Below are 50694 nucleotides of genomic sequence, written 5' to 3' on the forward strand. Positions count from 1 at the left end.
CTCTTAGAATTAAAGGGTTTACGCTAATTTGGTACAACTGGGTACAAGATTTTGTATAAGGAGGGAATATTGGTATAAAGGTTAATGATCAGCCATGACCATATTTCCAAACAAGGAAAGGGCTTAGACAATGCGATCCATTATTCCCCATACTATTTAATATAATAGAGGACATGTTAGTGATCATTATTGCGAGAGCTAAAGAGGATAATCACATAAAAGGGATAGTGCCTCACCACCTCATAGAAGATGGTTTATCAATCTTACAGTATGAATATGATACAATTATTTTTATAGACTATGATATTGAACGGACAAAAAATATGAAGTGCGATTTTTTGCTTTGGGAAAGCAAAAGAATGTGAATCTCAATATTCACAACTCTTTGGCTTTAAAGTAGGATCCTATCCCTTTCAATATCTTGGAATACCTATGCAATTTAGAAATTAAATAATAAATACCGGAGGATTATCAAAGAAAGAATTGAGAAAAGACTTTATATATAGTTGCAGGAGTAAGTTTCTTTCAGTCCATGACAATTGCTCTAATCAATAGACTTCCATATGTTTTGATAAGTAGTTCTAGTTGGCCATGGTTTTGAAGTTGCCTAATTAAAACCCCTCTCTTTGGCTTCATGATCCCTACATAGCCTACATCCACATGTCATCTTTTTCAACCTTACAACAGATGTGAATAACCACCCATTTAAACAAACAATATTCAATTTTTTTTTCACACGAGACTAATCCTTTATTACAAGTATCATTTGTTATGGGCCTTGGAGTTTATTTTAGTTAACTAAAATAAGGTTGACGAACTCAATTAAAATGAAGAAATATAGCTACTTCATCATTGTTAGTTGTGGCTATGACTTTGTGACCGACAATAGTAGATCACAAATACTGGTCGTATTCATTGTGATGGACAACTGACTGGAAAAAACCACGTGGGCTTACAATCAGGATTTATCAGATGGTGGAGTTTCATTAGAATTACATTTGAATTTTATAAGTTGTCCCATAATTGTTTTTGATAGTGTGGTAATGTTTTTACGAAGTGGGAGAAGAAATGAGTTCCATAAGGATGAAACTCTCATGACACGGTTGTCAACTATTTATGAGTCACAAAATTAAATGCCTATAAAAGTATCGAATAAAACTTCTCATCGAGAATAGGTGTTCTATCCATGTTTCATTTCATTATACTCTCTCTATAGAGAAAAGAATACAACAACGAGTTGCATGCCAGCAAAAGTGGTTCACGTTTGACCAAATTTCTAATAAATATTACTCACATCTATGGATCCAAAATAATTTATTATAATATAGATTTCATAATTAATCTAATGCTATTTATTTGATATCATAAACATTGATACCTTTTTTATCTGTAATTGATCAAACTTAGGATACTAAATCATGATACTGTACTAGAATTGTATTCTTACATGGTCGGAGGGAGTATATGATACGATGCAATAGAAACCACGTTATAAAACTTTCCATTGATACTAATGTTAAGGTCTTATTTAGTTACCCCAAAAGTCAATTTTTTCAAGATTATCCGTCACGTCTAATCTTGCGGTACATGCATGAAACATTAAATATAGGTAAAAAATTAACTAATTGCACAGTTTGTCTGTACATCACGAGACAAATCTTTTGAGCCTAGTTAGTCTATGGTTAGATAATAATTGTCAAATAAAAAATAAAAGTGCTATAGTACCCAAAATATTGTCACCTCGTCAACTAAACAAGGCCTAAAACTAGGAACTAGGTAACCACTGCATTGGTCTCTATTACAGAAAGGATCAGATAACCTTTTGTTCTGGTCATGAGATACTTTTGGGAACGTAACAACCTTGCAATGTCTTTGGGTGCATGCTAGCTTGGACATAGACGTGGTCCAAAACAGTGGAGATACCATACATAGCTATATGATGAATCATTTTATTTCTAATGATACCCAATGGGTGACGATTTGCAATGCGTGACTTGATTATTGAACAAATCTTCAAGTTGCATGTCATCTATGTGATCATGCAAGTTACTCAACATGTTGCAACATATGAACATATTTTCTAGTAAACTAAATATTCAGAAATTAGCACATGAGAGGCAAATCATGCAAGTCTTAAGACAGAGTTGTAATTAAGGCCCAAGCTTAATTTTGATCTACGTCCAAAATCATCTTCAAAACACAACTGATCTAAATATTGTAACTAGATGAGGGGATGAGTTTCATACAGCAGTTTAGGAATCTTGGTTTATTTGATTTTCATAAACACCTCAATGAAGTGTTTTTTTTGGAGGGAACTCAATGAAGTGTTGTTCCCAAGTGTTCTTGTGCTTTATTGTTTGACCAATCTTTTGCGCCAATAATTATAAGCATGAGGATTAGATTTATTCTACTTTTTTTTTTGGAAATGATCGCATGATACAATACGGTATACTAGGATTTATCGAAATGGTTCATCAAGCCAAACACCCATCAGCGTATGTCATTGTATTTAGAGCTAATCAAACCAAACACCCATTAGTGTATGTCATCGTCTTTAGAGCTAACCAGTAATGGTGGCAACTCTTATGGGAACCTTAGCGAATCATACCATGTTTATTGAGATATCAAACTTCTCTTTTTTCATATGGAGGTTGGAATGCCAAGCATTTTTTTTTTCTCTTTTTGAGTGGACATCAGCATTTATTTGAGATCCCGTTCCACACTTGCACGGACCAGAAACCCCACAGGCCACAACATCGATCGGTGTTCCACACGGGTGTTCCTCGATCTCCATGTGACCAACACCACTACCACGACGACGCATACCGAAACTCACGGGCCTCAAACTTCCACACAGTGACCCCGCTCCACGCGTACGTCGATCCACTGGTGCTCGTCGCTGTTTCGTACACGAGCGTCCGCACATCATCCTGGCTCAGGGCGCCCTGTCTCCCACTCCCACTCGCCGAACGGGCACTTATAAGTCGCAACGGGCTGGGTTTACTCCTGCTCGTTACCGTGAGAACAGGCACCTCCGTAGCTCACTTACACACGACACCCGCTCGTCTTCGTCTCCTCCACTCCTCCGTACCCCTCTCACTCCACCGGCCATCTCCTCGGTGCGTTCCCGATGATCACGTTCGCGGACCTGACGGAGCCGGCCACGGCCGGCGCCGAGCGGTGCGTGGACCGGCAGCTTTGGCTGGCGTGCGCGGGCGGCATGTGCACCGTGCCACCCGTGGGCGCCAGCGTCTACTACTTCCCGCAGGGCCACGCGGAGCACGCGCTGGGCCTCGCCGGTACGGCCGACCTCTCCGCGGCGCGCGTCCCGGCGCTGGTCCCCTGCCGCGTCGCCGCAGTGCGCTACATGGCTGACCCGGACACCGACGAGGTCTTCGCCAGGATCCGCCTCGTCCCGCTACGCGGCGGGGAGGCGGACGCGGGTGGCCTCGAGGACGATGCGGCGGACGAGCAGGAGAAGCCGGCCTCGTTCGCCAAGACGCTGACACAGTCCGACGCCAACAACGGCGGCGGGTTCTCCGTGCCGAGGTACTGCGCCGAGACCATCTTCCCGCGGCTCGACTACGCCGCCGACCCGCCCGTGCAGACCGTCGTCGCCAAGGACGTGCACGGGGCCGCCTGGAAGTTCCGCCACATCTACCGGGGCACGCCGCGCCGGCACCTGCTCACCACGGGGTGGAGCACGTTCGTGAACCAGAAGAAGCTCGTCGCCGGGGACTCCATCGTGTTCCTCCGCGGCGACAGCGGGGACCTGCACGTCGGCATCCGTCGCGCGAAGCGTGGGTTCTGCGGCGCCGGTGGAGGCGGAGGCGAGGAGGCGCCTTCGCCCGGGTGGGATCATTACGCGGGCCTCATGCGAGGTAATGTGAGCCCGTGCGCGGCCGCCAAGGCACGGGGCAAGGTGCGACCAGAGGACGTGGCCGAGGCGGCGAGGCTGGCGGCTGCCGGGCAGTCGTTTGAGGCGGTGTACTACCCTCGCGCGAGCACGCCCGAGTTCTGCGTTCGCGCCGCCGCGGTCCGCGCGGCGATGAGGGTGCAGTGGTCCCCAGGGATGCGGTTCAAGATGGCGTTCGAGACCGAGGACTCCTCCCGGATCAGCTGGTTCATGGGCACCGTCGCCGGCGTCCAGGTCACCGACCCCATCCGCTGGCCGCAGTCGCCGTGGCGCCTTCTTCAGGTATGCAGAGCAGCTGCTACTTCTCAGCTTACCTTTCTTTGCGTTTGCTTGCTGCTCACTTGTTGAATTGCCCATTGGGCTGCAGGTGACCTGGGACGAGCCGGACCTCCTGCAGAACGTGAAGCGGGTGAGCCCATGGCTGGTGGAGCTGGTGTCCAGCATGCCGGCCATCCACCTCGCCTCCTTCTCGCCGCCGCGCAAGAAGCCCCGGATCCCGGCGTACCCGGAGTTCCCCTTCGAAGGGCAGCTCCTGAACCCGGCGTTCCCGCCCAACCCACTGCCACACGGCCAGCACCCCCACCCCCACCACCATTTCCTTCACGCCCACCCACCGTTCTTCCCGTTCCCGGACGGCAGTGCTCCTGCAGCCATACAGGGAGCCAGGCATGCGCAATTCGTTCCATCTTTATCAGATCTCCACCTTACCCACCTGCAGTCGAGCCTGCTGTACCCGGGGCTCCGCCGTCCCGACCATGTCGGTCCGACGATCCCTATCCCGGCAAGAATCAGCACCGACCTGACCATCGGAGGCGCACCGGCGCGCGACGACGACGTCCCGTGCGCTCTGTCCATCGGCGCCACCAACAAGCAGAAGCCCGACGCCGTCAAGCCGGCGGGGCTAGTGCTCTTCGGACGGACCATACTAACCGAGCAGCAGATGAGCCTCAGCAGCTCCGGCGGCGCGACCTCCCCAGCCGCGACTACCGGCAACAGCTCTCAGCTGTACTGGAACGCCGAGAAGGGGCCCAATGTCTCGGAGGGCTCGGGCTCCGGCGTCATCCAGAACAGCCCGACCAAGAACCACGCGTCGTCGGAGCGGCTGCCGTGGTGCGTCGGGGACGGCGGCAGCCAGCAGCAGGTCTCCGAGCTCGGGCTTGAGCCCGGGCAATGCAAGGTGTTCGTCGAGTCCGACACGGTCGGCCGCAACCTCGACCTCTCGGCGCTGAGCTCGTTCGACGAGCTCTACCGCCGCCTGTCCGAGATGTTCGGCATCGAGGGCGCGGAGCTGCGGAGCCGCGTGCTGTACCGCTGCGCCACCGGTGAAGTGAAGCACGCCGGCGACGAGCCCTTCAGGTAACAACAATCGTGTCCACAACGATTTTTCGCTGCTGACACAAGGATCATACGAGCTTAAGCACATTGCTCTGCCATTTCAGCGATTTCGTCAGGTCGGCACGGAGGCTCACAATACTAACCGATGCTGGGAGCGACAACCTCGGAAGCTAAACGAGGAGCAGCTGCAGCAGTGAGATATTCCAGCCGCGAGTATTATGATGTTCTTTGGTACTATTACTGTTAGCATGTACTACTACTGTACAGGTGAGGCCGTGAGGCGTGAGCTATGATGGTTTTGTTCAAAGTCCGTTCCAACTCTGAACTCTGAAGAGAGATTTCGCCATGGACATGGCAGCTCGTAGGCAATGCTGCAATGATTAGGCAGCAGCTCGTTCTTGCTCCTTCTCTGTATCCAACAAATCACTGTAAAACGTGGGGGTAACCCTAGTACTAGTACTCATCTTGTTCCTTCTCTGGAGTATCCTCGTTCATTCCGATGGATGCACTTTTTGTTGGTTGGCGTGTCGTACGTTTGCAAAACCCCCTGTGACCGCTCATCATCGGCGCTTGAATGCCCTGGCCAATGCATCTGAACGGCGTAGTAGTACAGGCCAAAGGGGCAGCTAGCCGTAGCGGGAGCAGCGACGGACACTACGCGCAGATGCAGGTTTCAATGTGATGGTGCTGCTGCCGCAGCCGCTGCAGGCCCGCAGGCAGCAGCAGCGGCAGCTGCTGCCGGGATACCCACTGCTCCGTCGCCTCAGAGCTCCAGGCGACTTGTTGCCTACTAGCCTGCGTGCTGATGGCGAGTGAGGTCACCAAAAAGATCGCGGAGCATCGTGTCGCGTATCCCCGCTGTGCTGGCATTGCTTTGCTGGGGGCGTAAATGCTCCCGGCCTCCAGCCAGCCTCTCCACTCTCCTGTCCAGCCAGGGTGCCTGCGCTCTCGCCCAGCCGGAGAAGTAACTGCCATGTCTGGTTTGCCTAGCTCAAAAGGGGTTAGGGCCTGCCTGCCCTGCAAGCCGAGGCCGACGCCGACGCCTCACCCCGTGGTTGTAAGCAAAGACCGGACAACAGTGGCCTGGATAGATTAGCTAGCGTTGCGACTCCTCTGGCGCTACCTCACATGCCCATCGCGGCCCATCGCCGTTGGCGTTGGTCCACCACCCCTGACGCCGAGCTCCCATCGTTGCCTTGCGCGGTTGCGCCCATCTTGGTTTTGTATCCTACTGCCATGGGGCCTTTTGCGCTTGCGCATTGGCCACTCGCACCACGGGTCCACGGCTGTTACTTTCAGTCAGCTCATTATTGTGTCACCCCGCGCTCGCGGTCGAAAGAAAAAAAAAAGAAAAGAAAACCGCTAAAATGTTGTCGTCGACAATGCAGGCTGTCTTCACTCCGGTCATTTTTACCGGATATATATGACGGCGACGCCGGCGACTCCGGTCTGGTCCCTAATGGTTTGTTGTTCGGTTGCGGCTTCTGCTTGTATACGGGGTGGGTGGGCACTGGGCAGCTCTTTGTCGCTGGAGGGAGGCCGCAGGCCGGGGTCGCGCTCACGGGGCGTTTGTCCCGGAGCGGGAGCGCTGCTGTTGCACTGAAAGAATGTTGCGCCTGCGCCGCGCATGGCATGACAGGGCGGTTTGGATGGGTCATGCTGTCACCGCACACAGCACCGTCTCCACGGAGGCGTCGCTGTCCGTCCCTGGCTCCCTATGCTGCGGTTCACACCCGTGGACCGTCGGGTCCGGTGTTGGGTGTTTTTACTGCGTTTACCTTATGGCCTTTTTTTTTAAGTTCCATGCCGAAATGTTTTTGCGACACTGTAGAACTTTTGTTTTTTTAGTAATTATGGACTAATTAGACTTAAAAGATTCGTTTCGTAAATTTCGATCAAACTATACAATTAGTTTTTATTTTTGTTTATATTTAATACTCCGTGCATACGTCTAAAGATTCGATGTGACGGGAAATTTTAAAAAGTTTTTGTATTTTGGGTGGAAGTAAACAGGGCCATATGTTACAGGGGGAGTACATACAAAGTTGATCGATGTATACAAAGGTTTACCTTAGGTGTGGTGCAGTGAACAGGGTCAAATCAAAGGACGGGATTACCTCTGCTGGTAGGGTTTTTGTGACTCTGACTCTCTGATATGCCGCTGCAAGTTGCCATGCTCGGGCCTTGTTTACTTCCCAGAAAATTTTGCAAAATTTTTCACATTCTTCGTCACATCAAATCTTTAGACGTATGCATGGAGTATTAAGAAAAAACGAAAATAAAAACTAATTGCACAGTTTGGTCGGAATTGACGAGACGAATCTTTTAAACCTAGTTATTCCATAATTAGACAATATTTATCAAGTACAAACAAAAGTGCTACAGTGTCGATTTCCCAAAAATTTTCGGAAGTAAACAAGGCCTCGGTGCCGGTGGAGCGGGAGCTGCGAATTTCTCAGCACCGTCTTAATTGTCCTGCTTGTTGGGGTCGTCTCAGCCTGCCTGTCGAAGCGTACGGGCAAGATTAGTTGGCGGACACTCTCAACACACACTATCTTTCTCTATTTATTAATTTTTGTTGATATGATAATAATAATATACTTATCGAGGAGAGTCTAAACAAGAAACCAAGTGTACTCTTCTACTCATATGGAAGAAACCAGCACCTAAGAAATTCAGGAAATACTGCATGGTTTTTATCGAGCTTTTTCAAATCCAGTGTGCCCTCCCTTTCCCTCCCCATCGCTGCCATGGAGCCTTGGCCGCGGCCTCAATGCCCGACTCACGCGCGTGGCCATCTCTCCCCCCAAACCGATGGCAGCCCCCTCCCTCTCGCCAACGCCCTTGGCGGCGGCTCCTCCCTCTCACTGATGCCCCAAGCGACAGCACGGCCCAACTCGCACAGAGGTGCCCCTTGGCAGCGGCACAACGGAGCCCGCATGGAGGGATCTTGGTGGCGGCGAGGGCAGCCACGTGCAGATGGCAGCTTGACATATAGACGCAACCGTGCATAGCCATACCTGACGGACTCGCTCAGCTCCGTGCCCACATAATCCCCGCATTGTCACACGCTGCCGCCCCACAGGAGCTCTCCACGTTCGCCCGGCTAGCGCATCGAGGTCGCGTCTTGTCCATGCGCACGGCTTCAATATACATGTGTCGCAAGATTCAATATGATGAAAATTTTTAATTTTTTTTTTTAAATTTTGAATGGAACTAAACAGGACTTGAAATTTGGCACTTAGAATATACTAGTAGACATCCGATGCGTGACCCACCAAATCTACCTTCGATTTTGGGGGCAACTCTTGCTAAACCACAAGATTGGTCGCCAGGAAAATCATTAACACACACACACACTGAAAAAAAAGGTCCGAAATTTGCCGGTCGATTGTACAACTGCACTGGCACGCAAAGCAAAACATTTCTCCACCGGTGGGCGGGAGAGTGCCTTTTGTTGGATTTCAGAGCGTGTGTGGGACTGTGGGTTTGTGGCAATCGGAGTCGGAGCATGGGCAACGCACTGATAACCCTGCCAGTGCCACCTTTTCGCCAGCCTTTTCGCCTGATAGTTTTGAGATGTCAATGATTACGGTTGCCTGTCGGCGGCCACGGCATGGTCACAAAAACTCCGGAGCGCTTTTTATTCCTTTTCACCTTGTCGGAAAAGGAATGGCGGTGAGCATCTGGCGGTGACTCATGTCCCATGTTCATCCTGGTCTGTTTCATGTTTCAAAAGGAAAAATCATACCGACATGCAACCGATGACACCACTCAGGCCTTGTTTAGTTCACAAAATTTTTTGGCTTTGGCTACTGTAGCACTTTCGTTTGTATTTGATAATTAGTGTCCAATTACGGACTAACTGGCTCAAAAGATTCGTCTCGCAAATTACAGCTAAACTGTACAATTAGTTTTTGTTTTCGTCGATATTTAATGCTTCATGCATGCGTCCAAAGATTCGATGTGATGGAGAATCTTGAAAAATTTTGGAAACTAAACCAGGCCTCATGTACGTTTGCTACCAAAGTCGCAGCTCAGCAACTGCTGCTGCTGCTGGTAGAAGTAGACATTGACAAGTACCACGATTTGAGCAGCACACTTTAAGTCCTCCCAAAAAGTTTTGTTAAAATTGTGTAAAAATTGTGTGGTATATATGGACGGCAGCGCAGCACGGCGACCCGCCAGACGGCCAGAGCGCGAGCGCACACACAGCGTCTGGCCTTGTTTAGTTCTAAAATATTTTGCAAAATCGACACTGTAGCTCTTTTGTTTGTATTTGACAAATATTGTCCAATTATGGACTAACTAGGCTCAAAAGATTCATCTCGTCAATTTCGACCAAACTGTGCAATTAGTTTTTATTTTTGTCTATATTTAATACTTAATGCATGTGTCTAAAGATTCGATGTGACAGGAAATCTAAAAAATTTTGTAAAATTTTTTGGAACTAAACAAGCCGGCTTGAGAGCTGCTGCGCCACCGCACAGTGCTGCGATTGCGTATCAGCTATGCAGGGGGGCGCACCACTCGGCTGTGCTGTCATGCATGCCAATGCGAGGTACTGTAGGCAGCCATTTGACATTTTTGTACCTGCATGCGCGGCTCTTGCATTGCATGTTTGACCACCCTAAAATCCCGCGATTCTCTCTTCTTCACCGTATCACCACCCCCGGACGACACCGTCGTCGTCTCTCATCAATCACACTCGACGGCATCAACCTCGGGTTTCCGCGACGGGCCTTTATGTGACCACGGTCCACGCACGCATGCAGTGCATTGCAAATCCGGCGGCCACGTATTACTACGTGACAATGCGGACGTGCGGTGGGGAGCCAGGCAGGTGTCGTCCCGCGGTGTGTCCCCGCCGGGACCGGGACTGATGCATGGCGCGGCCGCGCGCGCGGACACGCAGCGCTCGGCGCGGTGTCCGGCACGGGGGACGCGGCCTAGCTGGCAGCAGCGATCTGGACAGCGGCCCTGAAGCACGGTGGGCCACAAGTCAGCGCGGTTAATGAAGTCAGAGCACTCTCTCTCTCTTCCCGTCTCCCGGCGCCCCCGTTGCGGTGGGCACGGCGTGGCACACTGCAACATGCCGCCCTGCACCCCGGCCCGCCGGGCCGCTGCCTGCCTGTGTGTTCTGTCTGTGTTAGCGTCACGGCCCCACCGCACGTTCCATTATTACAGGTGCCATTTGTTTATGTATATGCGCGCTGCGCGTGATGATGATGAGTTGATGACAGTGGGGAGATCGATCAACAGGAACGGTGAGAACGGAGAGGGTTGCCCCCGTCCGTCCGTGCGGGTGATCCCCGCGGTAACGACAGCGGGCGGCGGGGGAGAGGTGAATGTCCGAGTCCGGCCGATGCGTCTGCGCGGGAACCACACAGGGGCCCGCCGACAACCACTTCATTGTGCTGGCCTTTTCGCCTTTTGGGCCTTGTTCAGTTTCGAAAAGCGAAAACTTTTCGAAACTGTAGCACTTTCGTTTGTTTGTGGCAAATATTATCCAATTATGGACTAACTAGGATCAAAAGATTCGTCTCGTGATTTACAGCTAAACTGTGTAATTAGTTTTTATTTTCGTCTATATTTAATGTTTCATGCATGTGCCACAAAATTCGATGCGATAAGGAATCTTGAAAACTTTTTGGTTTTCAGGGTGAACTAAACAAGGCCTTGATTGAAATGTCAGCTGGTCTAAAAAAATCATGAAAATACTGTTTGATGATTTATCGTAAGATAAAAATATTATTAGTTAACAAAAAAATAAGACTTACAACAAGCGAACGAGTTCTTAGGTCTTATTTAGTTTATCCAAAATTCAAAAAAAAAGTAAGATTCCTCATCATATCGAACCTTGCGATACATGCATAAAATGTTAAATATAAATAAAAAGACAAATTTTTTAAGCATAGTTAGATCTTGTTTAGTTCACTTCAAAAACCAAAAATTTTTCAAGAGTCCCCGTCAAATCGAATCTTACGGCAAATGCATGGAGCATTAAATATAGTCGAAAACAAAAACTAATTACACAATTTGTCTGTAAATCACGAGATGAATCTTTTAAGTCTAGTTAGTTTATGATTCGATAAAAAATATTAAATAAAAACAAAGTGCTATAATATTCAAAACTAAAAATTTTTGAGAAACTAAATAAGACCTTAGTTTTAAATACAAATGAAAATGCTACAACGTCAGTCAAAATAAAAAGAAAGATCTAAACAAGATCCTACAGTAGGTGCGCAAGGAAAAATGGAACGATGAAGGAAGAGTTGGCGACGCCGCCTGATGCTCAAGAAAGGTTTAAAGAAAGATTTGATGTAACGGAGAATCTAGAAAATTTTATTACTTAGTGTATGTTCTGCAAGATTTTATGTAACAAAAATCTAAAAAAATATTGCAAAATCTTCTGGGACCAAACAAAGCCCTAGTCTTGTTAGTTCGTTCAAAAGCTGAAAAGTGCAAATTCATCGGTGTGTTCGCCAAAAAACGACCTGCAACAGTCGAAACTACGAGTACACATTTGTGGGCATGTTACGAGCTGCATACGTACTACGAACTCAAAACTTCCCTCCCGTCGTCGTCCCCAAGACACCCGTACACTCCACCTCACGTGTGTACGCGTCCGGACCAAGAAACCCGATCGAGGCCAATTTTCCGCTACGCACAAATCGCACGCCAGCCAATAAAATTGATACGGAAAAACAAAAGAACCCCCCTCCCCCCTTGCTTTCAGTGCCCGTGGCAAAGCACACACACGACACGACATAGGCCTTGTTTAGTTCCGAAAAATTTCGGATTTCGGCACGGTCACATTTTCGTTTTTATTTGATAAAATTATTTAATTATAAAGTAACTACAGATAAACTGTATAAATAGTTTTTATTTTCGTTTATATCTAATGTTTTATGCATTTGCTTCAAGATTTGATGTGACGGAGAATCTTGAAAAAGTTTTTAGTTTTCGGGTGAACTAAACAAGACCCTAGCACTACTAGTGGTAAAGTAATCAATGGATCAATCGCTACGAAAAGCGAGCACCTGTGTGATCCCAACGCTGGCCTGTCTGCCCCGCCGGGAGTAGAAGCATTTGTTTTTTGAGGCGAGCTCGGGTTTGGCCTCGTCTAGTTTTTGTCACGTCTGCTAGTTTGACCGGGCGGCCGGCTCGCGCGCGCCAGCGAAACCCGTCGGCACTTTCTCCCGTGCCGGCTTTCAAGGGTTTTGTGTTCCCGGGACGGGCGTTTTTTCTCGCTTTGTTTTCGCGGGGTTCTCACGGTCAAAGCTCGCCTCGGTTGGATTGGATTGGATGGCGACTGCTTTGTTGGGTGGGAGTGAAATGGACAAGTCTATTCTTTTGTTGAGCTGCGTGTCTCTGTGTGCGCACACGAGCGCCCTTGGGTGTCGGTACTCTGCTGTCGTCGTGGCCTCATCATGGAAAGTCGCGGATCGCGGAGATCAAGGGGCGGTCAATCCAGGAGAATCCCAGGTAACCTGGCGATATGTTTGGTGTACCTGGACTGGATGGCTCGCTGACTCGTGCGGTCGGGCTCGGGCAGCAATCGTTTTCAGTTTCTTTATGTAGGCCTAACGTTTTAGGCCGTTTTATACCCCCATATGAATTGAGCCCGGTCCTTTTTTTTGTTGAGGCCCTTTTACACCCCATATAAATCGAGCCCAGTCCGTTTTAGGCCCGATCCTTTCGAGTTTGCAGGCCTAATTTTTAGGCCCTTTATATACCCCTTTGTGGAGTAGTCATGATGATGCATGAGTGGGAATTTGGCCCGCTGTAAAAGGTCCTTTCATGTGGACCAACTTCTCACGCCCTGGGCAAAGCAGCATTTTTAAAGGCCGGGCCTAAAACTTACCCAATACCTTTTTTTACATAAGATAGAGTTCACAACCGTATTAACATGTCAATCGAACTTCGGTCTTATAAAGACCAACAAATTATTCCGAATCTAACCAACGTTTGGTTCGGTTCCAAAGAATTTTGCTCTGAAATCACAAAACACGCGTATGTACACAAAAAAAAGCTTCCGAGAACATTAATCCGGTGATCCTACAGGCAGCCATCGGACCGGGCCGGATTGAGGAGATTCCTGGCTGCCATACTGATACTAGTTGTAGTAGAGCTCGAGGCCCATGCCGTCATGGATCTCGTAGTCGGCGAGGGTGATGTGGTCCTTGTAGATGGTGTACCACTTCTGGATGCGGATCTTGTCGGCGCGCGTCCCCGTCTGCGCCGCCACCAGCCGCTTCAGGTCGCCGATCGTGTCGTCCTCGTTGCACTTGACGCGCACCTTCTTCCCCAGCCGGTCGTTCAGCACCACCTCTATCATCTTCTATTCTTCTTCTTCTCCTTCTTCTCTCCCGTCCGCCGGCCCCTCCTTGTCGTCAACGGCGGCGCAACGACGCGAGACGTGCCTCGGCGGCCGCGGCCGCGGCTCGCGATGAGGAATTATACGATACGACGCGTGCTTGTGGCTCGCGATGCCGTCCGCGCCGTGGGAGGAGCCTTTTATCAGGGCTGGTAGGTCGGTTCGGGCCTCCCCGCCGCCGCCGCCGTTGGTGTGATACCGCGTTCCGGATCGGAAACCCCCAAGCCCCATTTTCCCCAAAATTGATGGAGTATTCACACGGTATGACGGTAACACAGATTTTTTTCTTAGTTCGCCCTTGTTTACTTTCAACTCAAAATTTAAAATTTTTTAAGATTCTTTGTCACATTAAATCTTTAGACGTATGCATAGAATATTAAATATAGACAAAACTAAAAACTAATTGTATAGTTTGATCGAAATGTATAAGACGAATCTTTTAAGCTTAATTAGTCTATGGTTGAATAATAATTACCACAAATAAACAAAAATGCTACAATGTCGTGAAATCTTTCAGTTAAGCAACTAAACAGGCCTTAGTTTGCACTCGACAAAACGTGTGCCGCAAGAACTCTCCTTGACTCAGAACAGACAGTTCCACGTGCTTAAAAGCGAACACCTGTGTGTCATCGACTCACAATCTCCCGCGGTGTAGCTCGCGTACTCGCGCGACAACCTGACGGCGTGGCCGCCCCACAGGCCACACAGACACAGTAGAAGCCGTCCTGTCGCTGAGCGGACGGTTAATTAGGCAGCCCAGCCCATATCCCAGCGAAAAAAAATGATGGCCTAGTTACGTCTTAGGGGATCTCCAGTGTCCAATCGATTTTGGCCTGCAAAAAGTGTTAGAGTGGATTAACGTCAGTCTCACTGATTCGCGAACGCCCATTCAAAATAAATTCCGGCCATCAATTCTCCGATCAGCCATCATATGAAAGTTTACTTCGCTTCTCTCTCTCTCTCTTTAAATAGGCATAGTGGATGCGCAGGCATTGACTTCATTTTTCACATAAGTGATACGTTCTAAATATTTTAATATTGAAAATAACAAATACAGAATAAAAGTTGATAATAAAATAAAAAATATAAGTTAAAAGAAAAATTAAGATGACTATCTAATATATACATAAAAACACAAGTTAAAAACATAACTTTTAATAGTAAGTTTATCAAATAAGTTAGGTAGTATACATATGAAAAGAAAAGTTAGACATATACCTCTAAGCAGTAACTTAGTCAAATAAGTTAGTTAACGTATACATGAAAGCACAAGTTAGATACATAACCATGTGAACTAAGTTAATTGACTAAGTTAGGTAGCATAGACATGAAAAAAAAAACAAATAAATAACCTTGCTGACTTATAATAATTTATATGTATAAACTTATAACATATAATTTAAAACATATAACTTATGCAAAAACTTAAAAACACAAGAGTTGTGAAACATAACTCATTTACAAGAAGTTATTAAAAACAAAGAAATGAACTAACTTATAACTTATACCAAAAGTTGGCAACACAGGAGTTCTTAACACAAAAGAACAAATTAATTTATGACTTATACCAGAACACACAAATACAAAGTAATGAAACACAATTTCTATAAAAAGTTATGAAACAACATATGAAGTTACTCTATACAGTTTATGTACATGAGTTATTTAATAAGTTATGTTATAACTTATACTTATAAGTTATGTATTATAAATTATATGAAATAAGATAATACACATAAATTATTACTACAATATTTTTTTTGTAACATATGCAAATGGTGAGTTCCATTTGGTGGGCCCATGTCACCCTGGCACTACCGCACTACACGAGTCACTCGTTCGTAGTGGGCCTGCAATGTATGCGCAGCCCAGCCCAAGAAGCCTGAGAAGAATCCCCTTGTCTAATGAGAGTAGGCGAGCAAATCTTATTCTTATCTAATATCTTCCTTTTTGCTAATGGGCTTGTTATCTAGTGGTACGACTGTCTAGTAGGATATTACCGAACAAGATCTATTTTTAGGGTACACGCATACATAACAATATTTTTTACAGTTGAAATAATTCAAAATATAAAATGGAATAATCCAAAATGCACGGATCGATGATGGCCAACACTTGCAGAGATGCAGGTGCTGCATGGCATAGATATAGAAACTCATTTTCTAAAGATAAAATCGCTCGAATTGACAAAATCTAAGCTTTTTTTTTTGGGTAAGGGGCAAAAGGATTATCTACAAATTCACCACAATAGTTGCAAACCGACAGGTAACAATATTACATAAACTATGACAATCTACATGTCGTCCATACTGAAACCGACAATCTACAAATACGTTAAGGCCTTGTTTAGTTTCCAAAAAATTTTGTAAAATTTTTCATATTCTTCATCACATCGAATCTTTAGACACATGTATGAAATATTAAATATAGACGAAAATAAAAACTAATTGCACAGTTTGGTCAAAATTGACGATACGAATCTTTTGAGCCTAGTTAGTCCATGATTGGGCAATATTTATCAAATACAAACGAAAATGCTATAGTATCGATTTCCTAAATTTTTTTGGAACTAAACAAGGCCTAAATAACAACCCAAACCTGACAATCTGCAAATACGTTAAGTAACAGACCAAATCAACAATATACAACTAGCGAATTAAATCAGTAACCAATAGTTAGGTAAAGCAATTAAGTCATGCAACAAACTAACAACCCATAAGTTCATCATGCAACTACTACTCATCCAATCTCCATAAGCAATTGCTTACGGGCCAGTCACGGGGTGTCGGGGACGGTAAACTCTTTCTAACCATCTTAAGGAAAAGCATGTTTATGCACAGTTGTGAAAAAATAGCAAACCCTAATATATGTGGAAAATCTTAATCTTGATCTAATGAGATTCTTATAAAAATCTCCTAACATCCCAACAAGGGTTGTGAAGTGAAAACCTGTAGATCAACTTAAGTTGTTCATCTAGCACATCATTACATTTTTTTCCTAGCACAAAGAAGAGGACGAAGCCAGTTCGTTTGGCTGAAGGTATGACTGAAAGTATTGTTCGCTGATTTGTTATGAGAGAAAAACACTGTTGAATGGTTGACAGAATCAAGCAAACAAGGTGACATGAAAGGATAGCGGGGAAGAAGACCGCGTCGGTGTTGCCACTTCGAGTCGTTCGAAAGAACCTTTAAAAAACCGAGGGGGCGTTTAGTTCTCCATAAAATATGAAATACAAAATGCCAACTACTTTGGAATGATGGAACGTAAGATGCCAAAATTTTCAAGGTTATGGCCTTGTTTAGTTCTAATTTTTTTTTGCAAAATAGACACTGTAGCACTTTCGTTTGTATTTGACAAATATTGTCCAATCATGCACTAATTAGGCTCAAAAGATTCATCTCGCAAATTACAGGTAAACTGTGCAATTAGTTATTTCTTTTATCTATATTTAATGCTCCATGCATGTGCCACAAAATTCGATTTGCCAAAGAATCTAAAAAATTTTACATTTTTTTTAGAAATTAAACAAGGCCTATGTTTAGTTCCATAAAAAATGTAGAATTTATTGTCTTTAAGAGGATCTCTTGAGGCTCTTTTTGTTTTTTTAGTCTCTTGAGGTCAAAATTCAAAATAGAAAATAATTATATTTTTGCTATAATTTTTAGTTCTATTATGTAAAATAATAAATTGAAACCTAAAATTTTTTAAATAGAAAGAAAACTAAACACCACATGAGTGCCGTCTCACCTAACACGCACTGGTCCACTCTTCCCCGGTTTTGCTGGCAAAACGCTTCCGTTTCGACGAGCGACGGGCAACGGTCGCGTGGAGCCGCGCGGGGTGACGCCGGGGGTCTGCTTGCCGTTCTTGTGGGCTTCTGGCTGCATCCTGGCGTCCTGCCAAATACAAGGCGCGTCCCATGCAAGCTTCGCCTGCGGTATAGCCAGCCATGCATGGAGCTCAAATCGCGTAGTACGTCCTCCACTAGTTTAACCGCTAGCGGCATTCAGAGGATTATGCAGCTGCCTCACACTATACAGTTTTGATTATCTTTTTGCATAGAAAAGGTACATAATTAATCTCAGAAAAGAATATTCGTTTGCCGCCTCTTCGTGAACAACAACATGCAGGTCGTATGCCTTTTTTTTTATGGGCTTCATCTATAGTCTTATGCATGCATTTAAAGATTCACACAGAGAAAAATATACCTTCTACTCAATCTGCTCTAAATTATCCTTCCTCTATCTCAAGTTGTAATATGTTTTCAGTTTTTTAATATATAATTTTTTTGCTATACATTTAGATATATATTATGTCTAGATACATTTGTGAAAAAAAGAAACTGTTTTATAATTTAGAATGGAGAAAGTTAGTTTTTTTTGTCTTCTCTAAATACATAGATTTTACGATGTATCTGGACACAATTTATATCTATGTACATAACAAAAGCTATATATATATATATATATATATATATACCTTTGAGGGAGTACACTATAAAATTAAGACCAATCTAATGAAAATTCTATGTTTTCTATTAAGAAAAAACGGATAATAAATTTTGAGTAGAAGACAACTCAAACCTGGGTGTGGTTGGTGACAGCCACACTTTTTTTTGAACGAAATGACAGCCACACTTCCCACCCCAACAGTAAAGCTAGCTCTATAAAAACAACCCCTCCGTCACCTCAAAACTTACAGTAGCCAGATCCAGAAGGGAGTGACAGGCTCAAACACAAACTAGAAGATAGGTTATAGGTTCTTAGTGAGTAAACCCGTACGATGTCGCAGGAGGATAGTTTCCAGAAGAGCGCAGCCAAGTGCCGCAAAGAATTTGACATTATTTACGAGCAGGTAATCATTGTCACTTAATCAAAATCTGCTTCACTACAGTAGATTAGTAGAATATATCATACGACTTCAAGAGAACGGCAAAGAGTTTAGCGCGTACTAAATCTCCATATCTGTTTATCTGTGCCGTGCACACGCAGCTTCCAGTGCTGCTAGAGAAGATGGACATTCTATTTCCTACGGGGAAGAAGACCGAAAGCTCCGAGCCGGAGGTAGTCAAACCATCATCTTCTTCTCTTCTTCTTCTTTTTTTTTTACTAAAATCATACGTAGGCAATGCTGCAACGACTGAGTGTAATCTACTAATCTGTCTCTGGATCTTCTTTGCTTCCTGTCAGAACAAATCTGAAACAAAGAAGGTGGTCGCCCCGCTGCCAGCCGTGACGCCGGAGGAAATAGGGGAGGGCTACAAGGATCTGGAGGAGAGCATCAAGGGATTCATCAAGGAGCTGGACGAGGCTGCGAAGGAGACTGAAGCCACGAGCCAGCCGGAAACGCCACCTTCATCAGTGGAAGACGAGTCATAATCAAGAGCTGCAGCAGCACAAGGAGGCGGCCTGGATCTGCAGGAGGATCATAATTTCTTTCGTTCATGTTTCTCAGTTTTTGGTTAATCATCTGGATGTTGGATAACAGTTTAGCTGTTCTCTCGTATGTTGTGATTCCAAATCGGGCAACTACTAGCGTGTGTTCGTAGCTCTCTCTGTGCCGAGTCTGATCATCGCTTTCCTTTGGAATCCGATCGAGTACTGCCTATGTGTGTCTGTCGTTTATGCTCGCTGGCAAGATGAATTGATGATGTGCGAAGTGGAGAACAAGGATCAACGGCGCGAATTGAAGACCATGCGGGGGGTATATCTCTCTCGCGTCCTACGCCACGGTTAGGGCCTAAAAGAAATAGGTACATAGGTGCAGCCAAATTTTGAAAATATTTACGGCGGTGCCAATCTTGGTCCATATATAGTTGATGTTCCACGTCATATTCGTTCCAGGAACAACTCAATTGCTACCACGGTTTGATGTTACCATATATACCTATTCGTCATGTTAGTCTGAGCCCAAAACCAAGGAAATTAAATCCCCTTTAAGTCAGATTTCCCCTCAATTGCCTTTAATCCCCTCCAATTCCTCTGATTTTGGAATCAAACGAACAGGACCTAAGAGTGTTTTAGTTAAATTAAAGACTTAAAATCTACAAAAAAAATCCCAACAAAAGTATGACAATCATTCATGAACCACAATGGTATAATAGGAGAAGTAAAGAAAAGATAAACCAACATTGTAAATTTTTAAGAGCTTCCTGCATAAGGTGAAACAATTAAAGAATTAAAGAGATTTACACGATGATTTCAATTTTTGTTTCTCCTCACACAAGTTTTTGTTCAAGCTTATTTTTGAATGCTCAAGTAGGATCACACGTTCTATCAATTTGTACTTTTGTTAGAATATTTTATTCAATTCTTGCGGTTCGCTAAATGCTCGTGTCATTTCTAGTTTCGGCTCAACAAGAAAGCATCACCTCAAATAAGCACCACCATTTTTTTTTTCTAATTATGAAAATAAAAATAGCAGGCAAACCACTGAATTAGAAATAGAAAATATCTGTATTCATAAGTTATTGTACAAAATCATGTTTTTGAGAGTCAATCATCTTTCTATCTGAACATCGAAAAAAACATTTAGTTGGTAAAAGGCTATGTGGAATATGAATTTGATAGGTTCTATGAAATCTAAGACACAAAAACTCTTGATATAGACCTTAATGTGGAAAATCACCAGATTTTAAACTTTACTTCTCAGGACATAACAAAGCTAGAAGACATCCCCAGCACAAGGCTTCCTCAGTCGAATTTATTGATACTCACTCCATTCCAAAATGTAGGTTCTTTTAGTTTTTTTCTAAGTTATAAATTTCTTTAACTTTGACCTAGTTTATTGAAGTTTATTGAATATACAATTAAACATCCACAATAAAATTTAGTTTCATTAAATTCCCATGAAATGTCTTAATACCTAGGCTATGGCATTTTGTTGGCATTGTAGCTAAGGGGCTACTGTTGGGGAAGCCCATGAAGTATATGGGCCAAGACTCCCACTAGAAGAGGCCTAAATACTAGCAAGAGTAGTGTCATGTAAAAACCAACTCCACCAAGGGGTAACTTGTAAACGACCCTACCTATATAAGTGCCCAAGGGCATGAGGGTAGGGGCTCACTCAGCTCTCACTTGTTCAAAACCTAGGTCTCTCCTTTCCACCTCTGTCCTCTCTAACCCCGTCAAGAACCACAAGCTCCAACACACTTCAAGATTAGCATGCGATGACATATCTTTGTAGTACTGGCTCTCTACTGCTCCATGAGACACTCTCTTTTTTTATTACACGAATACTTCATTTATGCTATTTTGTATACTTCAAAATTGGATTTCTCTTTCAGCCTATAGTTGATGATATATGCCTAACAGTTTTTCCGGTTTCATTGACGATTTTTTAGCTCACATGAGTAATATAGTTTCATACCTAATGAAGTGGACATACTTGGAATGTAACTGACGCAAACTGACAACCAATTCAACACTTCCATTAGGACAAGGAGCAAATAAATTTTCAAGCGAAAAATGTGCAAAAGGACAAGCAAGATAGTCTTTGTTGTAGGAGGGTGGCGAAACAACAAACTGCAAATTTGTCAACCAATATATATGTGAATCGGCAGTGTCCACCATTAAAATCTACCTAATGAAGTGGACATACTTGGAATGTAACTGACCAAACTGACAACCAATTCAACATTTCCATTAGGACAAGGAGCAAATAAATTTGCAAGCGAAAAATGTGCAAAAGGACAAGCAAGATAGTCTTTGTTGTAGGAGGGTGGCGAAACAACAAACTGCAAATTTGTCAACCAATATATTTGTAAATCGGCAGTGTCCAAGTTCCCAAAATGGAAACAATCTACCAAGGTGTTAATGAATGGATGCAAATTGATAATCTACCAAGTCGCTAATAAATGGTTGCAAACTGATAATTTGTAAATGCATTAAGTAAAAGGCAAAAACCGACAATCTACGAGTTGGGTAAATAGAATCTGATAATCTACAAAGGAAAGTGTACAAATGGACAAGAAATATAGTCTTTTCTCAATTTTCGTAAGAGGGTGAAACAATAAAGTATAAATTTATTAACCAATCTATGTGAACTAGCTAACAATCTATGTCTACATCATCACTTGCTCGAGGTGCTACTCAATTCTTTCAGCACCGAGGTCTACTTCACCTTCATTGACCGCTTCAGCTTGAGAGGTTCACCAAAAACTTCTGTTCAGACATCTACTTCCGCTACTATGGCTACTATGACTATGTTTGTCGACTACACTAAGAACAGTTGGAGACTTATTCATGAGAGACAGCCAAGAGGGCCTAGTGGAGCATACTGGAGGACCAACCACTCTAGAGGCCAAAATCTTTTGCCTAGTGCTAGTGAGAGAAAATATGGAGGCTTCATGAAAACCTTCGGCTACTTCATCTATATTGATTATGACTATGATATTCGACCCTAAGGTTTGAGACAAGATCTGCGCAAGAAGATTTCAAAGGTGAAGAATTTGCATGAGAACATCCCAAAGGTGGAAATTCTGTGCATTGGGCGAAGTCAACAAGACAAGTCATGGAAGCGACCAAGGGAGACAAAGCCCAAAGACAAAGATATCAAAAGGATCATCACCGAGTCATCAACACCAGTAGCTGTGGTGTGTGCTCTTTTCTCCATGTCCTTTTTTCCACATGGTTTTTAGGATGGAGTTTTTAGTAACAAGCACATGTGTACATTGTGAAGGACAATCTCTGTGACTAGGGTTAGAGTTACATTTGTGCCTCTTCTAGTATGAGCATCTACTAGGTCACCTAGTACCGGGTACCGCCCATAACCTAGTAGCTAAGGGGCTACTGTTGGGGAAGCCCATGAAGTATATGAGCCAAGACTCCCACTAGAAGAGGCCTAAATACTAGCAAGAGTAGTGTCATGTAAAAACCAACTCCACCAAGGGGTAACTTGTAAACGACCCTACCTATATAAGTGCCCAAGGGCATGAGGGTAGGGGCTCACTCAGCTCTCACTTGTTCAAAACCTAGGTCTCTCCTTTCCACCTCTGTCCTCTCTAACCCCGTCAAGAACCACAAGCTCCAACACACTTCAAGATTAGCATGCGATGACATATCTTTGTAGTACTGGCTCTCTACTGCTCCATGAGACACTCTCTTTTTTTATTACACGAATACTTCATTTATGCTATTTTGTATACTTCAAAATTGGATTTCTCTTTCAGCCTATAGTTGATGATATATGCCTAACAGTTTTTCCGGTTTCATTGACGATTTTTTAGCTCACATGAGTAATATAGTTTCTAATCTGGTACTGCTCAAATCTCGAAAGCAACTGCTTAATTGTTATGGGAAGTGGTGGACACCGCCATGCTGCAGCGCAGGTCTAAGGCCAAATAAATCAATATTCAGTAGTAAATCACTTGAAAGATGGAGAATTAGGCTGTCGCAATTTCATTCATACCCGGGCCATAGCTTGATCTTGGATTCACCCTAGTTTACGGGGTCTATAAACTCTTTCTAACTACTCCTAACGGAAAACATGTTTATGCACAGTCCAAAAAATAGAACTCTGATATTTGTGAAAAAACTTAATCTTATATAATGAGCTCCCTATAGGAATCTCCTAACAGTCCAACAAAGATTCATGAACTTAAGTTGTTCATCTAGCACATCATTACAGAATTTGTTTCTATAACACAAAGAAGAGGACGATATGCATGAACGAAGAGCGGGGAATCTAGACGGTGTTGCCGCTTGCGAGTCATTCGAAAGACTTTACTCGTGTCGTCTCACTGGTCTGCTCCTCCCTGGTTTTGCTGGGCAAAAGGATTCCGTTTCGATGAGCTAATGATGGTAACGCTCGCGCGAAACCGTGCACAGTGATGGCCGGGGTCTGCATGCCTTCCCTGTGGTTTGTTGGGCTGCAGCATCGTGTGGTCCCTGCCAGTGCAAGGCGCGTCACATGCAAGGTTAACGCTGTAGGCTTGCGCATGTAGACATGCATGGGAGCTGAAATTGTGTGATGCTAGCTTGTATAATGCTCCACTAATTTAACAGCTAGCGATATGAGTGTTATGCAGCTGGCTCACAATATATATAGTAACGATTAATTATCTTTTCACATAGAAAAGGGATCTAATTAATCTCAGAAAAAATAGTCATTTACCTCTTCGTAATACAACAGCATGCAGTTCTCCTATGCTTTTTTATGTGCTTCTCCTATATAGGCTATGCATTTAATTAAAGAATCAAACAAAGAAGAAAAAATATACCTTCTACTCGCTTTATTCGAAATTTTACTCTCTCCATTTCAAATAATAAGACTTGTTTAGTTTTCTAGATATATAGTTTTTTTCTATGAAGTAACATATACTAACCCAAAATGTCTTTAACGAAGGAAGCAAAGTCTTTTGGCTTTTTAAAATGTATATAGTTTTTACAATGTATCTAGACAAATTGTATGCCTAGGTGCATAGCAAAAATCTCATATACCTTTTGAGAGAGTACCTTTTATAAAAAATGAGACAGTTTTTTTATTAATAAAAAACAGATAATCCAAGCTGTGTGGTTGGTGACAGCCACACTTCCCAGCCCAACAGTAGAGCTAGCTCTATAAAAGACGAGCCCCATGACCTCAAAATTCACAGTAGCCAGATCAGAAGTGAGACAGGCTCAAACACAAACTAGAAGATCGATCGATAGGTGCTTAGTGAGAGTACCCGTACGAGATGTCGCTGGAAGATAGTTTCAAGAAGAGGATTGCCAAGTGCCGCAGGGAACATGACATTATTTACAAGCAGGTAATCATCGGCTGGTTGGTCATTTAACTAGAATCTGCTTTCCACTACGGTTGATTGAATAATTAATAGTACGACTTCAAGAGAACGGCAGTGATGAGTATACTAAATCTCCATATATCTGTTTCTCTGTGCCATGCACACGCAGCTGCCAGTGCTGCTAGAGAAGTTGGAGATTCTGTTTCCTACCGGGAAGAAGATGGAAAGCTCGGACCCGGAGGTAGGCAAATCATCATCGTCGTCGTCTTCATCTTTTTTACTCTTCCCAGCGGTCTGTGAATTAGAAACACACAGAAGATGCCCTAAGCTAAACCATATATACGTAGGCAACGCTCCTGCAATTAACTGAGTATAATCTGCTACTAATTTGTCTCTGGATTCCTTGCTTCTCTCGGAACGAATCTGGAAAACAGAAGAAGGTCGCCCCGCTGAAACCCTTGACGCCGGCAGAAATAGGGGTGCACTACAAGGATCTGGAGGAGACCATCAAGGGATTCCTCAGCGACCTGGACGAGGCGGAGAAGGAGACTGGAGGCACGAGCCAGGCGGCGGCAACGCCACCTTCAGTGGAAGACGAGTAGTAATTCAAGAGCTGCAGGAGTTCAAGGAGGGAGGCCTGGATCTGCATCAGGAGGATCATCCCGTCTAAGAATAGTTATTATTAGTTTCTTTCGTCATTCATGTTTCTCAGTTGGTTAATCATCCAGATGCTGCCAAAGGATGCTAGATCAGTTGATCTAGGCACTCCGACACAGGCTGGTTAAAAATCTCCTCTTTCGTCCTCGCACCAAAGCAGTTTTAACCGTCTCAGTCAGAGTTTTTTTTTATCATCCATATGTTGGATAATAATTTAGCTGTTGCCTGTTGGTGTGTTGTGATTCCGAATCGGGCAGCTATCTTGTGTGTATTCGTTAGCTATACCGAGACTACTCGCTTTCCGTGGAATCCGAGTACTTCCTAATTTGTGTCGTTTATGGTTATGATCTAGATTATCCTTACTGGACTGATGAATCCAAGTACTCCCTATGTGTGTCGTTTATGGTTATGATCTAGTTTATCCTTACTGGGCATGATGAATCCGAGTACTTCCTATGTGTGTCAACTATGATTTACTCAATGGTTTCTCTTTATGTTTCTCCCTGCACAAGTTTTTGTTCAAACTTATTTTGCATGCTCAAGTATATATATGCATGATCACATGTTCTATCAATTCGCTCTTTTGTTCGAACATTTTATGCAGTTCTTGAGGTGCACTTAATACTTGTGTCATTTCTAGTTTGGGCTCAACATAAAAAAGCATCACCTCAAATAAGTGCCACCACTTTTTTCTAATTATGAAAATAAAAATATCGGGCACACCACTCAATTAGAAATAGGAATTATCTGAATTCATAAGTTGTTGTACAAAATCATGTTTTTTTGAGAGTCAAGCATCTTTCTGTTCAACATCTAATAAAAAAATATTTAGTTTAATAAAAGGCTATATGGATATGAATTCGATTGGCTCTATAATCTAACTAAGAGCAATTACAATAGTAGACTGTAAGCTGACTAAATGCTGAGATGAAAGAAAAAAAAGAAAAAAATAGAGAAGATTTGTGAGGAATAAGTAGGCCATATATTAATTGTGAAAAGCTAACTATATATTATATTATATATTATATGAGTAGGTTGAGACATGAAAGGTAAGAATTCATATAGTCAACAACTGGCTGTATTATTAGTCTTTGCTCTAAGAGACAAATATTATATGAGTAGGCTGAGACATGAAAGGTAAGAATTCATATAACCAATAACTGGTTATATTATTAGCCTTGCTCTAAGAGACAAATGCTCAAAACAAATCCTGAGATTTTAAACTTTATAAAACTCCAGACATAACAAAGTCCTAAGAGACATCCCCAGCATGGCCTTCCCCGTGGAATTCGTTAAGTTATTTTTAAATTTTGATCTAGTTTTTTAAACAAATACACACCAACATCCGTAATAAAAAAATTAAGTTTATTAAATTCCCATAAAATGTCTTGACAGCCAGGCTAGGGCATTTAGTTGGCATTATTATAATTGTTAATATATTCATACAAACTTGGTTAAAGTTAAAAAGAACTTTCCATAGAAAAACTAAAACAGCATAGATTTAGAAAAAAAAGATATTACCTTTTGCGACAAACTTTGTAGCAGCCACAATATCCACCGTACCTTGCCCACCATTAGAATCTACATAATGAAGTGAACATACATGGCACACAACTGGTGCAAATTGACAATTACAATTTCATTCAGACAAGAGTGAATAAAATTGCAAAGAAAAATGTGTAAATGGACAAGCAAGATTATCTCATCGTAAAAGGGTGAAATGGCAAACTGCATGTAAATTTGTTAACCAATATATGTGAATCGATAGTCTATAAGTTCCCAAAATAGAAACCAACAATCTATGCGCATGAATCGATGCAAATCGTCAATCTACCAAGGTGCTAATAAATGTTTGCAAACCAACAATTTTGTAAATGAATTAAGCAAAAATAAAAAACCTGTTATCTACAAATTTGCAAGGGAAAAATGTGCAAATGGACACGCGAGACGATATATATGTGAATGCATTAAGAAAAGGACAAAAACTGATAATCTACAAGTTCTTTAAATGGAATCCAACAATTTGCAAAGACAAGATGAGTAAATGGACAAGTAAGATAGTCTATGTTAACCAATAATGTATATGTGAATCGTCAGTCTACAAGTTTGAAAAAGGAAAATAACAATATATTGAGCATTAGTGAATGGATGCAAAATGACAATCTACTAAGGAGCTAACAAATGGTTGCAAACCGACAATCTATAAATGTGTTACTCAAAAGGCAAAAACTTATAATCTACATATTCGTTAAATGGAACCCAACAATATGCAATGAAAAAATGTACAGATGGACAAGTGAGATAGTCTTTATTATCATAAGAGGGTGACCGGTCAAACTACAATTTTTTTAACCAATATTTGTGAACCGGGAATATAAAAGTTCTCAAAATGGAAACCGGCAATCTACTAAGGCATTACTGAATGGGTGCAAACCGACAATCTACCATGGTGTCATGGGTTTGTAACCACAACTAGTAATTAGAGGATTGATTAGTGCGTCGATGTATAGGACTTTGGTTGCTATCACTCATGACACAAAAGGTTTATCCTAGTTTGGGCTTATGAGCCCTAGGTTCAGCAACGAGTTCTTTGTGTTATAATGGTCAAGCGAGTTCTTACACACACGCGCGCATAAGAAAACACACACACACACACACACACACACAAAGAGAGAGAGAGAGAGAGAGATTGTAGGGGAGTAGTAGCTAGTTCTATTCTAGTGTTTCTTTCTTCGATTGGGTCAAATCGATCTCTTGTTGTCCATAGGAGCCTCTACCCTAACCTATATCTCTTGAGGGGCGAGAGGAGTACAAGGGGTTGGGTCTGGTACCTTCCTTGGTTGGCAAGTAAGCTCAAGGGTTTCGTGTTCCTAATCTTGGAGTCATTGGGGGTGTCTCGTGTTGTCTCCTTTGTGGTCCTAGTCGATAGTGCTAGACCCATCCCTAATGTCACTTGTAGAGGTCTAGAGCCAATCTTTAGAGCCAAGAGATGTCATTGTGTCTGCCCCGGGTCTACTCTTCTCTTGGTGTTTGTCGCTTGCCAATGAAGGAGAAGCCTCCTTTGTGGTCCTAGCCAATAGTGTTGGACCCATCCCTGATGTCGCTTGTAGAGGCTTGGAGCCGATCATCAGAGCCTACAAATGTCATTGTATCTACCTCATATCCGCTCTTCTCTTCATGTCCATCACTGGCCAACAAAGGAGAAACCTCCCTAGAAGAGACTAACACAGTGCCCCACACCCTCATTCCTTCCTTGAGGCAAAGAGACAACACATTCCCCATATCGTGTTACGTCATGCCCCAAGCATGACCCGTTGCTATGAGTGCTTAAGAGACAAAGCCTCATGAGAGCATGGGGACAACAGTCTACAAGGGCCAAAGGCACTGCAACTCTATTCGTGTATCACTTTCCTAACACACTTGTTAGAAGATTCCCATCAACATTGCATGCTAAGAGTTGGTCAGGACAATAGGATGTGGGCCCATTGCCATGTAGCCACCTTTAGTTAGTCATGGGCATTGGTGCTGACACTTTACAGAGGCATGCGTTGAGCTCCTAGGGAGTCCCTAGATTCATAGGTGAGGGACGTGTGTGTTAGTTCAGCTAAAGGCGCTTTTCATAAACAACGAGACTGCCATTGTCCGAGCTACCTTGAGCCCTGCGAGCATTTCCCAATATCCAGCGAGGGTGCGTGAGCGCACTGGTTGGATGTAGCCCTTGATCCCTAGGTCCATTAGGAAAGTCGCTCAAGAGTTTCTTTCATGATGCTAACCCAAGGATTTAGCTAACCCCATGTATTCATCAAATGGCATTAACGAATAGTTGCATTCCAACAATTTGTAAATGTGTGCATGCCAACAATCTGCAAATGCGTTAAGCAAAGGGAGAAAACCAACAATTTATAAGCTTGTTAAATGGAATCAAAGAATTTGCAAAGAAAATTTGTACAAATGGACAAGCAAGATAGTCTGTCATAACAGGGTGAAACGACAAGCTACAAATTTGTTAAGCAATATATGTGAACCGACAATCTACACAAATTTTGAAAATGGAAACCTTCAATCTACCGCTAGGCGTCAAAGAATGGGTACAAATTGATAATCTACCATGTCATTAATAAATAGTTTTAAACTATAAATGTGTTAAGCAAATGATGAAAACCGACAATCTACAAGTTTGTTAAATGGAATCTAACAATTTGCAAAGAAATAATGTACAAATGAACAAGCAACATAGTCTTTATCGTAAGAGGATGAAATGACAAACTACAAATTTGTCAGGCAATATATATATATATATGTGAACTAACAATATACAAGTTCTCAATATGGAAATGAACAAACTACCACATGATGTTAATGTAGTCCAAACCAACAACCTACCATGGTGTTAATAAATGGTTGCTATCCTAACTAGAGGATGGATTAGTGGATTGATGTGTGGAACTTTGGTGGTTAACACTTGAGACACATGGAAAGTTTTTATGCTATCCAACAATAACTTCTTGTTGTTAGAATGCTCAAGCGAGTTCTTACACATGCACACGTGTATGCTCGTGCACACGCACAAAGAGAGAGAGATGGTAGGGGAGCAATAGAGCGAGGGGACAATGCTATGCTAGGGCCATGGGTGCTACAGCTCTGTCTGTGTGTCAGTCTCCTTAAGTCCATTAGAAGATTCCAAGCATTGTCGATGCATGCTGAGCTTTGGTTGAGACAATAGGACATGAGCCCATTGCCATTAAGGCACCTTTAGTCGATAGCATGGGCATCGACACCGAGGATTTAGGGGGGTCCCCTAGATTACTAGGGGAGGGACATGTTCACTGGTTCGGCCAAAAGGCACCTTTCATGAACGACGAGGCCACCCATCGCTTGGGCTATCTTGGGCCCTGTGAGCCTTTCTCGATATCTAGTGGGGGCGCGTTAACGCACCTGCTAGGTGTCATGATGCTAATCCTAGGATTTAATTAAGTAACAACATGCTATGTATTTATCACGTAGAGTTAATAAATGTTTGCAAACCGACAATGGTTTAAGCATAGAGCGAAAACCAACAAAAGTTTATTAAATGGAATTCGACAAGTTGCAGAGAAAAAATTGTACAAATGGACAAGCAAGATAGTCTTTGTTGTAACAACGTGAAGAGACAAACTAAAACTTTGAAGCAATAAGTATATGTGAATTGGCAATCTACAGGTTGTCAAAATGGAAACCAACAATCTATCACAAGGCGTCATCGAAGGGTGCAAACAGACAATCTACCATGTCGTTAATAGATGGTTGCAAATTGTAAATGTGTTAAGCGAAGCATGAAAACCAACAATATATAAATTCGTTAAATGGAATCTGACAATTTGTAAAGAAATAATGTACAGATGAACAAGTAATAGTATTTGCTGTAAGAGGGTGAAACGGCAAACTACAAATTTGTTAAGCAATGTATGTGAACTGATAATCGACAAGTTCTCAACTCAAAACTGACAATCTACCTCAAGTAGTTAATGTATGTGTAAACTGACAATCCACCATGGCGTTAATAAATGGTTGCAAACCCGCATTCTACAAAGGTGTTAAGCCAAGGGCGAAACCGACAAGCTACAAGTTCGTTGAATGGAATCCGACAAATTGCAAATAAAAAATGTACAAATTGACAAACAAGTTAGTCTTTGTCGTAAGAAGGTGAAACGACAAACTGCAAATCTGGTAGGCAATATATGTGAACCGACAATCTGCAAGTTCTCAAAATGGAAACCGACAATCTACCGCAAGGCGTTAATGAACGGGTGCAAACCGACAATCTACCATGGCGTTAATAAACAGTTGTAAATCTACAATCTGTAAATGTAAATGTGTATTCATGCAAGGCCACAAACCGACAATCTACAAGTTCGTTAAATGGAATCTGATTACAACCATGTTAACCAACTCGTGCGTCGACTAACAATAATCTATAGGTTCATTATGCAGCAGGTGCAAATCAACAACCTTTTTTATGACCCAATCCAAAGAGGTGGTGAATATTTGTACTTCTTAAAAATAAAAATAGACACACAATGAAGCGGCGGTCGACATCAACTTCAAATGGATGGAGCAACTACAAGAAAAACTAAAACAAAATAACAACGGACTAACTACAATTATAAAGAAAAGACTGAACAATCTACAACTTTATTATGCAGCGTCGCTTAAATCGAAAATCATCTAATATGAGTACTCAAAGTGCCCCCAAATAATATTCTAATAATATTCCTCTAGAAACCTGCTCTAACTGTCCAACAAGATTCGTAATAACTTGTTGGCATGTACTCTCTATTCTCAATTATTATAAGACATTTTAACATTTGTAGATACACAGTTTTTACTTTGTACCTAGACATAATGTATATCTAGGTGCGTAGCAAAAGCTATGAATCTGGAATAGTCAAAACGTCCTAGAATTTGAAAGGGATGGAGTAGTTGAATTGTGTTCAATCCCATCTGTATACCACACTTGCACGCAGTTTTATAGCACCAATTGTCCTTTGTATAACAGAAAGAAGAGGACACCTGGAGGAGGCTGGTTTGGAGAGATGAGTGTGGGCCTAGATGGTTAAGAACTTAAGATGGTGACGCCCGGACGCCAGGTGGACGTGGACTGCATCCTGCCAAAGCGCTAGCTAAGCAAGCTTAACGTACTATACGTACGTTGAAACACAGCCATGCATGAAAGCTGGAACAGTGAAATGACTGTGCACTCTACCACTCCAATACGTTTGACCGCTAGCGTCATCGAAGTATTTTGCAGCTGGCTCTTATTTGTACAAATGGTTATCGATCTTGTCGCATATATAGAAATTTTAAAAAAGAGGACGCAACAAATTTCTTCGCAACGGAAAAGCGAGATTGCTTTTCAGTTATTTTGATATAATAACAAAATGGCACGTAGTTCTCCTATGGAGTAACTGATGATATATGATTAAGTAGTACAAGCTTATGATGATGCGTGCCGTGTAGAATAATACTATCATTCTCTTGCTGGGATGGTTTGGTCGGAGCACGAGTTCCTCTCTGTTTAGGAGTAGTTAGGCGAGATGGCTTTTTGTTAGCCTCGGAACACCCGCTGCTGGAAATTGTGAGCAAAGTGCCGTGTGAGATATATATGTCCATTCGGGCACAGTAAACATAATAGCTAAGGATGCTATCATGCATAACAGGAAATCCGCAACGCCTGAACTTTGAGATGGATCAAAATTACGTTGTGTTAGTTCTTCCACCGTGTTAGTTAAGGGTTGTAATAATTAAGACTGGATTGTCTTTTTTTGTTCACGCTGAGGGCCGTCCTAGCTCATTCTAGTCCAGTCCAGTCCAGCTGGTTTCAACTTCAACGGCGCCCTGCAGTAACGTAACGTACGTCGTAACCCATCACGCCAAGGTTATAGTAGTACGTGTTAAACCTGATATTTATGGCGCCGTGCGTGCGTGCGTGGAGCCACAGTCAGCCAGTGAACTGACCGCGCGGAGGAAATTTAAACACGGTCAAGGTGATGACTCGAGGGTGACACAGCACTGTTCTATACACGCTAGCTACAACTATACGACGACGACGCCAGCAAGCTAAGAGGTCAGTTAATTTCTCCATTCTCTAGTAAGCGAGAACTGTTATTGGTGACAGAGACTTTCTGGTGGGCCGGCGGATCGGAGTGCACTGCCAAAGTGCCAATGGTTTCGTCGCGGACAGTTGGCGCCGGCGCGCGGGGATGACGGGTGCTTGCCTTGCCTAGCTGTGCTCGGCACCGCAGTGTCAGTGGGAGAGAGACTGAGATCACCGATGAAGATTGAAGACAACACACGCACTTGAAGAGAAACAGATCGAAACAACCGTCCTTACAGATAGTACTCCGGTAATCCGTGTCGCGCGACAAGGACAAGCTAGTCAGTTTTACTGTCCACGGATAACGACGCCGAATTGATCGCTCGCGCATTGCATTATATGATAGTATACGCTATGCATGTCACTGCAAGCTAGCTAATTAGCTATAGCTCATACACGACGTCAGATCACCTGCTAGTGTGTAGTGCTGCATTCTGTTCAATTTTGAAAAAAAAACTCAAAAACACAAATGATTCATTCACTAGCAAGTGCAGCAACGATGATGAACAAGAATCAATGATACAAATACAAACCTAGACCTAGACCTCCTCATCTCATCAATGCAATGCCAAAGGCTTACGGATGCGAGAAACACAACTAAACTTGAATTACCCCATAGCAAAAGGGGGTGACTAAAACAAACACAAACTCACTAAAAGACAACATCCATCAACTACCTGCACCACTCACTACCTGAAGCAAGAAATTAAATAGCCAGCTAGTCCCGATCATCGAAAGCTAAATCCCTCAGTCAAAGCGAAGCACACAGCTAGGACCTAGGAGTGCAAAATGACGTCCGCCATCCAAGTAGTCTCCACTCTCCAGTCATCAGTCCTGGAACCCGGTGGTGTGCTTCCACACCGCGTCCCGAACCTTGAGCGTCCTGCCGACGACCCCATTCATCAGCGACATCGACGCGGCGCGGCGGCGCCCCGCCAGCTCGTGGGGCGGCAACCAGTCCACGGAGTCCTCCTCCTCGTCGAGCTCCCACCAGTCCCTGACGCCGCCACCGTAGCGGTAGCTAGGGCGGTACTCGCTGCCCAGGATCTTGGACCAGTCCGGGATCTTCATCGGCAGCGACCCGTGCGCGGCCCTGCCGTTCGGCGCCGGCGCCGGCGCCGGCTTCGCCGGCGATGCCTTCCGCGTGGAAAGAAATGGGCCCCCCTGCGGCAGGTCCGCTGGCGCGAACGCGCCCCAGATGTCCGACTCGTCGAAGTCCTCGCTCGCGCCAACGGTGGTCGGGCTCGTTGGCACGACGACGGCGTGCGGTGCCTGAGCAAAGTGGAGGTATGCGCGTGAAGTGGGTCTTGCCATTGTGCGTACTACCACCACGTCTACCGTCGGCTTCGGGGGAGGGATGGTAGGACTAGGGAGAAAAAAGAAAGAAGCACACGTGTGGAGCAAGATGAGCACGTGCGCTAGTGGTTTGGGTCGTGGATTTATAGGCAGTGCAGGGACGAGATAAGGTCGTTTATGCAATGACGGATTCGCCCTCGCAACAACAACCTTAATGTATGGGTGTAAACTGATAATCTACCATGACGTTAATAAATGGTTGCAGACCCACAATCTATAAATGTGTTAAGCCAAGGGTGAAAAGTGAAAACCGACAATATACAAGTTCATTAAATGTAATACGACAATTTGCAAACAAAAAAATGTATAAATGGACAAGCATGATAGTCTTTATCATAAGAGGGTGAAATGATAAACTGTGAAATTTTTAAGCAATATATGTGAACCGAGAATCTACAAGTTCTAAAAAATGGAAACCGACAATCTATCGCAAGGCGTTAATGAATGGGTGCAAACCGACAATCTACCATGCCATTAATAAAATAGTTGCAAATCGACAATCTGCAAAGTGTAGCCAAGGGCAAAAACCGACAATCTATGTAGCAGATATAACTTTAAGACGAAGCTAGTCCGGGGTCTGAACCTTCCAACGCTAGCTCGCTCCCAGCCACCACAACCGTTGTCAGCGCCTGCCCCTGCCCCTGCCTTCATCCCCCTCCCTCGTCGTCCTACCTATATCAGCCACCCCCTCATCTCCCTAGACGCTCATGCCCCAACCACTGCCAATCGCCATCCCGACGTCAGCGGGCCCCTTCATCTTCCCAAACCTTACGGATCCAGCCTCCCCAACCCATGAGTTCGTAGGATCCACGGTGCTAGACTCCCCCTTACCGCTGTCGTTGCCCAGCTTTCGCCCACCTAGTTCCAGGGCCGCAAGCGATGGCACACCTGCTGCGTGGCCCATGATGAAGATGGGCATGCGGATCCCTCCTCCATCACTCCCCGCAGTTGCTCTAGGCCAAAGTCCGTCAAGGGGAACTCAATCTACAAGTTCTCCAAATGGAAACAGACAATCTACCGCAAGGCATTATTGAACAGGCGCAAACTGATCTGCCTTGGCGTTAATAAAACGGAAGCAAAATTGACAATTTGTACATGTGTAGCCAAGGGCAAAATTCTACAAAATTGTTAAATAGAATTTGATAATTTACAACTACGTTAACAAACTCATTCATGGACTAACAATAATCTATAGGTTTATTATGCAACAAATATAGCTTCAAGACGAAGCTAGTCGGGGTCCAACCCTTCCCAACCCTAGCCTGCTCCTTGGTGGCGCCCCAGCCACCATCGTCGCCTGCCCCTGCCTCAATCTCCCCTCTCCTCACCCCTTACCTACATCAGCCCCCCTCCTCTCCCCAGCCACTTGGGCCCCAACCACCGCTGGCCGCCCTCTCCACTTTTCCTACCCTCATGGATCTATCCTCCCCAACCCTCGACTCTGTGAGATCCATGGCGCCCGACTCTCCCTCACCACTGCCACCACCTATCTTCCCATCTACCGGTTCTGGGGCCACAGGTGAAGGCACACCCGCCGCGCCACCCACTCTAGATATGGGCAGGTAGACCCCTCCTCTACCACTCCCCTAGGTTGCTCTAGGCTAAAGTCCATCAAGGGGAGTCCAATTTATAAATTCTCAAAATGGAAACCGACAATGTACCACAAGGCGCCAATGAATGGGTACAAAACAACAATTGACCGTGTCGTTAATAAATGGTTGCAAACTGTAAATTGGTTAAGCAATATACGTGAACCAATGACCTACAATTCTCAAAATGGAAACCGACAATCTTCCACAAGACGTTAATGTATGGGCGCAAACCGACAATCTACCATGTCGTTAATAAATGGTTGCAAACCTACAATCTATAAATTTGTTAAGCCAAGGGCAAAAACCGACAAGGTACAAGTTCATTAATGGGGATCTGACAATTTCAAAATAAAAAATGTACAAATGGACAAGCAAGATACTCTTTATCATAAGAGGGTGACACGACAAACTACAAAATTTTTAAGCAATACATGTGAACTGATAATCTACAAGTTCTCAGAATAGAAACTGACAATCTACCTCAAGGCGTTAATGAACGAGTGTAAACTAACAATCTACCATGGCATTAGTAAGCAGTTGCAAATCTACAATCTGTAAATGTGTAGCCAAGGGCAAAAACTGACAATCTATCACAAGGCATTAATGAACAAGTGCAAACCGACAATCTACCACGTCTTTAGCAAACAGTTGCAAATCAACAATATATGAATGTGTACCAAGGGCAAAAACCAAAAATCTACAAATTCGTTAAATGGAATCTAATAATTTACAACTATTTTAACCAACTCTTCTGTGGACTAACAATAATCTACAGGGTCAATGCATCACATATGATATAGTTTCAAGATGAAGCTTGTTGAAGGTCTGACCCTTCCTAACCTTAGCCTGCTCCTAGCGGCACCCCAACCACTGCCGTTGCTACTAGCGCCCGCCCCTACCTCCATCTCTGCTCCCCGGTCACCCTAGCTACATCAGTCATCCCCTTCTCTCCCCATCCACTCGACCCCTAACCATGGCCCCCTCCCCCTGACAGCCACCATCCTAGCGTCGGTGGGCCCCTCCACATCCCCTACCCTCGACTCCATAGGATCCATGGCGCTTGGCGCTCCCTTACTGTTACCGCTGCCTAGCTTCTGGCTAGTTGGTTCTAGGGCCGCAGGTGATAGCGCACATGTTGTGCCACCCATGATGGAGATGGGTAGGTGGACCCCTTCTCTACCACTCCCCTCAGTTGCTCTAGGTCAAAGTCTGTCAAGAGGAACCCAATAGACGTTGAAACATGCCTTGACGTGGCAGATTGCCCATGAGCGTGTGGTTCACGCTCTCTCACTTCGGAGAACCATACAGCCAGTTGGTAGCTTGGGGGTGCCCCAAGGCCTGTCACTAGGTGGATGATAGCTTCTCAAGTGACTGATGATGAGACCTCGCCAATAGCCTCCTCATTCTCATACCTCAACACGGTTCACTAGACGTAGCAGCCATGACCAGCATCACCCTAGCCACGTGTAGTCGTCATGGGCACGCGTAGCGCCAATGACAAGGAGATGGACCAGTCAGGTGCTGCCACTGGTGCCAAAGGATGGGTTGCTTGTCCATGGTAGGGACATGGGTGGCATAGCCATCTAGGTCATGAGCAATGGAACATGATGCTTGTTGGTCCATCAGAGGCTCATCTCACGGGTACCCACCGGTAGCCACCACTACATCTTCACCCTAGTGCTGGCAAGCGGCAGTGAGGGGATATGACCTAACCAACCTGCGAGCCATCGACCCCAAAGGTGCATCTTGGTAAACCTTCACGGCAAGTGCCTCTCGTCAGTGCATCGGGTGGCAACCTGCAAGCTGCCTCAATGATGTCTATGATGCAAGGGAATCTGACATGTGCGCGACTGCAAGCAGCCATGGCGCATAGGCTCTAGGAGCTCGGTGATGTAGATGGCTTGGGTCGTCAGCCACAACGCCCTATTTGTGTCGCCCGCAAGTCCTACTTCGTTTGGCTAGCGGGCCACCGCATGGTTTGCGAGACTCTAGCAGGGTCGAGATGGACAACGCCATTCCTGCTAGAGACAGTTGATGGTGCCAACAAAAGAGGCATCATGGGTGGTCGGTAGAGGCAGCACTGACCTTCACCTTGGCCGTTGCTAGAGCCTAGATCAGGCAGAATGATGCGTTGGGCGCATCTGCTGACTATGCCAACATCGCCGCCTCTTTTGTTGCTACGTACTGCTCCCTCAAACTAGACCCACTGGTGTTGGAGCGGTGCATGAGTGTGAGGCCTCCCACATGAGTAGACCCAATGCTAGAGGTGCTTGATGCTTCACTCGTCGCGAGCCGGCCAAAAGGAGCACCAATGCCTAGGCACCAACCTATTCAAGCGGCCGCCACTCATGAGGTTGAAGTAGTGATTATAGACATCCGTTCTCTAGTGGCAGCTCAGCGGGTTTTGAACTCACTTTAATTATGTTGTCGTTGCATGAGATGCCACAACTAACGCCACCACGGTGGACAACCCAGAGCTACATATGAGATCATGGTGGACACATCCACTCCGCAACGCGATGCCCACACTAGGTGAGGTTGTTTGGTGTCTCGCACTGGTTCACTGAGAAGGTGCAACTCAAGTAGAAGTCGCTTTTAATCACGAGTCCACCAAGGCAGAAGGCGGCAACCACAAAGCAACCCTTGCCACTCAGGAGCCGATAGATTGCCACTCAGCCGCTGGCGCACATAACAACCTCCAAGTGGGGCGAGGTACTCATGAAGAGGATGGTCATCTTGTCACCGGTCGTAGCAGTTTCATCTATGTCCAAGCAAACATATGGCGTCTTACTCGCAAAAAACTTTGTCGAGCCATGTTGCAACTCTAGACGAGTTGTTCCTAATGATTAACTACAGGGCTGCCAGAAGAGCGCTCTTCTCGGATGCCGTAGGACGGTCACGTAGCCAGCAACAGAGACGTCTAACCTCATAGGTGGTAATGCTACTTTTAGCTCGGTTGTAAATTATTTATGTAATATCGAAGCTGTTTTCTAGTACAGTCCAGCCTACGATTGTGATAACTTCTAGATGCACGTAAGTAGCATGTCGTTTGTATGGTTAAACTCTTCTTTTTTTAATTACAATGATGCACAAATCTTTTGCGTATTCGTAAAAAAAATTATGCAGCAGGTGCAAATCAAACAACTTTTTCACGACCTAGTCCAAAGGGGTGATCATTATTTATATTTTAAAAAGGAAAAATCTTAGACTGGACAGTACGATGAAGCGGCGACCTAAACTTCAAAGACTGAAGTTTCTCTGGTAAGCACCGCCAAGAACAACTAAAACAAAGAAACTAACAACGGACAAACTACAATTTATAAAGAAAAGACTGAACGATCTACAACTTCATTAAGCAACATCGTTCAAATAAAAAGACCATCTAATACAAACACAAAGTGTCTGTGGTATATAATAAGCTGGAAACTCCAATATGGAAGGCCCCCAAATCGTCTAATAATCTTCCTCTAGAAACCCTGCTCTAACTGTCCAAAGGTTGTTTTGTTTTAAACCTGATATTTATGGCGCCCGTGCGTGGAGCAACGGTCAGTGCACTGACCGCGGAGGGAAGTTAAACACGGTCAAGACGATGACTCGAGGATGACACAGCACTGTTCATAGTGTACACGCTAGCTAAGCTACAACTACGACGACGACGACGTACGCCAGCCAGCAGCAAGAGGTGAGGTGAGTTTCTCTGGTAAGCAAGAGCTGTTATTGGTGAGACTTTCTGGTGGGCGGATCGGATCGGAGTGCACTGCGTGCCTGTGGTTTCTTCGCGCGCGGACGGACAGTTGGCGCCGGCGGGGATGATGACGGTTGCTTGTCTTGCCTAGCTAGCTAGGATCGGCACCACACAGAGGGAGATGCTGAGATCACCGATGATTGATGTCACTGCAGACTGCAGTGCAGCGACGAATGAAGATAAACACACGCACTTGAAGAGAAACAAATCGAAACAACAGTCTTATTATGAGTACATTAATCCGTGCCGCGACAAGTCAGTTTCTTACTGTCTACAGATAACGACACCGAAAGAATTGACGGCTCGCGTTGCATGATGTATGCTACGCAATGTCACTGCTAGAGTGCTAGCTAGCTACTACTATAGCTCAATGCCAAGGCAGACACGACGTCAGATGATCATCACCTGCTAGCTAGTGTATAGCTGTGCTTTCTGTTCATTGTTGAAAAACACAAATGATTCATTCACTAGCAAATGCAGCAACGATGAACAATCATACAAACCTAAACCTAGACGTCCTCATCTCCTCCTCAATGCATTGCCAAGGCTTACCGAGGCGAGAAACACACAACTAAATCGAATTACCCCACAGCAAAAGGGGTGACTAAAACGCTGCTGCAAACAGTCACTAAAAGACAACACCCATCAACTACCTGCACCAGTACTACCTCAAGCAACAAAGTAATTTGCTAGCTAGTCCCGATCATCGAAAAAGCTAAACGAAATTCCTCTTTGAAAGCGAAGCACACAGCTAGGACATCTAGGAGTGCAAAATGGAGTCCGCCATCATCAAGTCGTCGTCGTCCTCGTCCCCGGTCATCAGTCCTGAAACCCGGTGGTCTGCTTCCACACCGCGTCTCGGACCTTGAGCGTCCTGCCGACGACTCCGTTCAGCGACAGCGACGCGGCGCGGCGGCGCCCCGCCACCAGCTCGTGGGGCGGCACCCAGTCCACGAAGTCCTCGTCGTCGTCGAGCTCCGACCACTCCCCAACGCCGCCTGCGCCGTAGTGGTAGCCAGGCCGATACTCGCTGCCCAAGATCTTGGACCAGTCCGGGATCTTCACTGGCAGCGACCCGTGCGCGGCCCTGCCGTCCGGTGCCAGCGCCGGCGCCGCCTTCGCCGACGACGCCTTCCGCGTGGCCAGAAACTGGCTTGCCCTCACCGGCTCAGCAGGCGCGAACGCGCCCCAAATGTCCGACTCGTCGAACTCCTCACCAGCGCCACCGGCGGCGGCTGCCGGGCTTGCTGTCGGCACGACGACGCCATGCGGCGCCTGCGCGAAGTGAAGGTACGCGCGCGAAGTAGATGTGGGTCTCGCCATTGTGCGTACTACCGTCTACCGTCGACTTCGGGCGAGGAGGAATGGTAGAACCAGGGAGGGGAAAAAGGAAGAGAAACGCAAGCGCGCGTGTGGAGGGAGGGAGATGCGCGCGTGCGCCAGTTGTTTGCGTCGTGGATTTTATACGCGCTGGAGTGGGGAAGGCGGAGAGCGGAAAGCGGGTGGAAACGGATAAGGTCGTTTATGGAATGACGTTTTAGCCCCTCGGAACACCAGTGTTCGGATCGCTACGACCTTGAGGACGGGCCGGCGTATGTGGTGCACTTGCGCCCACGGCCCACTGCTCGCTGGGCCCTGGTACGGCGTTTATTCTGATTTTTCTGAGTGAAGTCAGATTCGGGTAGTGAGGTGCTGCCACGTCGCTGCCGGCAGCTGATATTGATCATGTGCCGGGCCCTACGTTTTCCTTCTGGATAATGAACCAGAAATTAAAGTATTGGGGGTACGATTATATATATAGTAGTAGTATATAATACATAAGTACGACGGGGAAACAGAGACTTATCTGTGTGCCAACCTGAAAATATATAGGAGAGTTTGTAGACGAGTTGTCCTCTAATTCCTTCTTGTTAATCACATTGGCTGTTAATGTGAAATATTCCCACTTATTAAAGCAATCTACTACCCACTGTGTGAGCATTATTATCCGATCATGTAAAATACTCAGGTAAAATGCGATGCTCTGGTCAGATTGTTTCTCTGTGAACTTGTGGAGGACACTTCGCCGGATGTAGTAATAAAATTAGTTGGCTAACGTTGACGGCGTCTGTCTGTGATGACCCATGGGGTCCAAGCCCGACGTGTCGCAGACCACCAGTATATATATATATAGTCCATCACACGTACACACGCCGCCCCGGCCCCGGCCGGATCGTTATCCGCTGCATGGGTGCCGTCGCTTTCGGCCGGAGCCCGGAGCGAAGGCAATGGATGCGCCGGAGCGGGTACGGTGGACCCGGTCTGCCGGCGGACGTGGCAACGCCGGAGTGGCTCCGCTCCCGCGCGCCGCGTGGGCGCCTGCTCGTGCGCGGCTGTAAATCCAATCCGCGCCCGTAATGTGTCGTCGATGCGCTTTGCAGGCACACACGTGCAGTCTGCAGCGTGGTTGTGCTGTGTCAGCGCGACTCGGAGCCAGAAGATGCAGAGGCCTGATCTTGTTCGGTGTTTGTGAGGGGAATTCGCTGCGGAGAGCCGGAGACACCGCAGAGATGAGAGGCTGCTTGGCGGTGGCGGTACGGTGCCGACGCGCCGTGATGACGCTGCGCGTCGAAGAAATCTTGTGGGGTGCCCACGTGCGCGGCAGCTCAGGAGAGTGACAGCACTGACGTACACGTAGGAGTACTGCGGTCTGCGGTGCCCGGTGGATCCATGGAGGGAGCGCGGTTCACGGGTGGATCGCCGTGGACAGGACGAGGGCTAGATGTCCGGTAGGCTTGAGCCGCCAGCGCAAATCTGTTAACAGCTTTCTGGGCTCCATATGCGAGCCGAATACTCTGAAACATATGACTACGGGAAGACAGATGTAGGCGGGCCAACAAAATGGGCCGTTCTATGTGTTGCTCAAGCGGGCCTGCTATCGTTTCTGCAAAGGGAAAAAAAAATCTATGGAGTCTCAGAGTTGCGGTATGATTTTTCTAGCTCCTCAATCTATATATCTTCCTAATAATAGACTAATATAACATAGGTAAAAATTCTCTCTCATTTTTTTTGGTCTGACCCTTCCTAACTAACTTTGTGAATGTGTTCGTATGTCTACAGCCCTCCCTATTTGTATATAACTCATAGTTGGGTTATTTAAGAAGGAAACAATAATCATGGTCGTCAATAAACAAAAGGAGAATGACCAACCCAAAGTACATTGGCGGTTAGGAAGTTCCACCTCTTTGTTACTTTGGGTCAATCAGGATTTTAGTGTTGCAATGGTTCCAATCAACTTGATGGCACTACCTTCTTAGCTCCTTGCTTTTCACTACTGTGGACACCAAATTCTCATAGGCAACTTCAAAGGTCACCCACTTTTGGTATAGATAGGATGTTCAGGCTGCTTTTGATCACTAGTTTTTTTACTAAACTTGGGAGGCGATCCTTGGACAAACACTAGATGGCTAGGTATTTGTGTATTTCCAACTCTTGTAATGTACCTTGGAGGCAATCCTTGGGCAATGACTGGATGACCACACGTTGGTATATGAATATTCTCTTGAGGTTGGGAATTCTATGCAAACCTAGAGGGAGGCCTCGCATCTTGTCACAGTACTAGAAGTTGATTGTTCTTTTTTATGAAATCACCATGGAGGGGGGAGAATCCCCAACCTGAATATATCAATGATTTGGCCCTTATGGTCTGATGTCAAGGTTACAATAAAACCACTTCAATACTAGAGGTTGATTGTTCTTGAGAGAAGTAAGGAGCTAAAGTAGCTCATTCTGCTACTTTTGTGAAGTGATGTACCTCTTTGTCCCATAGAAAGCTCAATTCAGATAGTGAATAAGACAACAAGCTACACATGGGTACAATAAAAAGGACATTCCAACACATTCAGTTTGAAGTGTATATAGTTTTTTGTGGTAATGAAACAACAAGAGAAATAAGGATTTCACTGACAATTTCAATAAGATGACCTTCAATGGGGAGCAACTACAATCCCTCTCCTCTGAAATCCCTACATCCCCATATGTATAGAATAGTGATAGAGGTGAGGTGTGAGAGAGGCAAAAGTGTCTCTACACACACTATGCCTTCAAGAGACATAATCCAAGGAGGTTGGGAAGACGAAACGAGAATCTAAGGAGGCTAGGCAAGGGAAATAAGAAGAGGAGGACAGGGAATAAGAGGAGAGTAACTCGGGACAACCAGTTAACTGCAATGTTTGAAAGAAACATAGACTTTGGAGGCACCTTCCTGTCTCTAGTTTGCTATGAGTCTTTGCCTCCATCAAGCGAAATAGGATGAAGGACTAAATTTAGGAAGTCAAAGACTTTTTAAACTTTGTAGTTGGGGAGGTAATAACAATAGTCCTTATATTTCAGTTGCTATTTCCTCATCTCATCTTCGCTGGTCTACCACACCAAACCTAGTAAACTTCTCGCACTTGCAAACAATGAATTTTGTGTAGCTTTGGAAATATGTCAATAGATGCTTTAGCTACCCTACATTAGCACCACACTCTGTAATGGTGAAGTATTCACTTGGACATTGATATCTAACATGATCATCATCTTTAGTCAAAGAAAATGCATCACTAGAGTCAATTATCTCAAGGGAATTTAGGGATGATAGCTTTTAGAGGAGAATAAATGACAGAGCAAGGCATCTCCACATAGTCAACAGTCCTAATTTGGATAGGTTATCAAAGTTCAACGCTCTTCAAAAGACATTATCTAATGCATCTTTGCCCTTAATATCCAAGATAAGACGAGAATTAGAATATTCTCTTAATTACAATTGCTCATCCCTGAACCAACATGTGCAATAGTAAGCACCTACTAGACCAAGGAATACAAGCAGTGGTAGGGCAGGGGTGAGAGGGGGGCAAGCGCCCCCTAGGATGTGAGAATGGGAACTCCGTAATTTCTAGGCAATCTTTTGAGAAAGGGAACCCCAAGATGGTAATTACTTATGAGTAAGAGAATAACTCAATAGGACCATTTCCAACCCATTTTCTCAATTTTGGAATCTTAAATAGTTCTAGCCTCTTTAAATTTGTGAAGCCTTGTCCTAGTGTATGACTTTTATATTCTACACCATGTTCATCAACTAGCCACACCTCTCCTAGAGATAGAAAATTTGTCCAAGGTGCGTCATTCAATTCAAGAGACTACAAGATGTTCACATCAAGCCACGAAGGACGATTTTCACCTCTATTCCCCTTAATACAAAGCTTGTAGAGACTGCTATTTGGTCTAAGACTTTCAGAGATATTGTTTTGTATGTGACTTGAAATCATGACCATGCTCATATGAGTTAGTACAAACTTGCGTCTAGCGATTAACAATATACGAAGTCCAATTCTAATACATATTTGGCTCCTATGCATTAAGAACAACTGGCATTTAGCGGTAACATTTAACGATCATACAAAGTTTGATTCCTATTAGTATTGAGTTTCATTGCAACATATAGGCACCTTTACTAGTTAAACTAAAACTAGACATTTCAACCCTCTTTCATATTTTTATCGGAAAATAGGGATGGATTTTTACAATCAGTGGTAGCACCTAAAAGCAAAGTAGAGACCTTATTTTTGGGACTAATGTTGGAGTTGCTCTTAGAAGTGGTTTTTAAGATGATTTCATTCTTTTTTAGTTAGATATTCAGTAAACACCTAACAAGGCTTTTCAAGCATGAAAAAGTACTTAAGCTTCTAAAAATTCTAAGAAACATCCTATAGATAAACCAAAATAATTATTTAGAGTTCTTGAAAATATCTCAAGAAACTTTCAATTGGATTTAGCTCTAACAAAATGGGAAAACATTTTGAAAAAATTTAAAAAATTTCGAAAAATTTATGCCTTGATGTGGTCTAAAGATTTTACATAACAAAAATATGAGATACAACCAACAAGAATGCAATATGCATTTAATGCAGAATGCCTTCATATTGATTGTATCTCATGTTTTTATTGCAGAAAATTTTCAAAGTATGTTTAGCCATCGATTGACGATCATAGCATTTTGGGAAACTTTCATATTTTTTTTGAATATTCTCCCATTTATATAAAATCTAAATTTTGGAAGCTTTTTGCTATAATTAAGATCTATAAATATTTTATTTGGATGTCCCAATCTAGATTTATGATTTATTTCTCTGAATTTTTAGAAGAATATATGCTCATGCGTTGCACCAGAGGTCATGAATTTTCCCCACAGCTAATGTGATGGTTTTGATCATTTAAAAAATCACAAAATAACAAAAAAGCTAACAAATGTTGCGAACCTTAAACTATTTTGAAATTCATTGAGACCTTATTTTTTTCCTCTCTTCTCTTTCGTTATTTATCAACACGTCAGCCTAGTTACATGGGAAGGCCCATGAAGCAAGGGAAAGCAAAAATATTTCACAAGAAAAAATTATACTACAATATTTATATATTTAGTGACAGGTTATTGTGCCTGCTTGTGGGGTGGTTGTTCCAAGATTTCTTAGCAGAGGTCGATTATATGGACCTAGGGAGGTAATTTTAATATTTTTTGAGAGTTTAGGCAATAAGTTTGAATAGTTTTGAAGTTAGAGAAGGAAAAATTATACCATGATAATAATTAATAAAGGTAAAATGATTTTTTCCCAAATTGTAGGATGCGTTAATATGGGCCGGGTTGCTATTGGATCTGTTGACAATTTTGCAAACCTCACAACTGGCCTTTGAATTTCTGAATTCTTATCACGAATTCACGATTATTGGAGCCATGGCGCATGGGATCTAAGGGCCTGCTTGGTACCTTCGCTCAGTACTATATAGCCTTGTCTAGCTAGCAAGGATTTGCAATAGATGGTTTATTTGGTTATAATTGGTAAGGACACCTTGATTTGTATGCTGGCACGAATTTTCTTGCTGGTGTGACAGAGCTAATTTGGCTATCTCGGGTGGGCAAGTTCCTTGTTGTTTGTGTCGACTAAGCAAGAAGAGCTAGCAAAGCTACCAGGGGGTCTTGGGGTCCGGCCGTTCAGACCAGATCCTAGCGCCGATGATTCTTTCCCGCCTAAACTCGGCTCATTTCCCGCGCTCGCAGATTCCGCCCGCAGCAGACAGCAGGGTGCACAGGAGGATCTTGCGCCAGAAAATTTGCGCCACCTCATCTAGAACACGCATGCTAACTAAAAAATATCATAAGTGTTAAATAAAATATCCAAAAATAAATTACGATTACACCATTGAATTTCTTACAATAAATCCTTTAAAATAAGATCCCACATGAATATATTTCAGTAATTTTTTTAACGAACATTTATCTAATGAAGATATAACATTTTTCTTTTATTAAGCAAAGTCAATGTTCTAGATTTAAAGAACAATGTTTTGTCTCTATAAGAAGAATGTTCATAATTTAGATTCATGAAATAGAATTACAATATACATAAAAAAATACATATATAAATAAATAAATTGATACTATAATTAAACACTTAATAGAGAAAAAAATAAAATAATAGCACATGTGTACTTTTTAAAAATCCTAATATATATAGTATAAAAAATCATGTGTATACTAAGTAAACACTACTAAATACACTATAAAATAAAAAATGAAATAGTATAAAACATATATACCACATAAACATCACAGAATACATCATAGAACATTATTATAGACTACGTGAACATCACTTATATACTAGAAGAACATTATAAAATATATCATATAATACCATATGGACATAAAAAACATAGAACATCACATTTACGACATGTGAACATCATAGAAAGTATTATAGAACATCACATACATACTAATACTATATGAACATTACAAAAAAAACATCATAGAACATGAAATTATATACATGCGAACATCATAAAAACACATCGTAGAACATCACATCTATATACTATATGACGTAACATCTCATATAATATAAAAAATAAAAAAAATAAATTAAAAATAATTTTATATTAATAATAATAATAATATAAAAAATAAAAAAAGCAAAGAAGAGAAAACATACATAAAACATGAATAACAAATGATAAATATATAGGAAAATAAAAAATAAATATGAACATGAAAAGTAAAAAAATTAAGTAGAGTAAAAGAACACAGAATAGAAAATAAGAAAATAAAAAGAAAATAAATATAAGAAATAAAAAAAGAAACTAGTATAACAACCTACTAGGAGTTAATTAAGAAGAAAATAAGTAGAAAAAAATACTAACTACCTATTTCGAGAGAAGAAAAGAAACATATACGACGGGAAAAATTAATTGAAATAATAAAATAAAATAAAAAATAAATTGAAGCAGAAAAAAGGAATAGAAAAATATAGAAAGAAAATAAAAAGGTAAAAAATAAATATAAAATAAACATAATAAAATAAAAATAAGATAAACAAAAAAAGTAAAAGTAAAATTAAATTGAAGCTATAAAAACAAAATAAGAAAAAAAAAGAAAAGAAACAAAAAAATAAAGAAAATAAAAATACCAAGAAAAAAGGAAAAGAAACATAAAGAAAAAGAAAAAAAGAAAACTAGACAACAGCGAATGAGAGGGACAAAATAATAAAGAAAAAGAAAAGAAGATAAATTAAGAAAAAAGAAAAAAATAGGAAACAAAAAGGAAAACATACGCACTTACCTGGGGATGAAAACCGTTGCTCGTGCATGCGAGTAGCAGCTGCTCGTGTCCACGCACGGCAACATCGCACGGGAATCATCGGACCGAGGCTCCCGTCCGAACGTTCGTAGGGGAAGAGTCCCGAAGCTACCAAGCCTGGCGAGGCTGGCCTTGCCCGTCTAGGCGAGCCAATTTAGGCCTTGTTCAGTTTTTAAAAAATTTCAAGATTCTCCGTCACATCGAATCTCTAGACGCATATAAAGAGCATTAAATATAGATAAAAGAAATAATTAGTTGTTCAGTTTATCTGTATTTTGCGAGACGAATCCTTTGAGCCTAGTTAGTCCTTAATTGGACAATAATTACTAAATATAAACGAAAATGCTAGAGTACTTAAAACCAAAAAATTTCTCCATCTGAACAAGCAAGTAAAAGCTAGCGTGCTCAGAAAACAAGATAGTAAAGCAAGGTATCCAAACACATTCTTGTCTTCCATTCCTCGCTGAGCGAGGTAAGGCAAGGTTTGGTTGAAAAACCAAGCACGCCCTATATCGTCAAACAAGTCGGCCCATCAAGCTGGAACAAGCCGGAAATCAGGTGCCTATGTCGATTGTTTTTGTTCACGAGGAAACATGGGCTGCTGACACAGGCTTTCCAAAAGGGAAAAAGGTTTTTTCCTGCTCTGATAACATTTTTAACAAAAACAGAAACACTGGTGACAACGATGTGCTACCTTCACGGGGGGAGATGGACTTGCCCTGGTGCCCTGCACATGCACGAGTATTGTAATGTATTGCTCCAGAAAGAACACCTCACCTTGCATTTCGTTGATGCCTAGCTGAAGACTGCAGAGGCACCTCAAGCCTGAAATGCTCCTCGTTCAGCGTTCACTGATGTTAAGCTCTGTCAGCTTCCAACGACAGAGCCACAGAGGAGTTCTTCCTGCCCATCGAAGCTCCATCCCCTTCCAGCTGATCAGCTGGTGTATGCGGCAGCGGCACATGCACACTGCAACATGACCTCGACGGAGTTCACCACCAGTGGCGCGCCATTGGCTCGCCGTCGTTCTCCGATACAGCATCAGATCTTCGCATGCTGACACGGGGTGGCGGCCGCTGGTTGGTAGGAACCGGCAGACAGCATAGAATTGGACGGCCGCACGGCCTAGAAGGCTAGAACGAATGCAAAACGCAAGTCTTGTCTGTCGCTGCCATGCCAGCACAGACGTGGAGAAGGCATCACGGTCACGGATGATTGGGCCCGTGAGAGGGACGCGAGACGCCGCCCGGCTCTTGGCAGCCACAAGAACGCAGGTGGCACCGCCGGATTGGCCGGCCGCCGCTCTCGCGCGTATGCTCCAGGCCTGCCGCAGTAATCTGAAGGCCGCCGTTGTGCCAGGTGTCGTCTTTGCAGGGGCAGTTGCAGAGAAGGAAAAGAGATGGAAGAAAAAGAGAGAATTGGGTTAATTGAGTTCACTATCAGTATCATGAGATGAAATCTTGTGGAAGTGGGAGGCACGCTGGCGAATGTTCTGCCTGGCCCCGCGCGCTCTGCTTCGATGTCATGCTTGTCCACATCGATCAGGGAAAGTGACCTGGCTGGTTTCTCTGATCGATCAGCCAAAGAGCGAGGTGATCAGATCAGATGATGCTAACCTGCCAAGGACAAATGGGCAGCGCCCCCCGACGATTAAATTTTGCAACGAGAAGAGAACAAAATCACAACTCATCACCCAACTCATGAAAACAAAAGCGAACATTATTCACGCAAAGTGCCCTGATTAATCTCCAATGATCGACCATATCAGTTCCATTTGCAGATATGTTAGACTTAATGGTCATGCATGGAGATCGAGATCGATCGTGTGCGGTCCAGAAGCAGAAGGGACAGGATTAGGTTTAGAGAGCCGGCCCTTTACATAACGGCGTGCCATGCTAGAAACCTCTCGAGTTTTCCTTCAGAAAGGGGCGAGGACGACAGCTAATGCCGTCACGCTCATACAGCTTGTACGTTGCAACTAATCGAGCCTGCGATAAGAATCTCAATTTGTAGGTAGCGCTATAGGGCTCGCTGTCTGCCTGTACGTGATGCAATGCAATGCAATGATTCGCTGTTCCTGTTTGTTATTATTGACAATCAAGTCTCCGAGCATCTCCATTGGTGGATAAGTACTACTCCGTGATTTTTCCATTCAGAGGATAATGCAGCTAGCGAATTGTGTTTAATCCACACCGTACTCTTTTTTTTAGGGAACCGGAGGGCAGAAGATTTTATTAAAAGGAGAGCAAAAACAAAACACAAAACAAAGTTCTTACACCGTACTCTTCATCTGAATAATAGTGTCCATGCTAAATGTGTGCCTCATTTTTCCAACTGGCAATTGGCAGTTGGAATATGTATATCAAGCAATGCAGCATGCTGACTTCAATTTACAAAGTCCAGATAAGTTTTTTTGTTTTAAAGAAGAAACAAGAAGTCCTGATAGTCGCTTACGACGACGATGACAGCCATGCTGACAGCGCATCCGTCGCTATTCCACAGCATGCACTCGGCCATATTCTTGGTTTGTTTGATTACTTGTTTGCAGCTGCACATATGCTTGCTTGTGGTCATACTCCGTGTTTCAGTGTTCGCTACTTCATAGTACTCCATGACTTATCCCTTGCATGCATATTTTCATCCACCTAGTACTTTTGGCAAGTTCCTGATCTAGCCACAGCAAATACGGCCGGTCATGTACCGCCAC

General features: G+C 43.8%; 6 protein-coding genes across 7 annotated transcripts; 3 read left to right on the forward strand and 3 right to left on the reverse strand.

The window, feature by feature from the left end:
* Positions 3000 to 5743, forward strand: LOC8074777 (auxin response factor 8). Its single transcript, XM_002452437.2, has 3 exons — positions 3000 to 4198; positions 4284 to 5272; positions 5356 to 5743. The coding sequence occupies exons 1-3, from the start codon at positions 3131 to 3133 to the stop codon at positions 5423 to 5425; spliced, it is 2127 nt and encodes a 708-aa protein (XP_002452482.1). The 5' UTR covers positions 3000 to 3130; the 3' UTR covers positions 5426 to 5743.
* LOC8074778 (ubiquitin-like protein 5) lies at positions 13119 to 13797 on the reverse strand. The gene has a single exon (XM_021460264.1). The coding sequence runs from the start codon at positions 13590 to 13592 to the stop codon at positions 13371 to 13373; it is 222 nt and encodes a 73-aa protein (XP_021315939.1). The 5' UTR covers positions 13593 to 13797; the 3' UTR covers positions 13119 to 13370.
* On the forward strand, positions 18354 to 19184 carry LOC110434412. The gene is made up of 3 exons (XM_021458385.1): positions 18354 to 18485; positions 18623 to 18694; positions 18821 to 19184. Exons 1-3 carry the CDS (start codon positions 18414 to 18416, stop codon positions 19007 to 19009), a joined length of 333 nt encoding a protein of 110 aa, XP_021314060.1. The 5' UTR covers positions 18354 to 18413; the 3' UTR covers positions 19010 to 19184.
* LOC110434333 lies at positions 24223 to 25386 on the forward strand. Of its 2 annotated transcripts, none has more exons than XM_021458193.1 (3): positions 24223 to 24378; positions 24524 to 24595; positions 24789 to 25386. In XM_021458193.1, exons 1-3 carry the CDS (start codon positions 24307 to 24309, stop codon positions 24954 to 24956), a joined length of 312 nt encoding a protein of 103 aa, XP_021313868.1. In that variant the 5' UTR covers positions 24223 to 24306; the 3' UTR covers positions 24957 to 25386. The 2 variants fall into 2 exon arrangements, with proteins under 2 accessions (XP_021313868.1, XP_021313869.1); XM_021458194.1 differs by having other exon boundaries at positions 24239 to 24378; positions 24792 to 25380.
* On the reverse strand, positions 33183 to 34012 carry LOC8066172. Its single transcript, XM_002454160.2, has one exon. It carries the CDS (start codon positions 33956 to 33958, stop codon positions 33473 to 33475), a length of 486 nt encoding a protein of 161 aa, XP_002454205.1. The 5' UTR covers positions 33959 to 34012; the 3' UTR covers positions 33183 to 33472.
* On the reverse strand, positions 39751 to 40783 carry LOC8066173. Its single transcript, XM_002454161.2, has one exon. It carries the CDS (start codon positions 40658 to 40660, stop codon positions 40157 to 40159), a length of 504 nt encoding a protein of 167 aa, XP_002454206.1. The 5' UTR covers positions 40661 to 40783; the 3' UTR covers positions 39751 to 40156.

Source organism: Sorghum bicolor, chromosome 4 (assembly GCF_000003195.3).
Source record: "Sorghum bicolor cultivar BTx623 chromosome 4, Sorghum_bicolor_NCBIv3, whole genome shotgun sequence".
In the NCBI taxonomy this organism is placed as follows: domain Eukaryota; kingdom Viridiplantae; phylum Streptophyta; class Magnoliopsida; order Poales; family Poaceae; genus Sorghum; species Sorghum bicolor.

What these genes read in the sequence shown, in the direction of transcription:
- LOC8074778 (XM_021460264.1), bottom strand. Translation starts at nt 13,592, where the DNA reads ATGATAGAGGTGGTGCTGAACGACCGGCTGGGGAAGAAGGTGCGCGTC.
- LOC110434412 (XM_021458385.1), top strand. Translation starts at nt 18,414, where the DNA reads ATGTCGCAGGAGGATAGTTTCCAGAAGAGCGCAGCCAAGTGCCGCAAA. An exon ending in TTGACATTATTTACGAGCAG is followed by an intron (nt 18,486 to 18,622) that starts GTAATCATTGTC and finishes GTGCACACGCAG; the next exon opens with CTTCCAGTGCTGCTAGAGAA. An exon ending in CCGAAAGCTCCGAGCCGGAG is followed by an intron (nt 18,695 to 18,820) that starts GTAGTCAAACCA and finishes GCTTCCTGTCAG; the next exon opens with AACAAATCTGAAACAAAGAA.
- LOC8074777 (XM_002452437.2), top strand. Translation starts at nt 3,131, where the DNA reads ATGATCACGTTCGCGGACCTGACGGAGCCGGCCACGGCCGGCGCCGAG. An exon ending in CGCCGTGGCGCCTTCTTCAG is followed by an intron (nt 4,199 to 4,283) that starts GTATGCAGAGCA and finishes ATTGGGCTGCAG; the next exon opens with GTGACCTGGGACGAGCCGGA. An exon ending in GCCGGCGACGAGCCCTTCAG is followed by an intron (nt 5,273 to 5,355) that starts GTAACAACAATC and finishes CTGCCATTTCAG; the next exon opens with CGATTTCGTCAGGTCGGCAC.
- LOC8066173 (XM_002454161.2), bottom strand. Translation starts at nt 40,660, where the DNA reads ATGGCGAGACCCACATCTACTTCGCGCGCGTACCTTCACTTCGCGCAG.
- LOC8066172 (XM_002454160.2), bottom strand. Translation starts at nt 33,958, where the DNA reads ATGGCAAGACCCACTTCACGCGCATACCTCCACTTTGCTCAGGCACCG.
- LOC110434333 (XM_021458193.1), top strand. Translation starts at nt 24,307, where the DNA reads ATGTCGCTGGAAGATAGTTTCAAGAAGAGGATTGCCAAGTGCCGCAGG. An exon ending in ATGACATTATTTACAAGCAG is followed by an intron (nt 24,379 to 24,523) that starts GTAATCATCGGC and finishes ATGCACACGCAG; the next exon opens with CTGCCAGTGCTGCTAGAGAA. An exon ending in TGGAAAGCTCGGACCCGGAG is followed by an intron (nt 24,596 to 24,788) that starts GTAGGCAAATCA and finishes TCTGGAAAACAG; the next exon opens with AAGAAGGTCGCCCCGCTGAA.